The 72,089-nt window shown below is 43.7% G+C and overlaps 1 protein-coding gene across 2 annotated transcripts; it reads left to right on the forward strand.

Moving 5' to 3' along the window:
• Positions 1 to 941: 941 nt before the first annotated feature.
• Positions 942 to 49,799, forward strand: LOC122939807 (zinc finger protein 287-like). Of its 2 annotated transcripts, XM_044295971.1 has the most exons (11): positions 942 to 1,027; positions 11,301 to 11,464; positions 15,851 to 15,979; positions 31,031 to 31,078; positions 32,478 to 32,586; positions 33,918 to 34,013; positions 35,870 to 35,979; positions 40,468 to 40,561; positions 41,192 to 41,304; positions 46,126 to 46,222; positions 48,242 to 49,799. In XM_044295971.1, exons 2-11 carry the CDS (start codon positions 11,387 to 11,389, stop codon positions 48,793 to 48,795), a joined length of 1,428 nt encoding a protein of 475 aa, XP_044151906.1. In that variant the 5' UTR covers positions 942 to 1,027; positions 11,301 to 11,386; the 3' UTR covers positions 48,796 to 49,799. The 2 variants fall into 2 exon arrangements, with proteins under 2 accessions (XP_044151906.1, XP_044151907.1); XM_044295972.1 differs by lacking the exon at positions 31,031 to 31,078.
• Positions 49,800 to 72,089: the final 22,290 nt, after the last annotated feature.

Consider the following 72,089-nt stretch of genomic DNA (forward strand, 5'->3'; position numbering starts at 1 on the left):
GGCAGGGCGTGACTTGGGGAGGAAGAACGGAGCCTCTAGGAACAGGAGCAACACCCCCCACACCCACCCCTGCTCCTAGAGGCTAATTAGCATATTAAAGTGAAAATTGTGCAGTAACCGGGGCACCCATAAGCATAAGATTAGGAGAGTTAGGGTCTGCTGACATTGTACATCGCTAATGTCAGCCAGTTTAATAGGGTTCATTCTGCTGACAGAAACCCTTTAAAAATATTTAGCTCAAAATGAGTACAAATGTAATAATTAGGGATGAGCGAATCGACTTTGGATGAAACATCTGAAGTCGATTCGCATAAAGCTTTGTTTGAGTACTGTACGGAGCGAACACTCCGTACAGTATTAGAATGTACTGGCTCCGATCAGCCGAAGATATTACTTTGTGGTACCTTGGAACGATTGGAAACGTTTTTTTACGGTAGAAATAAATTTATGAAGCCATTAATAACTTCGGCTCATAGGAGCCAATACATTCTAATACTGTACAGAGCGCTCGCTCCGTACAGGGTTCAAACGAAGGTTTATGCGAACTGACCTCGGATGTTTTATCCAAAGTCGATTCGCTCATCCCTAGTAATATTCATTTTAAAAAAAGGCCCCCAAAGGTGTACAATAAGTCATGGCCTTTGTAGCATGAAGGTAGGGCACGTCAGGAGAGAGATTGCTCCAACACTTCAGAAATAAACGCTCCTCTACACAACTGCCCCATCGCCTTTACTGCGCACCAAAGATACATGGATTTAATAATATAACGTTTATACTACATTGTCCAGTACAAGGGTATTGTTACTCTGGACAGAAACACGGTGTGAGGGATGTTGCCTGAGGACGGCCAGACTCCCTCACCTCTACTACCTGGACGTGTAGCACGGGGCAGGGTGCTTTCCATGGGTTCTAATTGCGCATGTGCAGACGCTGTCGCGGCGCTTACGTGACGTCACAATGGGGTTGTGGTGATGCTGCTTTTCCAGGGTGTCATGGTGTTGACTGCAGGGGACGCGTTCCGCTCAGGGTAAGGGGCAGTGCGGCTGTTTGCTGTGACCTGCGGTATTGACGCTCCCAGACCATATTCCATTAGACGTATCTGTCCACACCTTATGTGAAGGCTTGCCCTTAAAGGGGACTTGCACTTTTCCTTACCTTCTTACATGTCATGTTTTGTAAAGAACTGTGGGCCCTTTAAGACACCCAGCAGCAAAGTGTCAGCTTGGAAATGTAACTGCCATTTGCTGGGCTTCTTCAGAAGTGCTATAGATTTCAGGCGGTGGACCCCCTATGACATTGCCACCTGGTCCCCCTGTTATATAAGGCACAGCAGATAAATATGGTATAACGTACCAAAGGAGATGCCCCCAAACCCACGAGCAGAATCCAGTCACTAGGTTGTGCCATTGCTTCCCACTGGATTAAAGGGGGTGACGTAAAAGGTGACGTGTATTTTTCTGTGAGTTACAGTAGTAATTGGAGCTAATGGATAAGTATGGAGTGAAAAAAGGGCCCTAGTGGGATTGTGGCACAGACAATATTTGAGGAGAGACCGATGGGTGGTGTGCCCACTTGATGGCTCTATGCTTATTGGGCACAACCCAAGATCAGATGTAATCCCTGTGGGCCTCGTTGTTCAGGGGGCGTCTAATCCATACAGCTCCTTATTACATGAATCTATCCTGGAATTCAGATGATAGCGGGGATTTCACCTCTTAAACTCCCGGAAAACGTATTACATGCCAGCCATGTGGGAGTTATTCTATTAGCAGCTGGCTACCCTGCTTCATAGCGAATGTGTCCAAAGCTGGGAACTACCCCCACGTCACCTAATAGGGGTTCTCTTGTTGAAACAACTTCTTTGAAGGGTCACTGACAGCTCAAACATTTATGCCTAATAAGTGCAAGTCTTAGGCTACTTTCACACTGGCGTTTTGGCTCTCCGTTTGTGATATCCGTTCAGGGCTCTCACAAGCGGTCCAAAACGGATCAGTTTTGCCCTAATGCATTCTGAATGGAAAAGGATCCGCTCAGAATGCATCAATATTCCGCTTGCAGCGTTTTGGTGTCCGTCTGATGAAACTGAGCCAAACTGATCCTTCCTGACACACAATGTAAGTCAATAGGGATGGATCAGTTTTCTATAACACAATCTGCCACAGTAGAAAACGGATCCGTCCTCCATTGACTTTCAATGGAGTTCATGACCGATCCGTCTTGTCAATTTTACAGATAATACAAATGGATCCGTTCTGAACGGATGCAGGTGGTTGTATTATCTGAATGGATCCATCCATGACTGATCCGCACAAAACGCGAGTGTCAAAGTTACCTGATAATGAAGAGGGGGGGTCCCAGACGGGCTCCCCCCGACCTGTATGCAGCCAAATGTGGTCACAAAATATGTACGTGTTGTACTGTTATGCAAATTGGCGACCATATTTTCTCAACTGCCAATTGCTAGTCCCACGCATGCGGTATATTGCATCGCTTGTACCCTGTGTCATCTCCAATATGTCGGCTGCACTATCAATAGTTAAAAAAATGGAATCTGCAGACTCATTTCTGATGTTCCGCAAGTTTTGACCAGAAATGTCTCTGCAGCTCGTTCACACTATGCGGCAGTCCATGGAGGTGACACCAGAGGTATGCAAGTTCAAGGTCTAGAAAGAGTTAACCCTCCAGCCAGGGGTGGAGATCATAGGAAGAAGCTCTTGAACCTGGTTCATACAGTCCTTTCCTTGTCATGAATAAGGATCAATACTACAGAATCCGAAACGCGTAGACGTGGATTGTCTTTGGTTTTTAATGCACTGAATCAATAAAGTTACCACGAGGATTTGGAAGCTGGACTCCTTCCCCTTTCAGTATGCAGCCATATAGGTCGGCTGTAGGGCCGAGAGAGAATAGATAACTGCTAAGAGACTGGAGCACTTCTTCAGAATCAGATTGTAGGACATATTAGGTCCTAGTAATTCTTCTTTGTATAGGAAAAAGAAGAGGAAAGTACAAGCCAAAATAAATCTATATTGAATTTACATATTGGAAATTATTTTTGTTGTTGTGATTTTTTTGTTATTCACATGAAAAGAGACCTTCCAGTTTTTGCTGTATATAATTATCGGGTGGGTGAGTTACTGACGGCCTTATTGCTAGAGGCCCAGGTAATGCAGACTAATACTACCATATGCATCTCCGCTCTCTGCGGGGAGGGGACACTATAATATCACTTCCCGGTGACTGTAATCATCTAAGATGTTAAAATGACACTTCTGATCCGTTTTGATTTTACACCTCGGGATGCGTCCGTTCCAGTTAGAATGCAGTTGTGTGAAATCAAAACAGATCCGTTTTTTTTAGGCTTTTGTTTTCAGTGCCGGATCCGTTTTTTTGACTGGACACAAAACGTAATGCTGACGGAACAGAAGACATCCTGATGCATCCTGAACAGATCTCTTTCCATTCAGAATGCATGAGAACTAGAAATTCGTTCACACTTCGTTTGTTGGTAAAAGGGGAATTGCGTTATGGATTCCGTTCCCACGGATCATAACGCAATTCTGTGACAGAATGCCTTTAGAGGCATTCCTTCATAATAGAAGTCTATGGGCTGCTTAACAAATCCGTCCCGTTTCCATTATGTAAGAGAGGACTCCCCTGCATAACGGGATCGTGGTCACAGGACATTTGCTGCTGTGTTGCTTTCCTGTCCCGATGACATCACGTCTACATCTAAGGCGTTGCAAGGGTTGTAAGGCTCTGCCCTGTAGACAATAACCTTGTCTGTGTGGGTACTGCCCATTCTTCTGGACCCTGCCCTGTAGATGTGATGTCAGCCATGATGCTGTGTCTATGGGTGGGGTTTTTCCTTCAGGGCTACAAGCAGGCTTGGATCTGTGATGTTCGAGCTGCGAGCAGGAGGAGAGGCAGACACATGAGTCTTGCGCTGGGATGTAAACATAGGGTGGGGGTCACAGATAGGAGTCAGAATGCAATCACAGAAATTATATAATGTAGTAAGGTTTGATGCTGGAGACAGAGGAGGCTGCAAAATATATGAAAATATCCAGGCTGCAGAGGACAAAGAGTGGGAAATTTTTTTTTTTTTTTTTTTTTTTCAAATCTTTATTTTTCCCAAAAAAAAAATTGCAATACAAAACAATAGAACAACATCTTAACTGCTCCATAAGTAAGACGTATAATCACTGGTCATTTGAGTCAATAATTGAGTATACATGCAAGGACACAATACAATTAGGTATAAAAAGCGAATGACAACCTAATTCCATCAAGTTCTTTCCACCCCAGTTCATGGAAAAAAGACCTCATTAGTAATAGTCTATTCTCTAACCCCCATTGCAGAGATCTAACTATCCCATATTGAGGATGTGAGCATGCTAGTCCCTCACTGCTTCTATAACTTCCATAAGGCCTATGTTGGAGTTCTACCGCTCTAGAGCTCTTTTGGGGTATATTCCTACCTATTCTCCATCAGATGAGGTTTTGTACCATTCTTTCCACTTTCCCCAAGTAGCGAGGAATTTGTCATGGGACAATGATTCCCAGCTCGTTAATTCCTCAAGTTGGCACAATTCTTGAACTTTATACTTCCATTCTTGTATATTAGGGGCTTCCTTGGCCAGCCAATATTTTGGGATCAACAATTTAGCTGCTGAGATCAGGTGTGCTGGAAGAGAATGTGCCTTTAACTTGTAATTGCAGTCTGGAACATTAAGGATGGCTACCAGTGGAGTGATAGGAGCCCCTATCTTGCAAATTTTTTGTACTCCACTGGACACCTTATCCCAAAAGACCTTTATTAGTGGGCAGGACCACCATATGTGAAACATAGTACCTCTAGCAGCCCCACATCTCCAGCATTCTGCGGATACGGAGGGAGAGAATTTATGTAGTTTATCAGGGGTCTTATACCACCTGGTAACAATCTTAAAGGAGTTTTCTTGTATTTTTATGCACCTGGAAAATCCATGAGTATGGGTGAGTATTTTCTCAGATGTTTTGTCATCAATAGGAACTCCTATCTCTGTGGCCCATTGCTCTACAAACAGCGGTTTGGAGTCAGGATTAAATTCTAGGATTTTGTTGTACAGACGAGAGATCATACCCTTACTACGTATTGACTGACTCCAAATTGCATCATACCATGTAGGGATATAGTTTCCCTGAGTGATATCTAGGTAACTCTTACAAATCTTGGTAAACTGTGAGACATGTGACAAGGACCAAGGAACCCTATGAAAGGATTCTTTTAAAAGTGCTACTTCTGGAATTTGACGATGTGTTAGTAAATCACCTATTGCTATATCTCCCAAGGCTTCCCACAATCCCATGTCGTCTTTATATCCATCCGTAATTAGATAAGGCAAAAGTCTAATAGGAGTCATGGGAGAGATCATTCTGGAGGGATACAGAAATGGGGATAACTTATTCCATGAGTCAAAGACACCCATTAATGTAGCAGGTACATTTTCTTTATGTGTCATTACCCTGCCTACTGTCCATAACATAGCTAGACCCTTGGCTCCTAATTGTTTCCTCGCTATCTGACATCCTAGCTTGTTAATTTTAGGGTTTATTAATTCAGAGTGGAGTCTCAATTGTATGGCCTTATAATATCCACTTACGTCTGGTAAACCAAAACCACCTTTATGTCTTGGTAGAACTAATCTCCTATAAGCAATTCTGGGTTTGGCTTGGTTCCATACAAAATAGGAGAAGGTTCTCCTAATCTGTCCCAAAAATTGACGGGGTAAAGCTACTGGCAAGGCCTGCATTAAATATAATAGTTTGGGTAGAATATATGTTTTAATAACGTTCTTTCTTCCCAGCCATGTTAGGAAAGGTATCTTGAGATCTTTTAGTTGCTTTTTAAGGTCATCTAATAAGCTGGGGTAATTCTGGGAAAAAAGTTGTTCTGGGTTTTTAGTTATTTGGACTCCCAAATAGGTGATATGGTCTGACCGCCATTGGAACGGGTAATTGGCTTTGAGATGAGATATGGTCAACTGTGGGGTATTAACTCCTAAGGCCACACACTTAGCTAAATTAATTTTAAAATTGGATAGCGCCCCAAAGTGCTCCAATTGCTCCAGAAGCGCAGGGAAAGCCACAGTCGGGTTAGAAAGCAAAAGAAGCATGTCATCAGCGAAGGCTGCAACCGTATGCATTTGAGAACCTACTCTAAGTCCCTGAATGTTTTCATCTTGTCGGATAGCTTGTAAGAAGGTCTCTAAACACAAAATGAATAGAGTGGGGGATAGCGGACATCCCTGCCTGGTCCCATTTCTGATAATAAAAGGAGAGGTGAGATTCCCATTAACCTGAATCCTCGCCGTAGGGGAGGAGTATAGGGACAGCACAGCCGCAACAAATTGAGGTGGGAAGCCAAACTTGTCAAGGGTGGCTGTCATAAATTGCCAGTCCACCCTATCAAACGCTTTTTCAGCGTCAGTACTTAATAAAGTAATTTTTTTACCATGAGATAAGGCATATTGTTGAGCTAGAATAACTCGGAGTGTGCTATCCCTACACTCCCTTCCCCCCACAAAACCAGACTGCTCCTGCGAGATCAAATTTACCAGAAAGGATGAAGTTCTGTGAGCTAGAATCTTCGCCCAAAGCTTGATATCAGCATTGAGCAAAGAGATTGGGCGATAACTGGAAGGTAAGTTGGGATCTTTACCCTGTTTCGGCAGAATCGTTATATGGGCCTCTAATGATTGCTTGGGAAGGGGGGAACCATTTAATAGAGAGTTGAAGAACGACTCCATCTGTGGTCCTAAAATTGGGAGGAATTTTTTATAATAAGCTATAGTCAATCCGTCAGGACCCGGGCTTTTCCCATTTGGGACCGACTTAAGAACTTTGCGAATATCCCCAAGGGATATTGGGGCGACTAAGCTCTCTTTCTCTACCTCTGTCAGTACCGGTAGTTGTAAGTCCTGTAAATAAGAGGAAATCTTATCTTGTCTAGCCCGTAATTCCTCACTATTTTCTTCCTTCCGCAAGTTATAAAGCCCCTGATAATATTCTGTGAAAATTTTTGATATCTCTGAAACATCCGTAGTAGTCTGTCCCTCTGGTGTCCTCATTTGTTTAATATATGTTTGTTCGGTTCGTTTTTTAATCATGGCGGACATTACTTTACTACCCCTGTTACCATGAATATAGTGTTTATGTTTAGCTCTTAAGAACGCCTTAGCAGCCTTAATATTAAGTAATGATTTGAGTTCTTGTCTAAGTTCCACTAACTGCTTGTGGTCCTTGAGCGCTAGGGATTGCTTGTGTGTTCTTTCAAGTAGGGAAATGCGGGTCAATAAATCCTGCATCTTTTTTGTTCTCTCCTTTTTCACATGGGATCCCAGGGCTATGAATTCCCCCCTAATGACTGCTTTATGAGCTTCCCATGTGATTGCAGGCGTAGTTGCAGTATTTACATTCACTTCAAAATACTCCTGCAATTTCTGCGAGATCCTATCCACTTTTGATTGAGTATCCAATAATGTGTGATTCAGCCTCCAAGACCATTCCCTGCTGCTCAGACTCGGGAACTGCATGGCGCAATGAACCATCGCGTGATCTGAGACAGTTATACAATCTATCGCAGCTGACCGTACCAAATCTAGATAGTTCTCTTGTATCATAAGGTAGTCCAACCTCTGATAAGACCTGTGAGGGTTCGAATAAAAAGTGAAATCTCTCCTATCCCCATGTACAGATCTCCAGACATCTACAATATGGATATCCCTCATACGTGTGTGAAGTGCCTTCAGTGCCCTGAATGATACAGCCGTTTTCCCCCTTGAGGAGTCTAGTAAGGGATTTAGGGTCAAATTAAAATCGCCTCCAATTAGCAGCCAACCAAAGGCAAAGGCAGCTATCTTATCTAGGGTTTCCAGCAACCAATGAACTGTTTTATTATTTGGTGCGTATATGTTACATAAGGTAACTTTAGTATGACCTATCTCACAGTTGACCAATAAGTACCTACCCTCTGGATCCACTAGTTGCGAATGGAAGGTAAATGGGACACTCTTCTTAAGTCCGATACTAACCCCTCTCACTGAAGATGTATTTGAACAGGAATGGTGCCAGTAGTGAAAAGATGAGTTACCCAGGTTCGGTATATGGTGAGCTGCGAAATGTGTCTCCTGTAACATAATGATATCTATGGATTCTTTTTTAATAGTCCTAAAAATATGACTTCTTTTAACGGGGTTATTGCAGCCATGCACGTTATAGGTGGCGACATTAAGTATTAACGGTGCCATTGTTATGTCAGTGGTAAGTAAAGCAGCCTTGCAATTACCAGCAATACCAGGAGATGGAGATAGATATGGAGCAAAAACAAAAAACTATATAACTTAATGCAAATTATGCATAAAGGGGGTGACACTAAAAACCCCCATGCATCTTTCTTTATGGGGGGGGGGGAGAACATTTTCCATAAATATTTCCTGATCGGCCTAGGTTTCGACTACAGCCCAATGAATATTAAGTAAAGCTAATAGACTACCCATTACTACATGTACACGAGTATTAATTAGTAGATGTTCGGCATTGGACCTATCAACCTGAACATATGTAACATGCTGAATAGCATAAACAGCATACAAATATGCGAAAACAGTAATGTGAATCTCACTGATCATATACAAAGTGAATATGCAAACCCTGAGGAGTTAAATTAAAGCAAAAGCAAAAAGATACCCTGACAGGTTGACGGGTACGCCTGGACGACACCGCCAATAATTAAATGACTGTCCAGTCTCAGGCGTCTGTCCCTCTGCTTGCTCCTCTTCTACCTCGGACACTACGCTGTTGTTTCTGCTTCAGCCATGTTGAGGCCTGTGGCAAAGGAGGTAAATCTTCTTCTGGAGGTACTGGTAACCAGGATGGAACATCTATCGGTGTAAGGTCCAGCATTTCCCAGACTGGTGGTAAATCAGTGGGAGTACGGACAGTGAACCTGCGATTCCCGGCAGTGATCAGGATGCCAAACGGGAATAGCCACCTGTAAGGGATCTTGGAGGAACGGAGGAGATCCGTGAGTGGTTTCAAGATTCTTCTCTTCTGAAGCGTAGAGGCAGCAAGATCTTGATAAATTTGCACGCTTCTCCCCAGTAGGTGAATCTCTTTCTTTTCTCTCGCTTTCTTCAACACTTCTTCTGTGTCTCTAAAGCTCAAAATACCACATATAATGTCCCTCGGGTTTTCGGAAGGACTAGGCTTTGGCCTAAGTGCTCTGTGCACTCTCTCCACAGTGACATCCTTAGCCCTCTCTGGACCCAGAAGTGAGGTAAATAGTAGGCCCATTACATTCATCAGATCTTCCTTCTCTTCAGCTTCTGGAAGCCCTCTTATTCGTATGTTTCTACGGCGATTCCTATTTTCTTGATCCTCCATTTGTGAGAGCAGGCTGTTCATGGCCCTGTTATGAGCCCCTAACGATTCTCTAACTGCCGCATTAAAGGTCAACATGGAATCTTGCACCGTCTCAAGGGACTCGACCCTGTCCCCAATATGGCGGACGTCTGCCTTTATAGTTGCCAAGTCAGCAGCGATCGGGGCCAGTGCTCTACAAAGTGCCTTCTCTAAGAAATCTCGGGTAAGCGCTGTCGATTCACTTCCCACTTGCGGTTCGCTCACCTCTGCTGTGTCAGCTTGCAGTGTATCCAGGCTCTGGCCTCCATGAGCTCCTTCCTCCTCATTCCGCTTCAGCGCCATTTTGCTTGTACGAGCCGGCGTCTGGGAAGCTTGCTTCTGGAGATATTTCTCCATGTCTGAATGCTGAGACGAGTCTCTCTTGTGATCAGACGAGACTCTGGGAGGATCTTTAGGCTGAATTTTCATCGCTGCTCGCGGGTAGTGCTTTTAAAACAGGCTGTAGTGAAAACTAGTAGCGGGAGCTCCGCACTCAAGCAGCCGCCATAGAGCTCGGTCAGGCCACGCCCCCAAGAGTGGGAAATTTCTAATAAAGACCAAATGGAAAAATGGTTTTAGCCAGAAATAAGTTCCACACAATAATAAATAAATGCCCCCAAAAAGCTCCCAAGAGTTCGGTCAATGTATAATAGTGGAGCCTTAGGCCCGATACACACGAGCCAGTTGAATGTGATAAATTTACAGCTTGTGAGTGAGATGTCCCATTTTGGCCTCCACTCCTCTGAGAGGATGGCGCAGCATTATACTGATTTACAATGCTGTGTAACCCTCAGGCTCCATTCACACATCCACAACATTCAACACATCCGCATCGTGCTGCCCCATAGAAATGAATGGGTCCGCAATTCCGTTCCGCAAAATGCGGAAAAAAATTGCAGACATGTGAATGGAGCCTTAGAGTTATGGAATCTACTGAATTACACTGATGTAATGCTGTCTATGGGAGAAATTATCAGACAATTCCCCTGGGAGGACTTAAAAAAAAAGTTTTCAAATATTATTTATAAAAGGATATAAAAATTCTAATCACTACCCTTTCCCCATATTAAAAATAAATAGTCAAAATAAAGACTGGTTTGAAACACCCATTATTGGTGTATTTGGAGCATAGCTCCGTTTCTACTGGCACAATTATCACAATTTTTTCACCATATCCACATCACTCTGCGGCACAGTGTCTGAGGAAGGCTTTGCATAGCCGAAAACGTTTACACGTATTGCCGTATGTTACTATGCTTCAATTTTGAAACAAAAGAAAAGAAAAACACATCTGCTGTGATTTTTGTAAAAAAAAAAAAAAAAAAAGCCCTAGTACAGCGCCACCTGCTGTTTGTTCTTTTCTTATTACGCCCCTGAGCTGTAGCAGAAAGGACACTCCCCATGAGCTGTCAGCCTGATATAAATCTTGCAGAACAATGAATGTGGAGATCTCTGGACCCATTTTTTTTTTTTACATTAGTCGTAGGATAACCCCTTTGAGTGGTAAATATAAATGCATTATGTGTGTAAACTAGTACAGGTATAATTAATGGGGTCAGAGGTGTACACCCCATAGAGCCAGATCATACTATAAGGCCCTTAGAGAAAGGACACCTGTCCTGCTTGGCCCAATTTCTGTTGCAAGTATTCGCCCCTCAGGGGGAACTGCATTGTTACCTCACAAGAGATGACAAAATTGGCCTATGGGTCACAGGATGTGAATGGGGGTACAAACACCAGAGCCGTGTGTCCGGAGTGTCAAGGCCCAGCACTGGGGTGGGCATGCTTTTAGTGCCTGAGCAGTAGTAGGGTCATTGGGTCAACGCTGTGTAACGTGTCGTGTCTGCTTGTTTCAGGTCCCAGTCTGGGTTCTGTAGGCTGAGATCATCTGATGGATCGGCTATAAGTGGACACTGAATAAGTACACGATTGGAGTGACATAATGGAAGTGGACAGAAGTCATATGACTGGGAAAATCTTAAGCCTTACCCTGAAGATCATCTACTTATTGACTGGAGAGGTGAGGGATTCTGGGAATGAGTTGTTCCCATGACATCACTGTTCTCTCTTTTATTAACATCTATTCTGTTAGGTTCCTTAACCAAGGTTCCAACCCTAGAATGATTCCCCCCCCCCCCCCCCCCAATGCCCGGGCCCTTCGTATACATTATACTTGCTCCCTGGCATCCGCGTTGCTTCGGATCCCTGCACGGCCACGGCTGTATCTCCCCGTCACTCGGATCGAAAACACCCAGCGACGAGAGGAGCAGCCAATAGCACTCCGTGACAGTAAACAGCCTCTCTAGCATCGCGGGTGATGCAGCAGTGGTCGTGCAGGGATCCAGAGAGACACAGGTGCTGGGGAGCAGGCAAGTATAATGTATACAAGGGTCCCAGGCATTGGGAGGGTCATTATAGGGGTTGGATAAACTCTTTGTAGGGGTTTTCCGAGTTTTGAATACGGATGACCTAGTTCAGGATAGGTCGTCAGTATCTGATCGGTGAGGGTCACTCTGTACTTCCGCTGATCAGCTGTTTGAGAAGGCAGCGGAGCTTGTGTGGGCAAGTGAATGGGGAATGGCGCTGTGCTTGGTTAGCTGCGAGAAAGCAGTGGCGCTCACAGGAGCTCCAGTGCCTTCTCAAAACAGCTGATCGTTAGGGGTCCAGGGTTTCAGACCCCCACCGATCAGATACTGATAACCTATCCAGAGGATAGATCATCGGTATAAAAATCCAGGCAAACCCTTTTGAGGTCAATCAAACGATTTGGGGTTATTTGGTACTGGCCTCCCTGAAGGTGGAGAAGCCTGTCATCTGATTTGATATTCACTGCTGAACAACAGTACACACGATTGGTCAAGTCTGTGGGCTCCACCCTCATAACATTTGATCAGACAAAAAATGTATTATTAATATTATAATCAAACATGGCAGAATGGCAAGTTTTCTTTAATCCCTTCCCGATGCAGCTATGTTCCATATTACAATTTTTTCATCGTTTCTTTCTGTCTTCCCAAAGTCCTACCTTTTCACTTCACATAGCCGTATGAGGGCTTGTTCTTAGCGGAACCATTTAGTATTCCATATGAGGTATTTGTAAGTAGTGTTGTAGCGAAGCGAGCTTAGGATGCTTCATCCAAAGTGGCTTAGTTCAGAACTTCGGAATAATACTGTATGTAGATTAATCTCCATACAGTATTAGAATGTATGGGCTCCGATGAGCCGAAGTAAGTTATTTGCGAAAACGCGCGTGACTTCGTTGAATAACTGGAAAACCACTTTAAAACTTGAAACCGAACTCTGCTTCAGTACCGAGTTACCGCAAATAACTTACCTCGACCCATCGGAGCCCATACATTCTAATACTGTACGGAGATGCATCTCCGTACAGTAGTATTCCAAAGTTTTGAACACTATTTGTAATGATGCCATAAAAAATGTTGCGTGACAAATGTAGCCCTAGCCTTAAAGGAATTTTCCCATCACAGACAATGGGGTCATATTGTTAGGATATGCCCCCATTGTCTGATAAGTGCGGGTCCCACTCCTGAGACCTACACCAAGAACGGAGCGGGGAAAGGTGGTGGAGGGCACACTGCGCATGCGCAGCCACCCTTCATTCATTTCTATAGGGCCGCCGAAAATAGCCGAGCGCTGGCTCAGCTAATTCTCTTGGCCCCATAGAAATGAATGGAAGCGGTGGGCGAGCAAGCGTGGTGCGCTCCCATTCACTTGTATAGGGAGATTGCTTGTCGGAAACCCGGGGTCCTCCAGCCACTGCTGTCTCCGCTACGTTCTCGGCGTAGGTGTGGGTCCCCGAGGTCACCTATCAGACAATGGGGGCATATCCTAGTGATATGCCCCCATTGTCTGTGATGGTAATACTCCTTTAAGGCTTAAAGAGGACCTTTCACCACTCCTGACATGCCTGGTTTAATAGCTTCATGCATTTCCCATGTAATAACAATTCTGGAGGCTCTACTCTTATGTCTGTATGTTGTACCATTCCTGTGTTATTTCTACTAGAAGTTATGGATGAATTGCTAGCAGTCTGCAGTAAGGGTACAGAGGGGAGGTACCCAGTTGGGGGAGGGGTACCTGCACAGACTCACTCCATCCAATCAGTGCTGCCATTGTCAGGCTATGCAGGTACACCCCCAACTGGTTACCTCCCCTCTGTACCCTTACTGCCGACTGCTAGCAATCATCCATAACTTCTGGTAGAAATAATAAAGGAATGGCACAACATACGGACATAAGAGTAGAGCCTCCAGAATTGTCATTACATGGGGAAAACATGAAGCTATTAAACCAGTCATGTCAGGAGCGGTGAAAGGTCCTCTTTATTTCCTGCAGGTGAGTACAATTACAACAATACCAAATTCATATCGTTTATCTCATGCGTTACTACTTAAAAAAAAAAAAAAAACTTTGAATTAAAAAAAAAAATCTTTGCATTGCCAACTCTGACACTCATAACTTTTTTTTATATTTCCGCTGTGAGGAGGCTCTGGCGAGCTGTAGATGTTATGTAGTAAAATCACAGCAAAAGTATTTGTGAAAGTTGATTATATTTTTATTTTCATTCAGTAGACGTGAAATGCGTCTCTTTGTGCAAACATTTTCTGTCGATAATTTAGCTTTCGTCAGGCACTGTGCCACTGGAGGGTAGAGGTACAGAAGGAATTACACCAGTTGTGGCCTAAAGACCGCCTAGAGTGGTTGGTGTGTAGGGAGCTGTAGATATTACTCATAGCATTTTGACATTTTGATCACATTTTATACTATATTTTGGGGAGGAGAAATTACCACAAAACAGTCATTGGAGTAGTTAAGATGTTCACTGTGTGGGATAAATACTTGTATGTAGTAATAATTCAGGCATTTTAAGACTTGGCAACACCAATGATGTTTTTTTATTTTTTTGTATTTATTTTCATAAGTAAAATGGGGAAACAGATTATATGAATTTTATTTTTATTTTTTTTTTAAACCTTTTTTATTTTGAATTTTGTAACTGTATTTTTAGTGCTTCTACAGGACCTAAAGGGATATTCCAATCTCTGACAATGGGGGCATATCGCTAAGATATGCCCCCATTGTCTGATAGGTGCAGGTCCCACCTCTAGGACCTGCACCTATCTCTAAAACGAAGCCTAACACGAGGCTGGCAAAGTGGTGGCCAGCGGGGCTGGGTCCAGCCACCACCATGCCTTCCTATTGGCCTGCAGAAAATAGCCAAGCGGCGCGCTCAGCTATTTTCCAAATCCCTATAGAAATGAATGGGAGTGTACCGTGCTTGTGTGGCCACCACTCCCATTTATTTCTGTGGGGCAGACAGAAATAGGCCTCATAGAAACGAATGGAGGGCAGCCGCGCATGCGAAGTGCGCCCTCCGGGATTTTGCCGGCTCCGTTTACAGGATAGGTCACCTCTGGGACCCGCACCTATCGATATAGCGATATGCCCCTTTTCTGCCAAATCTCAATACCTTGCAAAAAGTCTATACCGGAAGTGACGCAGCCGCACAGGAATCAATTGGAGGAGGGTGTGCGCGACACTGCGTAACTGCACATCCACCGGCTTAGCAAATAATTATTGCAGCGCCGTGATAGAAGTACTTCGTACACCACGCGTGCGCACTTAGGTGTATGGAGATTTTGCAGCACAAAATGTTTCATCAGATCTCCCTACCCCTGAGTGCGCACGCGCCCACAAATCATCAGTTGCAGTTCATCCTTACCTCAGAGCTGAGTGCTGAATACCGAGCTCGCCACATAGTAGAGCTGAACTGCAACTGATGATTTGTGGGCGCCGGTGCACTCAGGGGTAGGGAGATCTGATGAAACATTTAGCGCTGCAAAATCTCTATACCCCTAAGTGCGCACGCGCGGTGTACTTCTATCGTGGCGCTGCAATAATTCTTTGCTAAGCCGGTGGATGTGCGCGTGCGCAGCGCACACCCTCCTCCAGCTGATTTCTGTGCGGCCGCGTCACTTCCAGTATAGACATTTCGCAATGTATAGAGATTTGGCAGAACACCCCCATTGTCTGTCTGAGATGAGAATACCCCTTTAATGCATGTGATCATTAGATTGCTTATACCAAAGACTGCGACAGTTTACGGTCACTGTGTAATTCTAAAGTCCTTCTGGTCACAGCTCAATAAATAACATTTCTGATTTTGTGGTCACAATTGAACACTGAATCTGAGGGTTCAAATGTCCTTGATCGGTGTTAGTTGCCTCCAATCACAGACACTGCCAGAGGATGTCTAGTGTAAAACAATAGGCACCTTTCGGCAATGCGCCCGCTCAGCTCCTGAGCAGACATTTGTGTTAGCTTGGGTGTATTCACCATTACTCTGCAGTCTAGCAATACTAACAGTAGTTCACTTTTTACTTAGGACTATGTACCAATAAAGAGATCTGAAGAGGACAATATTACAGCTTCTTTACCTCCCTCACATGAAAGAAAGAATGAAGAGAAGATCCTAGATCTCACCACCAAGATCATTGAGCTGCTGACTGGAGAGGTGAGCACCGCTGGGAATACTGGAACATTAAGGGGGCTCGCACACAACTGTATTCGTTTTGCGGTCCACAAATCGTGGATCCCTGCTGTGTGCATTCTGCATTTTCCCCTTCCGCAGGCCCTACACAAATGCCTATTATTTTCCTTTGATTGACAGGGCCAGGCATGTTTTCACTGCCTGGCCCTGTCAATTAATTTTCTCACTAATGCGGGTACATATAAACATGGGACCAACGCAGATGCCTTCAGCTGCCAAGCGCACCTACAACAGGTTAGCCAGTTTCATAGGGACAAGTCTGCTGACAGATACCATACCATCCGTGCGGCTCCCGGGGCGCTCCAGAATGACATCAGAGCACATCATGCGCATGGATGACGTGTCCATGCGATCACGTCATCCATGCGCGTGGGGCGCCCTGACGTCACTCTGGAGCGCCCTGGGAGCCGCACGGACGGTAAGTATACTGCTCCCCCGCTCCCCACTACACTTTACCATGGCTGCCAGGACTTTAGCGTCCTGGCAGCCATGGTAACCATTCAGAAAAAGCTAAACGTCGGATCCGGCAATGCGCCGAAACGACATTTAGCTTAAGGCCGGATCCGGATGAATGCCTTTCAATGGGCATTAATTCCGGATCCGGCTTTTCGGCAAGTGTTCAGGATTTTTGGCCGGAGCAAAAAGCACAGCATGCTGCGGTATTTTCTCCGGTCCTGAACTGAAGACATCCTGATGCATCCTGAACGGATTTCTCTCCATTCAGAATGCATGGGGATAATCCTGATCAGGATTCTTCTGGCATAGAGCCCCGACAACGGAACTCTATGCCGGAACAAAAGAACACAAGTGTGAAAGAGCCCTTAATAGCATTTTGAGAGGGTTCAGCAGACAAAGTTGCAAAACATTATAAACATGATCCCAGTGGTAACTATGTATCATGTACAGAATGAAGCTGTAGATTGCAGTGGATTTCTGGCCTTGTAACCATATCCCTAAACTCTGTGGATTAACGTGTCCATATTTTGAATGATAGCATCACTCAATTTAATGACTCAATATTCTTATCACTTACAGTACAGTAGGTGTCATCTCATATAATTGGTCTCTTCAGTTATTATTCTAAGCCCTCCTGCACATGACCGTATCCATTTTCTGGTCCACATTTTTTGCGGACCATTTGTCTTCAATGGGTTGGCAGGCCACATTTTGCAGACAAGTATAGGACATGTTCTGTCTTTTTTGATCCGTGTGCTTTCCGCATCCATATGTCTGTTCTACTAAAAGATAATTTATCATGCTGAAATATGCCTAAATTAGGCTTATTTAAGGTGCAGATTGTAGGGCAACAGTTAGTTGCGCTGCAATCTGCGTCTTCTCCCCACTCACGCCAGGTCTAAAAAAGGTGGGCGTGGCGGGGAAGGGCTGGTAGGCCCATCTCATTTACCATTTTCTACGCCTGTTTTAGGCATAGAAAAAGGTCTAAATGTAAGACAGCAAGGAAGCTGTCTTACATTTAGAACTGGCGGAGGATCCGCCAAAATAATTCATAACTTCGGCGGCTCCACTGCCAGCTTAGAGGTTTATTAAAGGGGTTGTCCCACTTTGCTGTTTCAATCTTACCAGCAGTAGATGTCCTGATAACTTCCTGCTTCTCAGGCAGTTGAGTGAAGGCCACGCCTCCTCATGACTCACCCTCAGAGCTCAGTCCGTGCTCGTTCATGTGGATGAGTCATCCACATGGAGCCTGCAGAGTAATGTAAAGCCCATCCCCCTGCTGGGGAATCACTCAGTGACCACTGACCAATGCTAGTGAACTAATGGAGTAACTTGTGGCTGTCCTGCATTATAATACACTTACACATAAAACCTGTGTTACAAACCCATTCTGTGCAGCAAAAACAATAAATCACTACAGCCCAAATGCATGTTAGCTAGTAGCCATATGATCTGTGCTAGATATAGATAGATATATTCACTGACTTATTACCCAGCTTTCCCGATGTCTGATATTATAACTGACTTATTACCCAGCTTTCCCGGTGTACAATATTATCACTGACTTATTACCCAGCTTTCCCGGTGTACAATATTATCACTGACTTATTACCCAGCTTTCCCGGTATCAGATATTATCACTGACTTATTACCCAGCTTTCCCGGTGTACAATATTATCACTGACTTATTACCCAGCTTTCCCGGTATCAGATATTATCACTGACTTATTACCCAGCTTTCCCGGTGTACAATATTATCACTGACTTATTACCCAGCTTTCCCGGTGTACAATATTATTACAGACTTATTACCCAGCTTTCCCGGTGTACAATATTATCACTGACTTATTACCCAGCTTTCCCGGTATCAGATATTATCACTGACTTATTACCCAGCTTTCCCGGTGTACAATATTATCACTGACTTATTACCCAGCTTTCCCGGTGTACAATATTATTGTACACCGGGAAAGCTGGGTAATAAGTCAGTGATAATATCTGATACCGGGAAAGCTGGGTAATAAGTCAGTGATATTACCCAGCTTTCCCGGTATCAGATATTATCACTGACTTATTACCCAGCTTTCCCAGTGTACAATAATATTGTACACCGGGAAAGCTGGGTAATAAGTCAGTGATAATATTGTACACCGGGAAAGCTGGGTAATAAGTCTGTAATAATATTGTACACCGGGAAAGCTGGGTAATAAGTCAGAAGTCAGTGATAATATCTGATACCGGGAAAGCTGGGTAATAAGTCAGTGATAATATCTGATACCGGGAAAGCTGGGTAATAAGTCAGTGATAATATCTGATACCGGGAAAGCTGGGTAATAAGTCAGTGATAATATCTGATACCGGGAAAGCTGGGTAATAAGTCTTATAGACTTATTACCCAGCTTTCCCGGTGTCTGATATTATCACTGACCTATTACCCAGCTTATATGGAACTCGGCCACATATCAGTGTATTACCCTATCTCTTCACCATTCTTTATATGACATATATTGATAATCCCCACCTCACCAATCACTGAGAATGTACCAGCGCATACCTAGCTCTGCTACATATCCATTTTATGTCAGTCCTACACCTGTACTATCTCTCCACCATTCTTTATATGACATATATTGATAATCCCCACCTCACCAATCACTGAGAATGTACCAGCGCATACCTAGCTCTGCTACATATCCCTGTTATCTCAGTCCTACACCTGTAATATCTCTCCACCATTCTTTATATGCCATATATTGATAATCCCCACCTCACCGATCACTGAGAATGTACCAGCGCATACCTAGCTCTGCTACATATCCCCGTTATCTCAGTCCTACACCTGTAATATCTCTCCACCATTCTTTATATGCCATATATTGATAATCCCCACCTCACCAATCACTGAGAATGTACCAGCACATACCTAGCTCTGCTACATATCCCTGTTATCTCAGTCCTACACCTGTAATATCTCTCCACCATTCTTTATATGACATATATTGATAATCCCCACCTCACCAATCACTGAGAATGTACCAGCGCATACCTAGCTCTGCTACATATCCATTTTATGTCAGTCCTACACCTGTACTATCTCTCCACCATTCTTTATATGACATATATTGATAATCCCCACCTCACCGATCACTGAGAATGTACCTGCGCATACCTAGCTCTGCTACATATCCCTGTTATCTCAGTCCTACACCTGTAATATCTCTCCACCATTCTTTATATGCCATATATTGATAATACCCACCTCACCGATCACTGAGAATGTACCAGCGCAGACCTAGCTCTGCTACATATCCCTGTTATCCCTGCTGTCCATAGATATAATATAGTTGCCCCCAGTCTGCATAAAATTCATATAGTTGCCCCCAGTGTCCATTCATATAATATAGTTGCCCCCAGTGTCCATTCATATAATATAGTTGCCCCCAGTGTCCATAGATATAATATAGTTGCCCCCAGTCTGCATAAAATTCATATAGTTGCCCCCAGTGTCCATAGATATAATATAGTTGCCCCCAGTGTCCATACATATAATATAGTTGCCCCCAGTGTCCATTCATATAATATAGTTGCCCCCAGTGTCCATAGATATAATATAGTTGCCCCCAGTCTGCATAAAATTCATATAGTTGCCCCCAGTGTCCATAGATATAATATAGTTGCCCCCAGTCTGCATAAAATTCATATAGTTGCCCCCAATGTCCATTCATATAATATAGTTGCCCCCAGTGTCCATAGATATAATATAGTTGCCCCCAGTCTGCATAAAATTCATATAGTTGCCCCCAGTGTCCATACATATAATATAGTTGCCCCCAGTCTGCATAAAATTCATACAGTTGCCCCCAGTGTCCATAGATATAATATAGTGGCCCCCAGTCTGCATAAAATTCATATAGTTGCCCCCAGTGTCCATACATATAATATAGTTGCCCCCAATGTCCAAATATATAATATAGTTGCCCCCAGTTTGCATAAATATAATATAGTTGCCCCCAGTGTCCATAGATAGAATACATTTGCCCCCCCAGTGTACATAAAAATGCCCCCATGGAATTTCCTATGAAACCCCTTTATTGCAGAATATTCAATTATCGTTGGTCGATTAGTGGTTCAGCAGATATTATACTTACAGTATCCTGTTCCTCCGACGTCCGTCCGCTCACTCCGCTGACTCGCCCGAACTGTTGTGACGCCCGCGCATGCGCAGCTTTATCCAAGACGCGGCGGATATACTGCGCATGCGCGGTCGTGCACGTTCATGTAGTGGAGAGGGCGGACGATAAATTTACTCCACTGTAGTGCGCAGGCGCGGCAAAAGGATGCGGCCGGCGAAAAGCGGCCGTATCCAGGGGAGATCCTAGTAAACAAAGGATAGTAATATAAGCTGTTTTAGGGTGAAGGAAAGTTTTTTTTTAAACACATATATAGGAAGAAATGTTCACTGGGGGACAATAAATTAGGATAAACCGATTTAATGAAGTGGGACAACCCCTTTAACAGCTTGTCGAACTGGCCGGTACTTAGCGCCTTAGGACGAGCATTCATGTCCTAGGGTCAACCGGCTGCCCCATATGCGCTACCGCGATCAGCAGCATGCAGGGGCGTAGCTAAAAGCTCATGGGCCCTGGTGCAAGAGTTCAGCTTGGTCCCCCGTCCCTCAGTGCTTGTTGGCAAGGGGCAAGGGAGCACATATCCTTCCTGCTGCCTGAGGCAAACATTCAAAGGGCACCCCCCTCATGCTAAATTCCTAACCTAACCCCTTCCCTCCAGCCAAAGTTGTAAATTGACCAGTATGTACTTTCTATAATGCCAGTGTCTTATGTGGCACAAGGGTGTTCTGCTACCTCTGCACCCCCTATAGCTACACCCCTGGCAGTATGGGCCCGGCTGATACTGACAGCCAGGCCCCTGCTGTATCCGCCAGCATCGGTGAAAACACTGATGCCGGCGGATTAACCCACACTGACTGCAGCATACAGGGGGTTTGCGACAGCTTGTACATCCCCATCGGGTCCCCGTGGTTGCACAGGCATCGGGACTGCAAGCCCCAGGCTGGGTCTCCTAGGCAACTGTCAGTATCTTACAGTGTAAGGCACTGACAGTTCAATACAGCACAATACAGCTGTATTGAAACAGGGATCAGACCCTGAAATGTTGAAGTCCCATAGTGGCACAAAAATAAAAAATAATAAAAGTGAAATAAGTGTTTTTAACAATAATTTTTTTTTTTAAATTTCAATTTAAAAAAAGCCCCTTCCCCATAAAAAGAGACATAAAATTGTAAAAAAATAGAAACAAAATAAAAAAGCACACATATTAGGTATCTGAGCGTCCGTAACAACCTGCTCTATAAAAATATCATTTTCACAGATGATTGGTGAGAACGATTATAATGTCTAATAGCAAAATGTAATCGCGGATAGGGAAGAAGACGCTAAAACTGAAATTTTATTAGGTATGCACTAAAAAACCTTCTAAGGAAGGAAAGGAAAACCTTATCAAATCCCTATTAAAACTCCCTAATGGCGGCAAAACTAGCCTCCGCTGTATACAGAGGACTTGAATAGATAGGTCATGAACCAGCGGGGTGGATACAGTGTAATGTTATAGGGTAACTGCCACCATTGCTATTGCCGCATTGGAGTAATGGGAGTTTCACTTAACCTGATTGTTGTTGGTCAACCGCTAAACGCACGTATAGGGATTCCACCAAAATAGCAATCAGGTAAGAGAGAAACAAAGCAGGATATATATGCTATATGCTCGACGCGTTTCTTCTGAAAGGAGTCATCAGGAGCTATCACAACTGCCTAAATTAATACATTTGCTGAGGTTCCGCTGTCCCACTAACGTGGTGACAGCCTCCGGCACCAGTTCGGCCATGAAGCGGCGGCCGAACGTGCGGGCCTAAGAAGGGGAGGCGCCACACAAGATCAGTGTACATATATATATATATATATGACGTGCACCCTTCTGCTGGAAGTATGGAACTGGAATGGGCCAAAACCCTGTCCCGGGCGGTGACTGACCTGTCTAAGATCTCCCAATCCACCCTTTCCTTAATGGGTCACTTGGTGGAGACATCTTGGTGGAGACATCGTCACCTTCACAACCTGCTCTCTCCCAGGGCGCACCATCCAGGAGCAGGCAACCCAGCAAGCGTCCCCGGCAGGAACGCCCCTCCTCCTCGGATGCATCGCCTTCTCCTCCTCCTCCCCCCAGTTCGCTGTCCAAGGCGTGCTCGTTGGTTGGAGACCATTCGTCAGAAGGAGAACTCGCCAAGTCGGACACAGTTCTGGATCCGGACCGCTCATCCCAGATGGCCGCCTTAGTGGACAGTCTGGTTTCTGCAATCCGGGACACCTTTCAGCCTCAAGAGGCGGGCCCAGGACGTTTCTTTCCTGCGTAGCAAACAGGCTCCCAAGTCGTTCCCGATACATGACGATTTTTCCGTCCTAAAGCATGGTAACAGCCATGCGGCTGGATCTCCTTTATCCGTTCCCCCTGGATTGGGTGGGTAAGTGGTCTTCCCCTTCAAAGGTATGCCCGCCGGTGGCTCGCCAATACCACTATTCCGGTTGCGGACGGCTCCTCTCTGCAGGACCACGTGGACCGAAGGGTCGAATCGCTGGCAAAGTTTTTTTCTGCCACCGGTTCGGCACTCCGTCCCATTTTCGCTTCAGCGTGGGTGGCTAAGGCGGTTTTCGAATGGGCCCTGCGCTTACATCAAGATTTAGATTCGGACCTTTCCCACACAGACCTCCAGGCTCTGGCGGCCCAGATATCCCAGGCGGGGAAGTACCTTTGTGAGGCGGCCCTGGATACGGGTTCCATGGTCGCGCGGTCCTCCGCCTTTGCAGTCTCCATTCGACGGGAACTCTGATTAAAGGCCTGGCAGGCCGATTCTTCCTCCAAGTGTTCTCTTCTCTCCCTTCCCTTCGCTGGTTCTCGTCTTTTTGGGCCCAAACTTGACGAAATTATCTCTGAGGCCACAGGTGGCAAAAGCACCCATCTTCTACAGCCCAAACCCAAGCGTTCTTTCCGACCACGTCCAGCCCACCCAGGAGCAGCAGCGGAAGCCTTCATTCAAGCCACAGCCCGCCTGGCGTTCCCGAGCGCAGCCTCAGCGCTCTTTCTCTGGCAAGCAATCCCCTGCATGAAGGTGCGCCTCCACCTTCCTGGGTGGGGGGTCGGTTCCTTCATTTTCACGAGGTTTGGCAGGCCCACATCTCAGACGCCTGGGCACTCGAGGTAGTCACTTCGGGCTACAAGTTGGAGTTCAAAACCATGCCTCCAAACAGTTTTTTTCTGTCCCGTCCCCCCAGAGAGCCTTCTCCTGCGGGAGCCTTCTTTCAAGCGGTTCAAGATCTGCTGGTCGGGGGAGTAATCTCCCCCAATCCGGCGAGGGAGCGTTTTTCCGGTTTTTACTCTAACCTCTTCATTGTGCCCAAGAAGGAGGGAGCGGTCTGCCCGGTGTTAGACCTCAAGAGGTTAAACCGTTACCTTTGAGTGCGCCGTTTTCGCATGGAGTCTCTTCGCTCCGTGATAGCTTCCTTGGCACAAGGGGAATGGTTAACTTCCGTGGATATCCAGGACGCCTACCTGCACGTACCCATTGCGATCGCCCACCAGCGGTTTTTGCGCTTTGCTGTCCACTCGGACCACTACCAGTTCTTCGCCCTGCCATTTGGTCTGGCAACTGCGCAGAGGGTGTTTACCAAGGTGCTCGGCCCGCTTATGGGCCTTCTTCACTCCAGGTGCATCACCTTGATTCCGTACCTGGACGACATTCTCATGAAAACATTGTCGTTCCAGCAGTGCGAGGAGAGTCTGCATATCATCTTGGACACACTCTCCCGCTTTGGGTGGCTTGTGAACCTTCGGAAATCCTCCCTGGTCCTGTCCTCTCGGATTCGGTTCCTCTGTATGATTCTGGACTCCGGGGCAGCTCGGGTGCGTCTTCCAGCGGACAAGGTGAAGGACCTTCGCAGCACGGTGCTCCGCTTGCTTCAGCAGCGCACCGTCTGCATCCGGACTTGTATGCTGGTGTTGGGCCTAATGGTAGCCTCGTTCGAGGCGGTACCAGTCGCTCAATTTCACACCCAGTCTTTTAAGCAAGCGATCCTCTCGACCTGGGACAAGTCCCAGGAGTCCTTGGATTGTCGATTTCCCCTTCCTCAACAAGTTCGGTCAGACCTCCATTGGTGGCTCTCCCCAACTCACCTGGAGATGGGGAAGTCTTTCCTTCCGATGGACGGTCATTACGACCGACGCCAGTCTTCAGGGTTGGGGAGGAGTCTTCGAGACTCGGACTGCCCAGGGTGTATGGTCTCCGTCGGAGTCCAGACTGTCCATCAATGTCCTCGAGCTTCGTGCAATTTTCCTCTCTCTGCGCCATTGGCCTCCCCTCCTGCGGGACCTTCATGTACAAGTCCATTCGGACAATGCCACGGCGGTGGCATATGTCAACCATCAGGGGGACACTCGCAGCTCGAACATCATGTCGGAGGCGGCAGGGATTCTCAGGTGGGCGGAGACCCATGTTCCTGCCCTGTCGGCGGTCCACATTCCCGGTGTGGTCAATTGGACGGCAGATTTCCTGAGCCGGACGACGATAGACCCCAGGGAATGGTCTCTCCATCCGGAAGTATTCGACGCTCTCTGTCATCACTCGGAACGGCTGGACGTGAATCTGATGCCTCCGGCCTCAATCCCAAGCTTCCGTGCTACTTCGCCGGCGCAAGGGATCCTGCAGCTTGCAGAGTGGATGCTCGTGGCGCCGTGGGACGGGTTCACATTCCTCTATGTCTTTCCGCCGTTGTCCCTCCTGCCTCGGATCCTCCGCAGGATCAAGTAGGAGGGCGTTCAGACCCTGCTGATCGCCCTGGAATGGCCGCGCTGGGAAAGGTACTCGGATCTTGTCCTCCTACTAGGGGACTTTCCGTACCGTCTTCCTCTCAGACCCGATCTTCTGTCGCAAGGGCCCGTCTTCCACTTGAGTTTAGATACTCTTTGTTTGACGGCGTGGCTCTTAAGACCTTCCTTTTGAAGCAGCAGGGTTTTTCCGATGCGGTGGTTCGGACGCTCATTCGGGCTAGGAAACCTACTTCTTCCAGGATATATTATAGAACTTGGAAGTCATTCCTTCGTTTCTGTGAGGAGCGGGACATATCTCCCAGATCTCGCTCGCTGCTGGAATTGGGCATGGCGCTCAGCTCCTTGAAGGGCCAGGTAACATAGTAACATAGTACATAAGGCCGAAAAAAGACATTTGTCCATCCAGTTCGGCCTGTTATCCCGCAAGTTGATCCAGAGGAAGACCCCTCTCTAGTAGCTATAGCCTGTAATATTATTAAGCTCCAGAAATACGTCCAGGGCCCTCTTGAATTCCTTTATTGTACTCACCATCACAACCTCCTCAGGCAGAGAGTTCCATAGTCTCACTGCTCTTACCGTAAAGAATCCTTTTCTATGTTTGTGTACAAACCTTCTTTCCTCCAGACGCAGAGGATGTCCCCTCGTCACAGTCACAGTCCTGGGGATAAATAGCTGATGGGATAGATCTCTGTACTGACCCCTGATATATTTATACATATTAATTAGATCTCCCCTCAGTCGTCTTTTTTCTAAAGTGAATAACCCTAATTTTGATAATCTTTCAGGGTACTGTAGTTGCCCCATTCCAGTTATTACTTTAGATGCCCTCCTCTGGACCTTCTCCAGCTCTGCTATGTCTGCCTTGTTTACAGGAGCCCAGAACTGTACACAGTACTCCATGTGTGGTCTGACTAGCGATTTGTAAAGTGGTAGGACTATGTTCTTATCACGGGAATCTATGCCCCTTCTGATGCAACCCATTATCTTGTTGGCCTTGGCAGCAGCTGCCTGACACTGGTTTTTGCAGCTTAGTTTGCTGTTTATTAAAATTCCTAGATCCTTTTCCATGTCAGTGTTACCGAGTGTTTTACCATTTAGTATGTACGGGTGACTTGCATTTTTCCTTCCCATGTGCATAACTTTACATTTATCAGTGTTAAACCCCATCTGCCACTTATCTGCCCAAGCCTCCAGTCTATCCAGATCCCTCTGTAGTAGTATACTGTCCTCATCAGTGTAAATTACTTTACATAGTTTAGTGTCATCTGCGAAAATTGATACTTTACTATGCAAGCCTTCTACAAGATCATTAATAAATATATTGAAGAGAATAGGGCCCAATACTGACCCCTGAGGTACCCCACTAGTGACAGTGACCCAATCTGAGTGTGTACCGTTAATAACCACCCTCTGTTTTCTATCACTGAGCCAGTTACTTACCCACATACAGATGTTTTCTCCCAGTCCGAGCATTCTCATTTTATATACTAACCTTTTATTGGTACAGTGTCAAATGCTTCGGAGAAGTCCAGATATACGACATCCATTGATTCGCCGCTGTCAAGTCTAGAACTTACCTCCTCATAGAAACTGATTAAATTAGTCTGACATGACCGATCCCTCACGAAGCCATGCTGATATGGCGTTATTTGCTTATTTCTGTTGAGATGCTCTAATATAGCATCTCTCAGAAAACCTTCAAACAGTTTACCCACAACAGATGTTAAACTTACCGGCCTATAGTTTCCAGGCTCTGTTTTTGGCCCCTTTTTGAATATTGGCACCACATATGCCATGCGCCAATCCTGTGGGACATTCCCTGTCAGTATAGAGTCTTCAAATATCAGAAATAAGGGTCTGGCTATGACATTACTTAATTCCTTTAGGATACGGGGGTGTATGTCATCCGGTCCTGGCGATTTGTCTATTTTAATCTTTTTAAGTCGCTGATGTACTTCTTCCTGGGTCAGACAGGACACTTTTAATGGGGAATTTATTTTTGCATTCTGCATGTCATCTGACAATTTATTTTCCTCAGTGAATACATTGGAGAAAAAAATATTTAACAGCTTTGCTTTCTCCTCATCGCTCTCTGCGACTTCCCCCTCATTACTCTTTAGAGGGCCGACACCTTCAGATTTATACTTTTTAACATTTATATAATTGAAGAACATTTTAGGGTTAGTTTTACTCTCTTTGGCAATTAATCTCTCGGTCTCTAGTTTGGCCGCTTTTATTTGTTTTTTACATGTTCTATTTTTTTCCTTATAGTTTTTCAGTGCTTCCGTGCTCCCCTCCTGTTTCAGTGAATGATATGCTTTCTTTTTGTCATTTATTGCTTTCTTTACAGTTCTATTTATCCACATTGGTTTCTTTTTGTTCCTTAACCTTTTATTACCATACGGTATGTACCTCTTACAATGAGATTTTAGGATGTTTTTAAAGATATCCCATTTTGTGGCTGTATTTTTATTTTTGAGGACTTTGTCCCAGTTAGTTTGGCCTATGGCCTCTCTTAGTTGGCTAAATTTAGCTTTTTTGAAGTTTGGTATTTTTGTTCCTCCCTGTAGAAACGCTCTTTTGAATGATAATTGGAAGGTTATTACTTTGTGGTCACTATTTCCCAGGTGTCCCCCAACCTGCACGTCTGTTGTTCTGTCTGGCCTATTGGTTAATACTAAGTCCAGTATGGCCGTCCCTCTAGTCGGGTCCTGAACCAGTTGGGAGAGGTAATTGTCTTTGGTTATTGCCAAGAACCTGTTTCCTTTATGAGATATACAAGTTTCAGTTTCCCAGTCTATATCTGGGTAGTTGAAGTCCCCCATAATAACCACCTCATTATGATTTGCCGCCTCGTCTATCTCGTTTAGTAATAGATTTTCTGTGGACTCTGGTATATTAGGTGGTTTCCGGGCCTTTCCATTTTCTTTCAGTTATCCTTGGCGGGACTGGGTCCTGTTAGGACCTTCCTTCAGGGCGCTGCGCACTCCGCTCCGCCTTATCGTCCCCCGTGGGATCTCAACTTGGTATTGGGGGTTCTGCAAGCTTCTCCTTTCGAACCCTTGCGGGAGGCTTCCCTCCGCCTGCTGTCCTGGAAAGTGGCCTTCATGGTGGCCATCACATCCATATGCAGGGTTTCAGAGTTGGCAGCTCTGTCATGCCGTGAACCATTCCTGGTCTTTCATCAGAACAAGGTGGTCCTCCGTCCTGTCTCTTCCTTTTGCCCTGGGCCCTCCCATCCGAGAGAGGTGCCGTTACACCGTCTAGATGTGGTGCGGGATCTGTGGATTTACCTTTCGGCCGTGGCTCCCTTTCGGCGCACGGACGCCTTGTACGTCCTTCCGGAGGGTTCTAAGAAGGGTTTGGCAGCTTCAAAGGTGACGATCTCCCGGTGGATTCACTCCAATATTTTGGAATGTTACCGCGTTCGGGACAGGACGCCCCCTCCGGGGATCACGGCCCACTCTACCAGGGCACTTGGACCCTCCTGGGCTCAATTCCACTGGGTGTCGGCGGCTCAGTTGTGTAAAGCCGCGACCTGGTCTTCCCTCCACACTTTTACAAAGTTTTATAGGGTTCACACTCTCGCTTCTGCAGATGCCCCTCTGGGCTGCCTGATCTTGCAGGCTGCAGTGTGATGGATGTCAGGAGGGTCTCTACCTTCTTCACTCTGTTTTGTGTTCCCTCCCCAGGGACTGCTTTAGGACGCCCCATGGTCTGTGTCCCCAATGATATAAGCGAGAAAACGAGATTTTGTGAAAAGCTCACCTGTAAAATCTGTTTCTCGCTTGAATCATTGGGGGACACAGCACCCACCCTGTTTGGGTCCGTTGACCGTGGAGTTGGTTAATGTTGTTTTTTCCTTCTGCTTCTCCTACTGCTTTTGCACAAACTGAAGGCTCTCTCCTGGCCGGAGGGGGTATAGCTAGCAGAGGAGGAGCTAACAGTTTTCAGCCTAGTGTTGCCTCCTAGTGGCAGCAAGCAGCTATACCCATGGTCTGTGTCCCCCAATGAATCAAGCGAGAAACAGATTTTACAGGTGAGTTTCACAAAATCTCATTTTTTTTGTCACCATATATCACAAAAAGTGTAATACCAAATGATCAAAAAGTATTATGTACCCCAAAATAGTACCAATCAAAAGTGACTTCATGCCGCAAAAACTGAACCCCTACATAAGATAATTGCCTGAAAAATAAATATAATATGGCTTTCTGAAAAAGGAGACGCAAAAACATGATTTTTTTCCCAAAAATGCTTTATTATGTAAAACTGAAACAAAATAAAAGTAGACATATCTGATATTGTTGCCTCCATAACAACATGCTCTATAAAAATAGCACTTGATCTAACCTGTCAGATGAACACCATAATGAACAAAAAATAAAAACTGTGCCAGAACAGCCATTTTTTTGGTTACCTTGCATCATAAAAAGAGTAATATAGAGCAATCAAAAGTCATATATACCACAAAATAGTACCAATAAAAGTGTCACCTTATCGTAAAATTTCCAAAATGGGGTCACTTTTTTGGAGTTTCTACTCTAGGGGTACATCAGGGGTCTTTAAATGTCATATGGCAACTTAAAATTATCCCAGTGAAATCTGCCCTCCTTCTGCGCCCTGCTGGGTGCCCATACTGCAGTTTACGATCACAAATAAGGTGTTTATTACCCTGATTCTGCAGTTTACATAAAATTTATTTAATATGAGTTTTATTTGGCTGTTAACCCTAATTTAATCAGTTTCTATGAGAAGGTAAGTTTTAGACTTGACAGCGACGAATCAATAGATGTTTGTATAGAAAGTTGTATATCTGGACTTTTCCAAAGCATTTGACACTGTACCACATAAAAGGTTAGTATATAAAATGAGAATGCTTGGACTAGGTAGAAAATGTCTGATAGAAAACAGAGGGTGGTTATTAATGGTACACACTCAAATTGGGTCACTATTGTTAGTGGGGTACCTCAGGGTTCAGTATTGGGCCCTATTCTCTTCAATATATTAATCATCTTGTAGAAGACTTGCACAAAAAAAAATATTTTTGGGTGGATTACACTAAACTGTTTAAAGTAATTGACAAGGAAGAGGACAGTATACTGCTACAGATGGATCTGGATAGATTGGAGGCTTGGGCAGATAAGTGGCAGATGAGGTTGAACACTGACATATGTAAGGTTATGCACATGGGAAGGAATAATGCAAGTCACCCGTACATACTAAATGGTAAAACACTGGGTAACACTGACATGGAAAAGGACCTAGGAATTTTAGTGAACAGCAAACTAAGCTGTAAAAACCAGTGTCAGGCAGCTGCTGCCAAGGCCAATAAGATAATGGGTTGCATCAAAAGGGACATAGACGCCCATGATGAGAACATAGTCCTACCACTTTACAAATCGCTAGTCAGACCACACATGGAGTACTGTGTACAAGTTCTGGGCTCCTGTGAACAAGGCAGACATAGCAGAGCTGGAGAAGGGTTCAGAGGAGGGCAACTAAAGTAATAACTGGAATGGGGGGACAAGAGTACCCTGAAAGATCATCAAAATTAGGGTTATTCACTTTAGAAAAAAGATGACTGAGGGTAGATCTAATAACTATGTATAAATATATCAGGGGTCAGTACAAAGAGCTTTCCCATCATCTATTTATCCCCAGGACTGTGACTGTGACGAGGGGACATCCTCTGCGTCTGGAGGAAAGAAGGTTTGTACACAAACATAGAAGAGGATTCTTTACGGTAAGAGCAGTGAGACTATGGAACTCTCTGCCTGAGGAGGTGGTGATGGTGAATTCACTAAAAGAGTTCAAGAGGGGCCTGGATGTATTTCTGGAGTGTAATAATATTACAGGCTATAGCTACTAGAGATGGGTCGTTGATCCAGGGATTTATTCTGATTTGAAGTCAAGAAGGAATATTTTTCTCCTTAAGTGGGGAAAATTGGCTTCTACCTCACATTTTTTTTTTGCCTTCCTCTGGATCAACTTTCAGGATAACAGGCTGAACTGGATGGACAAATGTCTTTTTTCGTCCTTATATACTATCTTATTATGTGTTACAGGAGAAAAGTTTTTAAAATGGAAAATCTGCCAAAAATGTGAAATTTTACAATGTAATCTCCTTTTTCCTTTAATTCTTGTGGGACACCCAAATGGTTAACAAAGTTTGTAAAAATCAGTTTTGAATTACTTGAGGTGTGTAGTTTCTACAATGGGGGTAATTTAAGGGTGGTTTCCATTGTGTAAGCCCCACAAAGTGACTTCATAACGGAAAATGGGTTTTGGAAATTTTCTTAAAAATGTAAGACTTATAAGATCCATGTATGGGGAATGTAAGGTAATAATTCTCATATGATATATCACTTAAAAGCAGAGAAATTCTAATTTTGAAAATTGCAAAATTTTCTGTAAATTTAGTATTTTTTAATAAAGGCGAATTATATCGACAAAATTCTTTCACTATCATGAAGTACAATGTATCGCAAGAGAATAATCACAGAATGGTTTGGATAAGTAAAAGCACAGCGGTGATCGGAACTACACAGGACGTACCTGTACACCCTGTGTCCTTAAGTACCAGGACATCAGGGCGTACAGGTACGCCCTGTGTCCGTAACAGGTTAAAGGGGTTCTCCAGGAATTAAGAAAATGTAAATATTACTTTATCATAAATATATTCCCAAATACCTTTCAAACTAGCCTAAAAAAGTGACATTTTGGGGATTTTTTTTCTTCCAATTTTAACATGATTGTTAAAATGGCCTAGAATGTGAGCAGGTGAGTTGCCTCCACTTGCATAACTGCCTAGGGGTGAGTGATGATGTCCCAGTACACACTACTTTGTAAGTTTTCCTGTCAGGCTGCTCAACCATCATGGTATATCAGAGGCAGGATTGCATCATTACCGTCTACAGTATTGTAGAGCAGTGTAGTGAGGTCCCGCAGCCTCACCTTCCTCAGCATCTCTAGGACAGGTTGCTGGTGGCTATTTTAAATAATTTATTAAGAAGAAACCCTGAAGCCTGTAACCATCTATATGAACAGAATTGCTGACAACACAGACCAGTGCATGCCACCAGCACTTAAAATATTCTGTGTCCTCTAGGATGAATATGGAAAAGATGAACCGATGACCAGTACTGAAGAAGACAACATACATGTATGGGCTACACTGAAGTGCAAGGAGGAAGAAATCCCTATGGCTATATGTGCAGGTGAGATACCGCTGTAGGATAGCATCTGTATTGCTAGTACTTCTTGATTAAAGGGAGCAGTTTTGACCATACTACATTGCTCCCAGCAACAGGTATGGCCTGCAAGAGTAGAACAAACAGGAGTAGTGTGAAGTTTTATTCTGGCTTGTTTTGGTTTTGCCCCTGGACTGGGCACTGTGAAATGTTTTCTGCATAGAGCTGTTTTACAGCCCCTGCCCTCTGCGCTGACTGACATCTGTTACATTCAACCAGGAGACCAGGGAGGGACTGTGAAGCAGATCTATGCAGAGAGCACAGTCCCTACCTAGTGCTGGCAGCATTGTAGCATGGCCAAAACTGACGACTGACTCCCTATATGGGAATGTTGGACTGTCCCTGTAGAGAAAGACCTAAAAATTAAAGGGGTTTTCTGGGAGATCAATATTTGTGACCTGTCCTTAAGATAGGTGTTCAGTATCAGATTACCAGGGGTCTGACTCCTGGTACTCATCCCAATCAGCAGTTAGCAGAAGTTTAAGTCTGCCTGTTGTGTGTCCTATTCCCTGGCTGTGCAATCTCAGATTTTGTTGTATCTTCGCACATTCTGTCTGGATTCTGTGAGGTCTGTTCCTCTGATTCCTTTTGGATCTGTTCACTGTTTGTCTGTCGGCAGTCTTGTCTGTTATCCAGTTCTCTTGAGTCTGTTCCCTGTGTGGTCTGCATTCTGTCCTTGTTCTTTTTGCCATGTTCTTTGTGCATGGTCTTAGTTCTGTTTGCCACTATATTTTCTAGTTCTAGTTCTTGTCTGTTTGGCCTTGCCAAGTTTCTATATCTTGATGTGCCTGTTCCATCTTCCTAAGTATCTACACATGTTTCTGCTAGGTCTGAACTGTGTCCTGAAGTTTTTAGCATGTTCTCTTCCTGTTTATCCACAGCCTGTTTCTGTCCGTACTTTGCATTGGATTCGCTTGTATCCTGCCAGTTCTTTGTCTGGTTCTTGCTATGATCTTACTTTTGCTTTCAATGCCTTGCACTTGTGGTTCTGATCCAGTGTTTCAGCTGCCAACTACTACGACTATTCCAAGAGGTAGTGCCTGGTGGCTCCCCTGCAGCGAAGCTCAGATCCCTGTATAGAGGTTAAAGAAGGAAAACCAGTGGACCGCCAGGATAACACCCTCCGGTCTAACCCAACATCACAGTGGCATAGTTGGCCCAGTGGCTCCACAACCATTGTCCGAAACACATTGTTCTGGTGTATTTCACTCTTAGGACCACACAAACTTTATATAACCATATAACCTGCTCCTCCTCAGATAATTTATTAAGTTGCTATGTTTCTATGTGTATCACAGATCAATCCAATCAAACAGACTCACGAGACAAGAATATCTCTCAGGGAGATGAAGCTCAATGTAAAGAGGAGGAAATCCCTACAGATATAACTTCAGGTAAACAGTGGTTATGTCATCTGTGGGGGGTTTTCAGCTAAATTCCTAGAAAAACAAAGCTGCAGGAAAGTGTTGGGTGGACTAGTCTTAGGTACATTAATAAAGGAACCTTAAGCCCTTAATGACTATTCATCAGTATTGTATTTTAAACTGCCCCAGAACTGGTGATTGACTAATCACTGTTTACCTTCTGCTCTAACAGCCAAGATTGGAGGAGCCTCGGTTCTGGCCATTTAAAGAGAACCTGTCAGCAGGATGAAGAGTTGATCTAGCTGATTAAAATCATACTTGTCCTTTGAAAACGGTTGTGGCATTCCTGGCAAAACTTTTATTCTTTATGCAATTTAAGATTTCAGTGCACTGAGGAGCATGACCAGCGCTGAGAAGCTGAGGTGTACCAAGGGGCTAGGACCTGCCCTGCAGCGCCCTAAACCCCTCAACCCTGCAACCGATTTTCACAAGACAGGTAACTCCTTAATCTGCAGGATCAACCCTACCGGACAGAATGTCGGGTTTAATGGGGTTGATCCTGCTAGCACTCTTTAAATCCTTTTGATTGCTCCAGTCAAGAGTGACTGCAGCATAATCATAGGAGACTTGCCCCTTCAATTGTGTCACTGTGTTTCCTATTGACACAGTCAGGACTGAGGGACCCCTATGCACTACTTGTGCCCTAAAAACAGACTGTGTCATAGTGCCACACAGGATATGGTATTGTTATTCGGGAGTGTGATCAACTAAACACGGAAACAAGTAATTTATTAATAAAATTATTTTAAAAAATTGTAATAATTGTTATAATTTCATCAATGAAAAGTGACTTGCATATATGTTATATAAAAATAAAAAATGTACAATTACTTTGTATTCACACATTGAAAATCATCTGTGTAGAAGCAGCTACGTACGGACAATTTTTCACACGGCAGTGAGGTCCTTATGTACGTGTAGGACATTGACTTGGCCACACAGTAATGATAAGTGTTTCTAAGAACGAACCCTCAGCTGAAAAATGGTGCTGTGAATAGGATTATAGTGTTGGACCCCCAGGATAGGTCATCGATAGCTGATTAGTGGGGTTTCACTTCCTGGCACCAACTCAGTGCTTGTTCCAGTCATTTGAATATTTCCGAGATTATGCGCAGTATAATCATGAAGAGGAAGCAGTGCTTGTACGAGTGCTGTCTCCACTTCAAACAGCTGATCGATGGGGGTGCCGGGATTCAGCCCCCCACTGATCAGATACTGATTACTACCTATCCTAAAGATAGGTCATCAATATGTACTAGCTGCACAACCCCTTTAAAGGGGTTGTCTCATCATAGACAATGGGGGAATATCTCTAGGATATGCCCCCATTGTCTTACAAGTGCGGGTCTCACCATTGGGACCTGTACCTATATAGAGAATGGAGCCCTGCAAGGTGGTGGCTGGAGGACTCTGGTCCAGCCACCACCAAGCCGGCTCCTCATAGAAGTGAATGGGAGCATACCGCGCATGAGCGGCCCCTCACTCCCATTCATTTCTATGGGGCCAACGGAATTATCCGAACCAATGCTCGACTATTTTCGCCGGTCCTATAGAAAATGAATGCAGTGCGCCCTCCTTCACTTGCGGGCCTCTGTTCTCGTTATAGGTGCGGGTCCCAGCGGTGGGACCCGCACCTATAAGACAATGGGGGCATATCCTAGCGATATGCCCCCATTGTCCATGATGAGCCAACCCCTTTAATTTATGAATTTAGACAATTAATGGCATCCTCGTACCATGCCATTACTGTAGCAACTGCCCCATTTTTCATGACCGCCACCCTTTTCTAGGTACTCGTAAAAAATTTTTGCAATTTTTCTACCCAGGCAAATCAAATCTCGGTCATTTGCACCAAAGCAGTCAAGGACCAGTAGATGTGACACAAAATATGGTGGATCTCCTAGTAGGATGCAGGGAGGATTCCTCTGAGACAAAGGTAAATGAATAGTGTATTGGCTGTGTAAAGCAGCAGTGTCTGGAAATAACTGAGTCCAGCTCTCAGGTGGTATATCCTTCATTAACCTTCTCAAGCATGGGTCCTAATGGTGTGTTCACGAAAAAGTGGATCCAGTGAGTAAAATCAGTAGAATCTTTATTCCATATAAAAAAATATATACACAGTCATGGTGGAAAACTGACGCGTTTCGACTGATAAGGTCTTAGTCATAGACTAAAGTGCATGAAAAAGAGATTTTCTTTTATAGGTGGAGCTGTATTTGTCTCAGTGATGCACAAATGTGTATGCAAAGAGTGCTCCTCCTGACATGAATAAAAAAATAAATGGATGACTAATAGAGCTATGGCAAAAATATCAAATATGACCTAATATTTTGTATACAGAATAAATAATCTACTGATTTTACTCGCTGGATCTATCCACTTTTTCCAAAGCAGCAGTGTACATGTTCTGAATGTGGAAGGAGCTTTAACCTCTTTAGACACCCAAAATTTCCCTTGAGTGGTATCATGTATTTGAAATGTAAAAAGTTTTTGTTGGTCTAGATCAGGGTGTGTCCCTTTGGCCACAATGCGAGGATTGTTTTTGCTGGCGCACACACTGAGCAAATGCTGGACTCTTGTTCTAAATCTGGCAAGTCTTTTGCTAAGAGTTCTCGTTCAAAGGGGTTCTCCGGGAAAGATAAGAATGAAATTACTGAAAAAACATGTTATTACAAACTCTTAAATGTCTTTAATTATTTAGAATGGCTCGTTTACTCTAGGGGACAATCAGTGGAGGAGCTAAAATGGCGGCTCTTAGATTTATGACCATAAAATCTGTCCTTCACGTGACACAGCGGAGCAGTTATCTCAGCTGTCATCTGCACATAATATACAGCTTCACAGTTATGAGACCGGCGGACTTTACATGGGACTCTGTGCTCTGCTTTCTCACACTGGCCGTCCTGCAATGTCGTGTGAAGGATCATAAATTTAAAGAAACACTGACAGGCCATTAGAGCATATAAAGTGACATATATTCTTCTATTGGTCTTAATATGCTTAATTAAACTATACCATTATCACCCCTCGCTGCCTTTCCTTTACTTATAAAAAGTGTTTTTATCAATATGCAAATTATCTTACTTACTCATTAGTATTCAGTGCACTGGGCGGCTTTTTTTTCTCCCGACGCAGTGAAATCCCGCACATGCCCAGTACTATCTTCTACTGGAGCTGGAGGGTATCGGGGGCCTTATCCGGCGCAGGCACGGAGCGACAAGATGAGGCTGATGCCAGGAAGATAGTACTGGGCATGCGCGGGATTTCACAGAGTTCAGAGAAAAAAAAGCCGCCCAGTGCAGTGAATACCAATGAGCTAGGCGGCACTAGGAGACGACAGTTGGGGAGCGGCTGGGCGCAAAGTAAGGTAATTTGCATATTGATGAAAACACTTTTTATAAGTAAAGGAAAGGTAGCGAGGGGTGATAATGGTATAGTTTAAGTAAGCATATTAAGACCAGTAGAAGAATTTGTCACTTTATATGCTCTAACAGCCTGTCAGTGTCCCTTTAAGAGCTGCCATTTTAGCTCCATTTTAGCTCCTCCACTGGTTGTACCCTAGACTAAACGAGCCATTCTAAATAATTAAAGGCATTTGAGTTTTTTTGTAATAACATGGTTAGCCAAAATGAATTCTGGCTAAATGCTGAAACACCAGAAGACTTCTTACCAGGGAGTAGCCATTTTGCTGTGATGAATGTGGAAAATGTTCATCCAGAAAGCAGATCTCCTATCAGAGGATTCACATGGGAAACAGATTGTGTAAGCATGATGGTTGTGACAAGATCCAGCACAGAGCTTACCTCATTATCTGCCACCAATGTGCAAAGTGTTTTAGGGACAGGTCATGTCTTGTCTATCATCACAAACTGACAAAAACGTGTCCGGTTGAAACTGTGTCGTTCTGTGGAATAGGTCCCTAAACCTAAGATTCCAACCTACCTGTGTGCACACTGCCCTGTTGGGGATAACAGTCAGTAGAAACTATAGCAGTGACATAAATTAGTGACGCAGGCTTGACTGCAGGTGGTTAATATATACTCACACCCAACACAATCCACACACCCCAGATTCACATTGCTACCATCTTCTTTAATCAATTCTTTAATTCAGTTATTACAATACAAACAAAGGTACGTGAGCTCTCATAGAAAAGTATACAAAGAGTAGAATCAATACGATCATGAGAGACACATCGATACCTTATACATGTTAAGATGGGCTGCAGGTAAAAAGTATACATTACAACGCATGTGTAAAAGTAAGACCCGGAGACATAAGAAAAGTCTCTGAACCTCAGCTACAGTATCAAGGAGTTAGCAGGATAAAGATTGAGAATCCCTAGAGTTGAGGGGATGAAAGATTGAACTGAAATTGTATCCATGGGGACCAGATCTTAAGCCATCTATCTCTCGTCATACTAGGCAGACTAGTAAGCTCCTCAAAAAGAAGGGGTGGGCTAAGCCAATGATGGGGAATTCGGGCCTTGGTTGCCACCAATAGATGCGCGATTAGATTTCTTCGAGTGGTTTGTAACCAGGTCATCAATAGTAAGGGTAAAAAAGGGAGAACAGATCTTCTGGATAGATTGCTCAATACGTTGCCAGTATGATGTTATCAGTGGTCACGACCACCAGATAGAGAGAGAACCGATGTGAATCTCACACCTCCAACAGTCCTTACAACTGGAAAGGTTATGTGTGAAGAGGAATTCTGGGGTTTTGTACCACCTTGTAGGGAGCTTATAATTTTCCTAAAGTCTGACACAAGTGGAGAAACCATGAAATTGTCTGAGAATTGTGTGGACTTGCGCATGAGTTAGGGACACGTCTGGTTCTCTCTCCCAAGAAGAAATATAGGCAGGTCTAGAGGAAGAAGAAGAGGGAGCTAGCGGCAAAGAATATAACCCTCCTAGACAATTGTAAAGAGGTTGATAAGGCAGTTTCAAATGTAGTGAGTGAGCTGCCTTTTAAAGGAAAAAGCCTGGAGAAACTGTACTGTCAATTTCTGAAAATGTGTAAAGGGACGTTATATTGGGGGGGTTTCAATAGGTCACTGAGGGCATGGTGTGATGGGACTGTACCTGCATGAAATAAACCAAATATGCTGCTACCATATTCTGAATTGTGGGCCAACATGCATTTACTGCTGTCCAGCAATCAATTGACAGCAAGACAATGGATCCATAGAGCCTACAGGGACTAATGTTAAAGCAAACACTTTAAAGTGGTTGTCTCACTTCAGCAAGTGGCATTTATCATGTAGAAAAAGTTAATACTAGGCATTTACTAATGTATTGTGATTGTCCATATTGCTTCCTTTGCTGGCTTGATTTATTATTCCATCACATTATACACTGCTTGTTTCCATGGTTACGGCCACCCTGCAGTCCATCAGAGGTGGTCGTCCTTGCACACTATATTTAAAAGCACCAGCCCTTAGCTGTTCCCTTTAGTCAAGGAAGCAGCAAGCACGACCACCACTGATGGATTGCAGGGTGGTCCTAACCATGGAAATGAACAGCATATAATGTGATGGAAAAATAAATCCAGCCAGCAAAGGAGGCAATATGGACAATCGCATTACATTAGTAAGTGCCTTGTATTAACTTTCTCTATATGATAAATGCTATTTGCTGAAGTGAGACAACCCCTTTAAATAGCAAAAAAGGGTTCAGGGGTTACAAAAAATACAAAAGGAGACCAAATAAAATTACATAAAACAAGCAAAACAGTTATAAATAAATGGGGGAAAAAAACCTAACCTACAAGCTATAGTCCTTCTATAGAAGGAAAATATGGAAACACTCAGATCGTAGCTGATGCCTGCATTTGTATCCCTGTTCATATGGTCAGCCCCATATAATTTCAGCCCTTGGCTCAGGTCTCCGAGCCACCCTTCAGGGGTCCTTTTTTGACTGGCTGCATTATAAGGGGCAAATCCCATGAATATTAATTTGTATGTGGTTTATTAATTCACTTCCCTGAATAGGGTGGGGGTGCCTTGCTGGGATGTCCATTTCTTTGTGCTTGTACAAGTGTTAAAAGTCACACTCTTGTTTCTCCAAGGACTGCTATAAAATCTCTCATGAGCAGTTCAAAGGGTGTTTTTACAAAGTTACATTTACACATCTGGAGACAAAACTATAATAGAATTCCCCTGACAAATATATACATCCATGTCACCTTTTCATGACCATTTTGACCATCCCATCCGCTACTATCACATGTGAATGCGGTCTTACAGACAGACTTTGTCTTGTGAGAAGGCCCAGAACAAAACAAAACAAAAAATAGAAGAAATCTTTTATTTATTTTTAAGTTTTTTGCAGTATGAGACAAAATGTATTTATTATTTTCTACCTAATTTTTAAATGTTGTTACATCTTCTGTTGTATTGATTGTGTTTTCTATGTGTAATCTAGAATGCCCGCTTGAATATCGTGGTAATTGATGCTGGTGAAGGCAAACTACAGTTTAAGGAAGAGGAGGAGGAAATTCCTATAGGTCCTAGATCAGGTGATTATAAATACCGTATTTTTCGCCCTATAATACGCACTGGCCCATAAGACGCACCTAGGTTTTAGAAGAGGACAATAAGAAAAAAATATTTTTCATTAGACCTCAGATCAGGCCAGCAATCAGACCCCCAGTGTTAATCAGACCTCAACTCACAGCCCCAATCAGACCCCCACTGTTAATAAGACCTCATATCAGTCCCCCATGCCTCAGATCACTCCCCCCCCCCCCCCATGCCTTATATTTTAAAATCATTTTAGGCTTCTTTCACATCAGCGCTATAGGAAAATAACAGAAGTGGCGGATTCTGCACATAATTGTACAGGAACGATGCCTAACAGATCCCATTGACTATCATTTTTTTTGTGGAAAAGAAGTCTTGCATGCAGAGCTTTTCTCTCTGCTATTTTTGACGTAATCTGTAATGGAAACCCCGAATGGAGTCTCAAGTGCAGACGTGAATGTAGCCTTACTGGTACTGTAAAACGCAGTGGGTTTACCATGTGCAAATCCACTGCAGTAAAAAAATATTGGAAAATTGTTTAGATTCTGTACATTTATCAGAAGTTTTTTTTTAAACATAATTTTTGACACTTGTGTCCTTTTGTATGTATGTTTTCTGTTGTACAGATTGTTCTGAGAACAAATTACAAAAAGCTCCTAGGCCTCTTAATTCAAAGGAGTGCATAGAGACGGAAGATGAGGAGAGTGATGACACGGACACGGAGACGGAGGAAGATGAGGTAGGTATCATTTCTGTCTTTTTTTTAATCAGTTCTTTTTTTTAAATTAATATTATATGATCAGTGCAATTATACCATATAACACGCGAAAATGCAATATACAGTGTTACAATTGAAATAACATACTGGGGTAGACGGAGGTACAGAGTATATGTGCATCCATACATAAAGACAATGATCCAAACCCATCCCATCTGCCAATCTGCAAAATTCCACCCCTCCCACCTACCCCCTTCCTCCCTTTCCGGTGTTGTTTACATCTACTCCGACTATCTAAAACGATACTCATACGCCAGCCACGGTTCCCACAGCTTTTCATATTTAAGATGACACCCCCTTTTCTGAAAAACAGCCGTTTCATAACCAAGCATGATGTTTACTTTACGTTGAAATTCACCAAACGTAGGAGGGCTCGCCTGTCTCCAATGCTGAGCAATCCGTTTCCGGGCTACATAAAGCAAGCGGCCCACAGCCACTCTAAGAGATTGATCAAGCGCAAGCTCAGAAATATACCCCAAAATGCAGACTATGGGATCGCGTGGAATACATACTGAATAGGCTGATTGAGCAGTAACGATCTTCCCCCAATATCTAGTCAATGCCGAACAGCGCCATAACATATGGATCAGATCTGCCAATTCCCCAGCACATCTAGGACATTTAGCATCAAGTCTGACCCCAATGTTTGTAAACTCTGTGTATAATAAACAATTGCGAGAGCTTTCCACCCTCACTCAAGGATGATCTGGGCACTGCCTCCAATATATCTGTCCATTGTCATGGAGAGATATTACTTACATCCTGAACCCATTTCTGCAATCTAGACATCGGATGCGCCTCCAGATATTTATCCAGCAACCATTTACACGTGACAGATATCACTCCTCTCGCCTCCCGTCACAACATGGTGTAAAGCAGCATCCCTCATTTCTGTCTTTTAGTTACAGAAGTGGATATCACAGTAGTGGGATGACTTTTGGTAGTTTCATCTCCCTTGCTTATTAGTAAAACAAATTCCCAGAGATGTGTGTGTATATACACTCCATACACGGCGGGTTCCAGCTGTATCATACAGCCGGCATCCGTCCACACTGACGGGGCACTGTGATAGCGCAGTCCCCGTCATTTAACCCCTCGGGTACCGCAGTCAACGCTGATCGCAGCAGCTCTGAGTGAAGGCAGAGTGTTGCGGCTCCCTCTGCCTTCCGGTCGGAGTCCCCGCAGTGAAATTGCGGGGCTCCGATTGGTTGTCATTGCAGCCTGCAATGCCTACCATGGCATTCTCCTTACTGATGCATAGCTCAGAATGGAGAGTGTAGAAATCTATTACCCTAAGTTCACACTTGCGCGTTTTACAGCGCGTTCGAACGCGCTGTAAAACGCATAACCGATGCAAACCAATGCTTCCCTATGGGACGTGTTCACATTTTCGCGTTTTACAGCGTGTTCGAATGCGCTGAAGAACGCCCGACGCATAAACAAGTTCTTGAGCTTTTTTTTGACCGTTTGTCGCGCGTTTTGGCCCATAGACTTCAATGGGAACGCGCAGCGCTTGTATTTTGCGTGTTTTTGACACTGAAAACGCGCGTTCGAACGCGCGTTTTGGATTTAGCAACATGCTGGAAAAGGCCCAAATGCTGGAATTTCACACCTACAATGCCCTATGATTGGTCAAACTTCATATAGACAGGGATATTTGCTCATTGGACAACACTGCAGTCAATCACACAAACGCGCGTTTACTATTGCAAAAAACGTGCATTAAAACGCGTGTCTCAGAAACGCTCAGGTGTGAACCCAGGGTTAGGGTGAATAGGAGAGGGGATGAAAAGATCCCATGTACTAGGCCCCTAAGCGGTCTAATTGTAAAAATTAAATAAATAAAAATAAATAAAAAAAATCCAATTTTACATATAAAAATATATAAACAATAAAAAAAAATAAACATATTAGGTACCACCGCATCCGAAAAAAATGTCTGAACATTTTTTTTTTTATTCCTGTATGGTGAACGCCATAACAGAAAATAAAATATAAAACGTGCCATTTTATTGTCATCTTTTTTCACCCCCCCCCCCCAAAATATATAATTTAAAAACAGTGATCAAAAATATGTACCTACCATAAAAATGGTAAACCACAAAAAGCCACCCCTCATACAGCTCTGTAGACCGAAATATAAAAAAAAGTTATGGCTGTCAGAATATGGCAATGCAAAGAAAATTTCTTATTTTTGTTTTTTTCCCCAAAAGGTTTTTATTTTTTTTAAAGTAGTAAAACAAAAAAAAAAATCTATACAAGTTTGGTATTGCCTGCATTCGTATTGAGCCGCAGAATAAGGACGTCAGTTCATTTTTAGCACACAATGAACACTGTGATGTCAAAACCCCAAAAACCTTGGCGGAATTCTGTTTTTTTTATTTTGCCACGCAGAATTTTTTTCCTGTTTTCCAATACAAGTTATGGTAAATTAAATGGTAGCATAATACAGACAATTGCACTAATCATAAACAAGGTTAGTTACAAACTGGTACAGAAGGAGAGTAGGCCCTGCCCGTGAGGGCTTACAATCTACATGAATAGAACATTGTTATATTGTCTCTTTAACACCTTAAACACTGGGCCAAATTTCATTTAAAATTTTTGTTTTTTACTCCCTGCCTTCCCGAAGCAATAAAGTCTTTATTTTTCCATTCACGTAGCCATATGAGGGCTTGTTTTTTGTATTTCCATTTTATATTGCATATGATATAGTGGGAAGCTTGACAAAGTTTCTAAATGGGGTGGAATTGCGACCCCCTACCCCCCTTCCCCCCATTCTGCGGTTGTTTTACGGGTTTCAGGTGATAAAACTGACCTGTTACCTTCATTCTGCAAATCAGTACGATCACAGGAATACCACATTTTTATAGTTTTTATTGGTCTTTAATACCCTAAAAAAATGAATACTTTGAAAAAATATTTTTTCCTTGCATCACCATATTCTGACCACCGCAGATTTTTTTATATTTATGTCTACGGAGCTGTGTGAGGGGTCATTGTTTTTGCGGGGCAATCTGTAGTATTTATTGATACCATTTTGGAATATATATTTTTTTTTTAAATCACATTTTGTTTACATTTTTAGCCTTGAAGAGACAAAAATGCTGCAATTTGTCCATTTTTTACCCCCGCTACAGCGTTCACCATATGGGATAAATATTTTTCATTTGAACAGTCTGGGTTTTTTGGAGCATGGCAAAGTCTTTTTTTATTTTTTATAGTGGAAAAGGGGGTGGTTTGAATTTTTTAAATCTTATTTTTATTATATTTTTTATTTATTTATTTTTACTTTTTTTAACACTTATTTTAAGTCCCCCTAGGGGACTTTAACATGCAATCACCTGATTCACCATGTTTCTATGGAGCCCTGCCACAGACGGGGGTCAATAGGAGCTTTGTTGTGGCAGAACTTGGAGCCTTCAGAAGGCCCAAGGCTGCCATAGCAGCTGAATGGTTCCCTCAATCTCGCAGCAGAGAACTGTTCAGTTAACGGAAGCACAGCACTCCTGGGAATTCACCACTCAGATGTCATGGTCGAAATTGACCACGGCATCTCCGAGGTTAAAAGTCCATGATCTGTGTTACTGCGGATAATAACCCTTATTTATATAGCGCCACCATATTCCACAGTGCTTTACAATTCAGAGGGTTGATGTACAAATCAAAAGACATCACAAAGTTACAGGGTAATAAACCAAATAAAACACTAGGATTGATGGTCCTGCTCGCTAGAGCTTACAATTTATGAGGGACAGGGGTGTTGCAAAAGGTAAAGTTAGTTGTTTTACAAAGCGGTCCAGCCACCTGTATACTAAATAGAGTTGTGCAGGCCGAGCTGCATGAGCTAGTGCAGGGCGGCCCAATCTCCGGCAAGGGGAGGTAACGAACAGGTCAGTAGTCACAGACAATGCCTTTAGGTGTCCTCCGTCTGCTCAGTTTCTAAGCGGACGCCATGTTAAAGTGCGGACTTCTACCATACATGTATGACAGATCTCCTTAAGAGGTACAAATAAAATTACAGTGAGTCTCATAGTCCCTTCTCTTCTGCTGGGGAGTCCAATGCCAACATGGGAGAAATTGTCAAGTAATCAATTGATTAATATTGTAACAAATTCTCTCAAATTTGAAATCCGCATTCTGAAATTGTGCCTATAAAACCTTGAATCCACTATTCTTACACTTTAGTACAATGAAATGAATTTTATTCGATTATGAAACTGACTAAATCAATTTCTTTAAAGTTCTAGTTGCTTTACCGAGAAAGATTAGGGAAACTGTGGTTTAAATTTGAACCTTACAACAAAGACAGCGGGTGGAGGGGTCTAATTTCTCTGTATACAATAACAGATATATATTCCATAGTAGAAGGCGAGAAGATATTGGTGTCTGGCTTGGAGCAGCATGCAGGCTCGGACTGGTCCACAGGGTAGCAGTTGAATCCCATGGTGGGCCCCTAGTACCCCATCCCCATTCTAAAGTGGCAAAGTACAGTGGAAGCACTACATACAGATGGACTGCATACATATTTAGTTCCCCGAAAACCCTTTTAAATAATCTATGCTAGTTTTCATATGGACACATAGGCTGGTTGAGATAACTAGGCTATATGTCAATATGAAAAACAGGATAGATTATTTAAAAGGGTTTTCGGGGAACTTAATATTGATGGTCTATCCAAAGGATAGGTTATGAGTATTAAGTTCCATAATTAAATGTTGTCATAAAATGAATTGTTGTGAAAAGGTTATATGTTGCTCTTACTTATTTTGTGTCTGATAGGACAACAGTGTTAGTGGTCTGAAGATTATTGTTAAGTCAGAAGAAATGGTGACCCACGTCAAAATTAAAGAAGAGGTTGCTTCAGCCATCATCCCAGGTGTGTAAGAAATCTTGCTTAATTTTCCTCATTCTTAGGGCTCATGCACACAAACACATTTTCTTTCCATATCCGTTCCGGGTTTTTTTGCGGACCGTATGCAAAACCATTCATTTCTATGAGTGTGCATTCCGTTTCCATATGTCCATATTTTCGTTCAGCAAAAAAATAGAACATTTCCTATTATTATCCGCATTACAGACAAAGATAGTACTGTTCTATTAAGGGCCAGCTGTTCCGTTCCGCAAAATACAGAATGCATGCGGACGTCATCCTTATACGGATAGTCTCATGCTTTTTCCAAAACACAGGCTAGCTGAGTCCAGCAGAGTCCAAGCTGTTGTGGTTATCCTAAGGGTTAATATTCTTCTCACATTCCTTTTTAACAGGGCTGTGAAGTCTAGAAATCTACTAACTGATAAAATATATATTATTAATATAGTATAGTTGATTTATTGAACGCAGAACTTGTTTCATATTTACCTTCATAGGAATTTTGGAAACTCCATCTAAGGCCCCTATTTATCAAAAAAACTGCGATAACTGGGAGTTGAAGCAGCAATTGAACATCTGTAATCACCCCTCCTTTATTCTCTCCCCTTTTTTTTTAGCTGGTAGATAAAAAGGTTGCAGCCAGCTCACCTATAACATCCTATGCGGCGGTGCACGGGGCGGACCCAAGCCAGTCTTGATGTAGATCCACACAAACAGAAAAGAAGCTCCAGCACCAAGCGTAGACGTTTCAATAATCCCGGTCTTTATTCACCAACTGGTTCCCACTTACTCCTGGTAGATTTACACGTTTCGAACAGAAGTGTTATTAGTTATAATCCTAAGAACACTTCTGTTCGAAACGCGTAAATCTACCGGGAGTAAGTGGGAACCAGTGCCACTGTTTGCTGTATTTACTTGGAATATTTTGTTGAATAAAGACCGGGATTATTGAAACATCTACGCTTGGTGCTGGAGCTTCTTTTCTGTTTATGTGGATCATGCTTAGGGTACTTTCACACTAGCGTTTTTGTTTTCCGGTATTGAGATCCGTCACAGGAGCTCAATACCGGAAAAAAACGCTTCAGTTTTATCCTAATACATTCTGAATGGAGAGCATTCAGTTCAGAATGCATCAGTTCAGTCCCTATTACGTTTTTTGGACGGAGAAAATACCGCATCATGCTGCAGTTTTATCTCCGTCCAATAATACTGATCACTTGCCGGATCTGGCATTAATTTACATTGCAGTGTATTAGTGCCGTATCCGGCATTAAGTGTTCTGGCAAAACGGATCCGGCTTTCTCATCTGCGCATGTGCAGACCTTTAAAAATGCAAAAAAAAGATTTATACCGGATACGTTTTTCCGTCTGACAAATGGCATCAGTTTGCGTCCGTATTGCCAGATCCGGAATCCTCTTCCGCAAGTGTGAAAGTACCCTAATGTAAAGAATGGGGAGAGGGGAGAAAGCTGCTGACAGACATCTCTGAGTACACCAAGTACAAAACTATTGGGCGTTCGAATCCAAAGTGTCTTATGCTTATCTTCCACGAAATTAGCCACAGGTAGAAAGTCGGCAGGCCCCATATGCATTAGGTGATCTGATCTTTTTTCAACCAGAAAACTGGAGTGGGGGGATGTAAAATTCCCCCTCAATGTATCTTCATGCTGCTACTCCAAGAACCTTAGCTAAAATGCATCTGCCCTGCACATGCTCAGTAGTGACCTTCCTTCTCTGAAGACCACAAGAGGTGGTTCACCACCTCTGTAGTCATCTCAGAACTGCTAGAGAGAACAGGAAGAAGAGTAATTAATGTAGCTGATGATGGCAAGTTTGTTATTACTATTATATATGAGCCATTTATGTCAGAGTTGTGACTCCAAGGTCCGTAAAGGTGGTTACATACATATTCATGGATGCCCACTTCTTACCATCATCAGAGAGCAGTATAATTCAGATGATGGGATATCATTTTGTTACAGTGTCGGACTGAATTTTCACTGTAAATGCCGTTCCATTTTACAGATGGTACGAAAGCCTGCCTCGAACATCAGACAAGCAAACAAGTTACGGCAGCGTCCACAGCAGACAAGAAAATCTTCCCCTTCAACCGCAAATTGGTGACTGCAGAAAAGCCGTTTTTTTGCGCCGACTGTGGGGGTTTCTTCAAGCACAAGTCCAGTCTGGTCCTGCACCGTAGAATCCACTCTGGTGAAAAACCATTTACATGTTCACATTGTGGGAAAGAATTTATACAGAAGGCGAATTATATTCGACACCAGAGACTTCACACAGGCGAGAAGCCATATAAATGTACTGAGTGCGGGAAGCTGTATGCACAGAAACAAAGCCTCATTTTGCATCAAAAGTTTCATGCTGAAAATGAACCTTTCTCATGCCCTGAATGTGGGGAAAACTTTATTCGTCAATCTCATCTGGTCAATCATAGGAAAACACACAAAGGTTTGAAGCGTTATTCGTGCCCAGACTGCGGAGATTTCTTCATGTTGAGGTCCAGCCTGGTCATTCATCAGAGGGTTCACAGTGCTGAAAAGCCGCTTACTAGCTCAATTGATTAAAAGATTAGAATATCTCCAGACATGTGAAAAACATACTGTTTGCTGCACTATATACTGTATATTAAAGGAGCTTGCCTTGTAAGATGCGCCATTCCCATTAAACAGAGCACAAAAGAAGTGATTGGGGGCCTTCTAGACTTAACACCCTTCGTGGCAAGACTCAAGTATTTTCTTTTTGATACGTTGAGTCGTGATATGGGGACATATGAGATCTTATAGAGCTGAAGTGTGGATGTGGGGTCCTCTGATGGCTTGGCCCCATCTGACACTTCAGTTGTGCTCCTCAGTTTGTAACTTTTGCCTGGCTTTTGTGCGCCAACTGGTTCATCATCTTGGGAAATCTTGGTTGCTGGGGTTTTCCAACCAATAACCCACATGCCTAGGAAAGTTTGCCATCCAGACAATGCTAAAACAAAAGAGGTCTGGTACTCTCCCAAATTGCGTCTCAGGAGAAATACCAGCCAAGGACTCCTGGGACCCCCGCCGATCAGCTGTTTGAAAGGGCTGCAGCCTGTTCACAGTACATCAAGCACATCACCATATATTGTATAGCAGCTGTACTTGGTATTGCAGTCCTGGCTCATCCACTTGAATGGGACTGAGCTGCACATAGGCCATGTAACCAATGAACATGATGTTTCTGGCCTAGGGAGAATTTGTGGCGCTCACTGGAGTGCCACATCCTCTTCAAACAGCAGGTCAGTGGGGGTGCCAGAAGTTAGACTTCCACTAATCAGAAATGATTGACCTATCCTGAGGATAGGTGAATATTTTACTCTCGAAAACCCCTTTAATAAAAATTACATCAGTGTTCATGTGAATCATTAGCTACGATTGACATAATTATTTATTGTATTCCAGTTGAAGAGCAGGACAATGGGGCTTGTTAAAGGCCATCTGTCAGCAGTTTTGTACCTATGAAACTGGCTGACCTGTTACATGTGCACTTGGCAGCTGAAGGCATCTGTGTTGGTCCCGCGTTCATATGTGCCCGCATTACTGAGAAAAGGAGCAATGGGGTGTTGCCGTTACACCTAGAAGCTCTGCAACTGTAGCACCTTCTCAACTTTGATTGACAGGACCAGGCAGTGAAAATATCATAATGTCTGACCCTGTCAATCAAATTGCAAAGGGGGCGCAGAGCCTCAAGGTGTAACAGCAACACCCCATTGCTCCTAAAAGCTCATTTGCATATATGAAATTGTTTCTTCTTGGCAATGTGAACACATGAACATGGGACCAACACAGATGTCTTCAGCTGCCCAGCACATATGTAACAGGTCAGCCAGTTTCATATCTGCTGACAGATGGTCTTTATTTTTATTTATTTATTTTTATTTTTATAAATTTTTATTTGTAAAAGCATAGATACAAATAAACACGGTGCAGAGGAGAGTTATGACAGATGGCCTTTAAATGTTTTCCACATGTCATAGTCTTCTTCCTTTCTAATATTCCTGCTGTGGTGCTAGTCTGAAGCAATGGCGTCAGTGGTCACAGGGCTGTCCAACCAGTCACATTAAACTGAAGCAGATCATGTTTCATCAATGGGTAGAAAATGTAAACCCTCGTTTATCAAAACTGTCTAACCGGCAGCAACCAATCACAGTGCAGTTTTCGTTTTTCTAGAGCAGTGTAAGGAATGGAAGCAGAGTTCTGATTGGTTGCTTTGGGTAATAAGGGCAGTTTTGATAACTATAACCCATAGTTCCAGGTTTTATTTTATACCATTATTCCAGTGTTTGTGCTTAGCAGGTTACTATGCTTAGGCTTTTTAGAACTGCTGTTGTTTCATGGTTAATGGCTTTGTTATATAATACACTTGTAAATTATGGAAGCAAAGGGAGTCATATCATTTTCATTAAATGACTGTATGCTTATCTCGTGTTTCGCATGATTTCTTTGGAGAAGTAGATTCCCAGACATAAAATATTCAAATGTCAGACAAAAAAAGTATTCAATCCCCTAAAAATCTAGATTTGTCTTGATTTCTTCCAGTAGTTTTTATTGTCTAGTTACCTCTTTCCAATTCTTGATTCATTAAGTTTTTAACATTATTTGGCTGGTTGACGCATGTGAGCTTTGTGCCTGGGATCACTTTTCTGCTGAAGGGTGAACTTTTCAGCCATGAAACCTTCCAATACAGGCCACTCATAAGTGAGTATTGGGCTCTCTGTGGCTTTCCTCACAAGTCTCCTGCTTACTCTCTTAAAACCCCAATGGACGGCATTAAAAGTCGATGAGCTCCATTGCGTCAATGGATCCAGCCATCACCGCCATGTGGGACGCAGGCTACACAGGTCGCAGGGAGATAAATTCTGACGCACAGAGAAGCACCAGGCTGGCTACAAGAGGATCCAGGACCATAACTTTCAAGGCTTCTTTCACACTTGCATTGCTGAATCCAGCAGGCTGTTCCAGCAAGCTAACACCGTATACAACTGGATCCATTTGATGGATCCGGTAAAAAAAATAAAAAATAATATTATCCGTATCATCCAGAATAACAGATTTTTTAAGTTTTTAAAAATTCAAAAGCTTCAATTAGATATGCAAATTGGACAGTGGCTATAAAAGAGGACAGGAAGTCACATATCCTTGAGATGCTGTTTGTGAAGATGCTGAACATGCTGCCAGACCACATCCAATTTGGATTTCAAATATTATATCACGCTGGAGGAGATGTCTTCGAGCGAGACAACAATGTTGTCAATATTGGGTTCACCCTATTATTTCAGCCAGAATGAGAAGGGGTGCTTTTAAAGTCCTTTTTCCAGAACTGAGAAGGCATTGCGTCAAGTTTTTCAATCATCTCCGGATGACCATAGCCATAATGACCATAGTTATGATGATCTTCTGCAAAGAGGTCTATCATCGGATTAAAAGATCTGATACCACTTTCCGAAGAAGTATATCACTTGCTGAACGGTTAATACTTCCAATAAGGTAATTTATAATAATTTAAATTTACATGTTTTTCCAGAGTATATTTAATAAAATATCAATGTTTAAAATTAAAGGGATTCTGTCACCAGAATTAACCGTAGCTGACATTAGTGATGTGCAAATGTCATCTAAACCTAACTAGCCTATTCCTACTTTTATCTATGCCCCAGTTACGCCAGAAATCTAACTGTTATAATATGCTAATTAGCCAGTAGGAGCAGAGGGGGCGTTGTTCCTGCATCTAGAGGCTCCCACCTTTGTCGCCTCCCTCCAAGTCCTGATTGACAGAGCCAGGCAGCGTTTGCATCTGTCTGCCAGCCCTGTGCTCTGGGGAAATCTTGCGCCATTCAGTATTTGGCGCAGGCGCGGTGAGGAAGCTGGCAGCCTGAGTGTCTTTCCCTCACCGTGCCTGCGCCAAATGCTTGCACCGATAGCCTCGGACCTGGCCGACATCAAAGCGGACATATGCTCCTGCTCAAAGATCAAGAGAATAGGAGCCGCAGGAAAAATTTCAGGATCTGCACGGCATGCCCGAGGTCGCAGACGAATAAGACACTACAGCTAAGGTACGCCGCCTGTTTGCTTCACTGTTGGGGGCGGAGAGGACTGAAACTGTCACTATTGAGAGGTCTCATAGGGCCCTGCGCCCTAACCCAACGCCTTCTGAGAAGCCTAGAGACAATATATATGATCTCTTATATTAGCCAAAACAAGGGAGCTGGGTGAGATTCCCATTGATGGGATACATGTCCAACTGTTCCTAGACCTAGCGCCATCTACGCTGCAGAAGAGGAGACTTATGAAACCCCTCACAGACAAGCTGAGAGCCGCGAAGATTCCTTACAGATGTTTTTTTCCCTATGGCCTCATCATTGTCCATGGCAACAAAAGGCTATCAAGACTCCATAGGCCATTTCCTCTCTTTGGGACTCGCTACAAATACCACCAGTAGAAGTTTCATCTTGGATGCCACTACCTGAGGATGTTGACCTCCCACCGCTTCCATCTTCTCCGACCTGGTCGGTGGCCAAGAAGCTGAAGTCCCCGAAACCTAGAAGGAACCCAACCAGGGACCTCATCTCATGATATAGTAACCTCTTCTCTGTTATAATAAGGGTAGAGTTTGAGCCCACGTTTTGTTGGTCTATTTACCCGAGTGGGGTCGGGGGTCCCCCCCCCCCTCACTCTTTTTTCCCTCCTCATGGGGAGATGAATGTATAGCAGTTCATTGCTGGGTTTATAGGCTACACAAGGTATTCCATCCCCCCCCCCACACCCTGCTCCATTAGGAGCCTTTATTGTTTGAAGCAGTCATGCTATTTCATCTACTGTATTATTTTTCATCTTTTCAGTTTTTTGTTATTTGATCTGTTGCTTTGTTGGGTCATGGGAATGAGGCTTGAAATTTCTAATGGAATGTATGTAAGCACTAATGACTAATCTACAGGTTAACATTGTCATATTGCAGGAAATGCATTTTAGGGTAGGACATACCCCCAACCTTCCCCATTCATATCTCCAAACTTGGTATCATGGGTGCCATGACAGTTCAGCATCCAGAGGTGTCTGCATCGGTCTTCATAACAATGTACCCTTCTCATTATCTGCCAAACTTGTTGATCCTGAGTGGAGATACCTGCTTATTAAGGGACAAATTGGTAACAGAGGTTACGCTATGTAACCTTTACGCCCCTAATACTAGAAACATAGAATGTGTCGGCAGATAAGAACCATTTGGCCCATCTGGTCTGCCCAATATACTGAATACTATGGATAGCCCTTCGCCCTATCTTATATGAAGGATAGCCTTATGCCTATCCCATGTATGCTTAAACTCCTTCACTGTATTTGCAGCTACCACTTCTGCAGGAAGGCTATTACATGCATCCACTACTCTCTCAGTAAAGTAATACTTCCTGATATTACTTTTAAACATTTGCCCCTCTAATTTAAAACTATGTCCTCTTGTAGCAGTTTTTCTTCTTTTAAATATTCTCTCCTCTTTTACCTTGTTGATTCCCTTTATGTATTTAAAAGTTTCTATCATATCCCCTCTGTCTCGTCTTTCTTCCAAGCTATACATGTTAAGTTCCTTTAATCTTTCCTGGTAAGTTTTATCCTGAAATCCATGTACTAGTTTAGTAGCTCTTCTCTGAACTCTCTCCAAAGCATCAATATCCTTGTGGAGATATGGTCTCCAGTGCTGCGCACAATACTCCGAATGAGGGCTCACCAGTGCTATGTAGAACGGCATGAGCACCTCCCTCTTTCTACTGTTAAAGGGATTATCCGAGTTAATAAAAAAATAATAAAACCTCTTAAAACCCATCTGGATATACATATAATTTGGTTAAGCTAGATTTCATCAAGTTAAAACCCATACTTACACCTTTTCATGGTTCTGTTATTGCTGTGTTTACATGCTGAAGTACAATGCTGAGGGGGCGTGTAACAACAAAGCCTAAGCTCTGCCTCATGAATATTTCTGGGCGTGAACAATCTGACCTTCCCCTCACCCTGCTCTGGACATCCTAACTTTGCATAAACCAGTCACATGATCATCTCCTAGCTCACACAGACAGATCATTCTGTCACATTGCAGAAACACTCTATGTATCTAAGCTCTATGGCAGCTCTGTGTATCTAAGCTCTATGGCAGCTCTGTGTATCTAAGCTCTGAGGCAGCTCTGTGTATCTAAGCTGTATGTATCTAATATAGCTTAGATAGATATAGGTGTCATATATGACACCTATATCTATCTAAGCTATATTACAGCCATATCTATGTTGACTATATACTATGTATTTACTGTCGCCCCTCCCCCCCATAGACAATGCCGTGTCAGTCACCCCCACCCCTCCATATACACAAAGCAGTCACCCCCACCCCTCCATATACACAATGCAGTCACCCCCACCCCTCCATACACAATGCAGTCACCCCACCCCTCCATACACAATGCAGTCACCCCACCCCTCCATACACACAATGCAGTCACCCCCACCCCTCCATACACACAATGCAGTCACTCCCACCCCTCCATACACACAATGCAGTCACCCCCACCCCTCCATATACACAATGCAGTCACCCCCACGCCTCCATACACACAATGCAGTCACCTCCACCCCTCCATACACACAATGCAGTCACCTCCACCTCTCCATACACACAATGCAGTCACTCCCACCCCTCCATACACACAAAGCAGTCACCCCCACCCCTCCATATACACAAAGCAGTCACCCCCACCCCTCCATATACACAATGTAGTCACTCCCACCCCTCCATACACACAAAGCAGTCACCCCCACCCCTCCATACACACAAAGCAGTCACCCCCACCCCTCCATACACACAAAGCAGTCACCCCCACCCCTCCATACACACAAAGCAGTCACCCCCACCCCTCCATATACACAATGCAGTCACCCCCACCCATCCATACACACAATGCAGTCACCCCACCCCTCCATATACACAATGCAGTCACCCCCACCCCTCCATACACACAAAGCAGTCACCCCCACCCCTCCATACACACAAAGCAGTCACCCCCACCCCTCCATACACACAATGCAGTCACCCCCACCCCTCCATACACACAAAGCAGTTACCCCCACCCCTCCATACACACAAAGCAGTCACCCCCCACCTTCCTCTCCCCGGGAAACCTAAGAGCCCAGGCAGAAGCACATGTCTTTTACTTTCCAGTGTAAACAGCAGGGAGGGCAGGTCTTTCATCTGATTGGCTGTCCTGACTTGCCTTCTCCCTTTTATTGGCTGAGCTGCTTGTCCTTTATTCCTGCTCCTGGATCACAGCAATACAGCGACTGGCAGCACCTGGGTAACCCTTTCCTAATCAGAGCTCTCCTGTACACTCTTTCAGTGCAACACAGGAGCTTCTGTTTTGCACAGTCAGCGGCAGCCAGAGAGAGGGGGCGGGCACCAAAGGCTCTGACGTCTCGTTTACAGAGCTGGGCCACTCCCTCAAGCAGGGAGAAGTTTGTAAACGAGACGTCAGTTCCAGAGAGGGGTTGATGACGTCGGGGATCACATGACCCAAATCAGCAGTGTGGAAACAGCGCAAAATCAATAAAGTGAATACATTAGAAATGTATCTTTAATGATGTATAAAGCAGCCATATAACACATATTTTTTTTAAGTCGGATAACTCCCTATACTCTCAAGCATTCTGCTAGCATTTCCTGCTGCTCTATGACATTGTCTGCCTACCTTTAAGTCTTCTGAAATAATGATCCCTAAATCCCTTTCCTCAGATACTGAGGTTAGGACTGTATCACTGATTTTATATTCTGCTCTTGGGTTTTTACGCCCCAGGTGCATTATCTTGCACTTATCAAAATTAAATTTTAGTTGCCAGATTTTTGACCATTCCTTTAGTTTTCCTAAATCCTTTTGCATTTGGTGTATCTCTCCAGGAACATCAACCCTGTTACAAATCTTTGTGTCATCAGCAAAAAGACACACCTTACCATAGAGGCCTTCTGCAATTTTGCTGATAAAGATATTAAACAATATGGGTCCCAAAACAAATCCCTGCGGTACCCCACTGGTAACAAGACCATAGTCTGCATATACTCCATTGACTACAACCCTCTGTTGTCTGTCCCTCAGCCTAATCCATTCAACAATATGGGAGTCCAAGCTCAAAGACTGCAATTTATTGATAAGCCTTCTATGTGGGACAGTATGAAAAGCCTTACTAAAATCTAGATAAGCGATGTCTACTGCACCTCCGCCATCTATTATTTTAAGTCACCCAATCCCAAAAAAAATCAATAAGATTAGTTTGACATGATCTCCCTGAAGTAAACCCATGCTGGTTTTCATCTTTCAATCCATGGGATTTTAGATGTTCCACAATCCTCTCCTTAAGTATGGTTTCCATTAATTTCCCACTATTGATGTCAGGCTTACTGGACTATAATTGCCTGATTCCTCCCTACTACCTTTCTTGTGAATGGGCACAACATTTGCTAATTTCCAATCCTCTGGGACGACTCCTGTTACCAGTGATTGGTTAAATAAATCTGTTAATGGTTTTGCTAGTTCGCCGCTGAGCTCTTTTAATAATGGGTGTATCCCATCAGGCCCCTGTGACTTATTTGTATTAATTTTAGACTGCTGACTTAGAACCTCTTCCTCTGTAAAGACACGTGCATCAACAGATTCATTAGTCTTCCTTCCTAACTGAGGTCCTTTTCCTTCATTTTCCTTTGTAAAAACTGAACAGAAGTATTCATTGAGGCAGTCAGCTAGTTCTTTTTTTCTTCTTCCATATACCTTCCTTCTTTTGTATTTAATTTGGTAATTCCTTGTTTTAGTTTCCTATATTTCATTTATGTATCTGAAGAATGTCTTATTGCCTTTTTTCACTGACTGAGCTAATTTCTCTTCTGCCTGTGCTTTAGAAGCTCGTATAACTTGTTTGGCCTCTCTCTGCCTAATCTTATAAATTTGCCTGTCATCCTCGTTTTCTTTTTTTCTTTTATAATTACTAAATACTATCTTTTTGTTTTAAATGATTTTGCCACTTCTGCTGAGTACCACAGTGGTCTCTTCCTTTTTTTTTGCTTTACTGACAAGCCTAATGCAATTTTCTGTTGCCTTCAATAGTGCCACTTTTAAGTAGTCCCATTTCTCCTGGACTCCATTGAAACAGTTCCAATCTGATAGGGACTCGTATACCACTAATCTAATTTTAGAAAAGTCAGTTTTTCTAAAATCTAAAACTTTTGTGTTTGTGTGGTGTGAATCAGTCACTGTACTTATAGTAAACTACACTGACTGGTAATCACTAGATCCCAAGCTTTCTCCTACAGTAATATCAGATACCAAATTCCCATTTGTGAATACTAAATTTAAAATGGCCTCCTTCCGGGTTGGCTCCTCAACTACTTGCTGTAGAGATAATCCCAGTAGGGAATTTAGAATATCTGTACTCCTGGCAGAACTAGCTATTTTGGTTTTACAGTTTACATCAGGAAGATTAAAGTCTCCCATAATGATAACTTCCCCCTTCAATGTCATTTTAGCTATTTCCTCAACTAGTAGATCATCTAATTTTTGACTTGGCTAGGTGGTCTATATATCACACCTACACGAGTTACCTTATGATTATCAAGCTGCAAGGTAACCCAAACTGACTCTAAATTGGTCTCGCTAACTTGTATTAAATTAGATTTTATGCTATCTTTCACATACAGGGCCACCCCTCCCCCTTCTTGCCTTCTGTCTTTCCTATATAGAGAGAACCCTGATATTGTTATATCCCAGTCATTACTTCCATTGAACCACGTCTCATTAACAGCCACTAAATCTATATTCTCAGATGCCATTATAGCCTCAAGTTCATTGATCTTATTCCCTAAACTGCGAGCATTTGTAGACAAGACTCTGAGCTTGTCACCTTTGTGCTACTGGCATCTTCTGGCATTGTTCCGGGGGGGGGGGGGGGCAGTCGGACTGCTGGATTGTCACTCTTTTGCCCCCCTTTCTTTGTTTTAATGCTCCTTAGCAAATACTTTGAACTGTTCACTGAGGACATTCATTCCCTTGAGAGAAAGATGCAAACCATCTTTCTTGTACAGTTCTTTTCCATTCCAACGAGAGCTAACATGAGACACAAAGCCAAACCCTTGGTTCAAACACCATTCACCAAGCCATACATTGAATTCCTTAATGCGCATCGTCCTGTCATACTGAAGTTTATGCACAGGCAAAACTGCAGAGAATGAAACAGTTGATGCAACCTCTCGTATATCATTTCCAAGTGTGTGAAAAGATTCCTTCACCTTTGAAACCTCATTGCAAGCCAGATCATTTGTCCCAAGATGGACAATGACATCCACCTCCCTTTCCTGCTTTGCTTGCCTAACAATATTAAGGATACGTCATCTATCCCTGCTAGCTGTAGCACCAGGGAGACATCTCACAACACCATTTTCCTCAAACTTGACACCTCTTATGATGGAATCGCCCACCAACAGCTGCTTACTATCAGTCCTCATCTTCTCCTTTTTGTCTTTGGCTGCAGTCTTGCATACTTTAGGCATGGGAGATGATTGTTTCTCACCCACTGTGCTTGAGCCATCCTCCATGTTGCTCTTGCACTCTGAAAGTGCTGCAAATGAATTATGGAGAGCCACAGACTGTGAGACAACTCTCAGTCTACCAGAACCTGCTGTAACCCAGCTTCCATTTCTTGGGGGCCTCTGTGGCAGTGGCATTGCAACGTTCTCAGCCTGAGTTTAACGGTTAATATACAAATCTCAGCGCTGTCTACAGATCAGACAGCATCCAAACCTCTGAAGAGTGGAACCTGAAATAAAAGCACAACAATTCCTGCACAGAACCAGGTCTACCATTTTAAAGAGGGGAAAGATTATAAACAAATCTTACTTGTTTAGATTGTATCCACCTCCAGATTACCGCCTGAGTATCTCCTGAATATCTCCAATGCACTTATAAAATCAGCACTGTTTTGAAACACAGTGTCTGAGTATCCACCGGAAACACCGCTGAAGTTCTGCTACAGTGGAAGATCTCTAAGTTAGTCTCCTGAATATTTCCAATGCACTTATAAATGCAGCACTTAAAAAATCAGCAACACTGTGAAATGGCTAAGAGAGATCATACACACCATTTCTCTCTTTAGAGCTGGTCTCATTATTTTGGGCAGGGACCTTAAAGGGGTTATTCAAGTTATAGGAGGGAAAAAAAACATATAAAACTTATCAGGACATACATCTAACCTTGATTTCTTAAGAGAAAAACCCATACTTACACCTTTGCATGGTTCTGTTATTATTACTTTGTTTACAAGCTGCACCAAAGCTGTGGGGGCGTGTAACAACAATGACTAAGTTCTTCCTCATGAATATTTGTGGGCGTGAATAATCTGACCCTCCCCTCACCCTGCTCTGCACATCCTAACTTTGCATAATTAAAAAACAGTCACATGATCATCTCCTAGCTCACACAGGCAGAAGTCTCTCTCTCTCTCTCTCTCTCTCTCTCTCTCTATATATATATATATATATATATATATATATATATATATATAGATATATATGTATAAAGAGTTAAATATAGATCACCATATATATAGATTGTGTGTGTGTACATATATATATATATATTATATATAAAGCTTAGTGTATGTATGTATGTCTGCTAAAGGAATCCTCACCATCTCATTTAAAATCACGAAATTTGGCACACCGGTACATTAGGTGTCCGGGAAGGTTTTAGACCAGGTCTCAGCTCTCTAGGACTTACCATTCCTGAGATATTCCCCAAAAAATGCATTAGCCAATAGAAGCCTGGTCACATGACCCTTATCAGCCAATAGAAGCTCGCAGGTCCTCCAGCCTCCACATACGCAGTCTTACTCCAGGTTTCCATAACAACACAGCCATTTATCTTCACTGCTGTAGGAGAGCTTTAAAGGAAATCTGTCGCCAGGATAATTGCTATTGAAGTAAAGCCATGGCCTTATAACACTTAGTACCTTATTACAAGATGTGCCTTTTTCCAGCAATAAATGTTTTTATCCTCTGAAAATCCAGTTTATTTGGAATGCAAATGAGCCAGTAAGGTGCCCAGAGGGGCGTCACTCTTGCAGGAAGGAGCCTAAACACCCCCCTGCCACAATGTGTCCACCCTCAAAAGACTTAAAACCCAGCCCTCAGGTCTCGCTAAGCCACGTCCTGATCTGGTTAGGCCACACCTCCCACTCCTGAGCTGACTGGTATTGAAAAAATTAAGGTAAAAATCAACTTCTGTCAGCTGTAGAGGTGGGAGGGAGGGTGACTTTCTCCCTGCAGCTTACACTCAGACAGCACAATTCTGCTGCCTTAGAGTGAGCTGTTCAAAAGGACACGCCCCCTCCTCAGCCAACTGAGATTGAAAAAATTAAGTTAAAAATCAACTTCTAGGTCGCACTAAGCCACGCTACGTCACAATATAGTTAGGCCACACCCCCTCCACTCAGCTGACAGGGATTTAAAAAAATGAAGGTACAAATCAACTTCTGTCAGCTGCAGAGGTGGGAGGGAGGGTGACTTTCTCCCTGCAGCTCACACTCAAACAGTACAGTGCTGCTGTCTTAGAGTGAGCTGTTCAAAAGAACACGCCCCTGATGCAATAAAGCCAAATGTTAAGGGGGAGGGCCCCTGTAGAGGTCACTGTCAAGGGGGTGGTATGCTGGGAAAGACAATGTTAAAGGGGAAGGCTGCAGTAAAGGTCAAAGTTGAGGGGGGTGGGCTGCTGTGGAGGTCCAATTTTAAGGGACGGGGGGTCAATGTTAAGGGGTAGGGGCTGTGGAGGTCGCTGTTTTGGGGTGCTGTAGATGTCACTGTTATAGTGGATAGTGTTGATATCTTTAACGATACACACAAACATTAAGTGAAATAGATTAAATATACCCGAGCGAAGCCGGGTCCTTCAGCTAGTATACAGTGTATATATATATATATATATATATATACAAAGCTATATCTCTATATACATATATTGGTAAAGTATATAGATATATATGTATATAGAGATATAGATCACTATATATATTCCCATATATATATATATATATATATATATTGTGACAAAACCAACCTCGACACTGGGTGGTGGAGAAGCCTGGCTACCAGCCTCTTGCCCCAGGATTATGGGCCCTCTCATCAGCCAGGCTTCCATGGTTCACAAAGGACGTTTACAAACTTTTGAACCCCTGGTCTAATTTGTGCCATTTTGGGATATTTTAAATGTCTATGTGTACTGTGAAGGGTGGGACATTGTATATTTGAGTAGTGATTTCTGTCCTATTGTCCCCACGTGTATATTGGCGATTTCCCTTTGTTCTGAGAGATAATCGACTTACTCCTCGGTTGTTTCCAGGACAGAAGACACTATGTATTATTCTGCCTGTGATACAATTGCATCAACCCATTGTGTGGGGTAATTGTATCACAGGCAGAGGGGAGGATTTTGTGTGGGAGTGTCTGAGTGTATTGTACGTTATTGATTGTTTTTACAAAACCCTGAGGGTGGTAACCTTGTTGGAAAATGTGTATAAGTCAATGCTTGTGTGTTCAATAAAGAGTTCCTGTTTTACCCTTCATCATGTTGAAGCTGGTGTTTGGGTAACTAATCGACACTGGGGATTGCTATACCCTGAAGATTGGCTATACTCCCCTGGCTATACTATTAGCTCTTGTAAGAGCTGTTCCTGCTCTCTGGATTTAGGAGAGGTTCACCGCCTGGAGCCTTGTCGTAGGTCCAGGGTGGGTAGGAGATGTTGAGACCTCAATCAAGCTTTGGCGGTTTGTGTGGTCTGCAGCGCTTGCGGTGTCAAGTGGAGTGCTTGGAGGCCTCGGGAAGCACTAGGAGCATCTATCAACGAAGGTACCCGGTCAGGGTGCCAGGAGATCCGTTACATTGGTGGCAAGCAGTGGGATGGTTACCTAGTGAGAGGAGAAGCAGCTCGGAGAACACCGTTCGTGGATTGACAAAATTGAGGGCAACGCTAGTATCGGTACAGCGCCCCTGGCTACAGCAGCAGGATGGAATCAGCAGTGGCATATGATGAGGAAGACCTGGATGGCCGGGATGCATTAAGGAAAGGCATCTGGTACCAGGCCCTGGGTAATGTACAATACCAGCGAGGTGAGAGTCTCCCTAGTGGAGAGCAGCAATTGCAGAAGCAAGTGGCCCTGCGGATGCCCTTCCCGGGAGAGCAGCCCCTGGAGGAATGGGTGAAGGAACTAGAGCTCTGGTGGTATATGGAACAGTATATACCCTGGACAGCTGAGTATGACAAGCCAGAGGGAGAGGAGTTTGATGGTCCTGGCTTGCTATGGGAGTCCTTTGCAGAGCCTGACTTCGGGAGCCCTGCACAGTCCAGACTTCAGAACATTTTCTACGAGAAGGAGGCTAGGCAGGATTGGGATGACCCCCACGAGGTAGAGAAAGACCTGGCTCACCTAGCAACCCTGGAGTGGGAACTGGAGCAGGACTACCTAGATCTCTTCCACGCCATTGAGAGGGCTCAGCGAGAGTGCAGAGTGTCAGACCCAGGTCCAGAGCCCTTCAGCTGGGAGGATATTGTGGAGGTTTACTGGGAAGACCCGACTGAAGTATCCCCTGCTTCAGTACCAGCTACACAGGTAGGGGACCTCATAGACTGATCCTGGGGGGAACTCCATATGGCAGGTGGAGATGGGACCGAGCGCTCTCCACCGGCCCTACAGGGATGCTGGGCAGTCGGCCCAGATCCCCAATGGCAGTGGGAGTTTCAGGGAGTAGGGACAGTCGGTCCTGGTCCCCAGCGGCAGTATGTTTTGCAGGGAGAGGAGAGCATCGTCTCCATCCCCCAGCGACCATGTGATGTACAGGGAATTGGGAGCCCAGTCTCCATTCCCCAGCGGCAGTGTATTCTACAGGGAATTGGGAGGCCAGTCTCCATTCCCCAGCAGCCGTGTGATGTACAGGGAATCGGGAGCCCAGTCGCCATTCCCCAGCGGCTGTGTGATCTACAGGGAATTGGGAGCCCAGTCTCCATACCCCAGCAGCCATGTGATCTACAAGGAATTGGGAGCCCAGTCTCCATTCCCCAGCGGCTGTGTGATCTACAAGGAATTGGGAGCATAGTCTCCATCCCCCAGCAGCAGTTTAACGAACCAGGGGGAGACAGTAAGCCCCCCACAGGGGGTAGGGACAGTCGGTCCTGTCCCCCAGCAACAGGGCTGTTTAGCCAAAGGGGAGACAGTCGGTCTCCCCCCACAGCAGCATGGTCATATATCTAAAGGGGAGACAGTCGGTCTCTCCCTACAACAGCAGAGCGGTGTATCTAAAGGGGAGACAATCGGTCTCCCCCTACAACAACCAGGTTACAACCAGGCTTCTTCCGTGGTAGCGCTGGCACCAGGGCAAAGTACCGCTGGTCTCTGCCCACTCAGCAACCCACCAAGGCAGTCTACCAGTCCCCCACACAGCCGTGGTGAAGCACATGGACGTGGACAGGTTTATCCCTTGCTCAGGTGTAGTAACTATTTATTGTGGGTGGGCTGTACTGCTGTTTCTGTTTTGTGGGTGGGCTGCTGTACTAACAAGGGCACTGACCGGCAGAAGGTAAGAGACCCTGTTAGTCTGTTTGGAAAAGGGGAGAAATGTGACGAAACCAACCTCGCCACTGGGTGGTGGAGAAGCCTGGCTACCAGCCTCTTGCCCCAGGATTATGGGCCCTCTCATCAGCCAGGCTTCCTTTGTTCACAAAGGACTTTTACAAACTTTTGAACCCCTGGTCTAATTTGTGCCATTTTGGGATATGTTAAATGTCTATGTGTACTGTAAAGGGTGGGACATTGTATATTTGAGTAGTGATGTCTGTCCTATTGTCCCCACGTGTGTATTGGCAATTTCCCTTTGTCATGAGAGATAATTGACTTACTCCTCGGTTGTCTCCAGGACAGAAGACACTGTGTATTCTCCTGCCTGTGATACAATTCCATCAACCCATTGTGTGGGGCAATTGTATCACAGGCAGAGGGGAGGATTTTGTGTGCGAGTGTCTGAGTGTATTGTACGTGTTATTGGTTGTTTTTACAAAACCCTGAGGGTGGTAACCTTGTTGGAAAATGTGTATAAGTCAATGCTTGTGTGTTCAATAAAGAGTTCCTGTTTTACCCTTCATCATGTTGAGGCTGGTGTTTGGGAAACTAATCGACACTGGGAATTGCTATATGCTGAAGATTGGCTACACTCCCCTGGCTATACTATTAGCTCTTGTAAGAGCTGTTTCTGCTCTCTGGATTTAGAAGAGGTTCACCCACTGGAGCCTAGAGCCTTGTCATAGGTCCAGGGTGGGTAGGAGATGGTGAGACCTCAACCAAGCTTCGGCGGTTCGTGGGGTCTGCAGCGCTTACGGTGTTAAGTGGAGTGCTTGGAGGCCTCGGGAAGCACTAGGAGCATCTATCACGGAGGTACCCGGTCGGGGTGCCAGGAGATCCGTTACATATATATATATATATATACTGTATATATATATATAGATTATATATAGATCTCTATATACAAATCTATATATGTATATCTACGCTATATGTATCTAAGCTATATCTAAGCTATATGACAGCTATATGTATCTAATGTATATGACAAAAGATAAAAGCTCTGGGGCAGCACTACCAAACCAAGGTAAAGTTGGAGTGCCAGCGGTTAAGGTGGCGGTCCTACCACCCCTACATACAATAAAAATAAACAATACAGTGGCACCTCCAATAAAGTGACATGTGCTTTATTCACCAATAAGGCGCGACGTTTTGGTTCACTCCATGGAACCTTTTTCAAGCAGTCATAGCAAACAGTGGTGCCAGCACAGATATATAAAGGAGTGCAATAATCGATTAATTAATTCATCCAATTAGTGCAAAACAATACATAAAATGCCGAAATAGATATAAAAAACATGATTTCGCCATATCATATTACAAATACATGATACAATATTATAAAAGTGCATACACAATAAAATATAAATATCATCCCCATGTGTAAATATATTCCATATACGATAATTCCATAATTGTCATGATTACATAATTGGTATCCACCGTGAAAGTGACAGGTGCAAAGTTAAAAACATAATTATATAAATGAATAAGATAGGATCAAACAACCAGCGTGGAGGAACAATCTGGGTTCACGGCGTCTCAGTATGAGAAATGTGCATGTCCATGACACACACCGGAACTACTGCGAATCACTATCAGCTGATCACAGCATATCTGGTATGCACCTGGAACGCAGGGGCATGACGCACACGCCAGAGTCAAGGAAGGGAGGCGGGCAGCCAAAGATGACGTGGCCACATCATGGTCACCTGACCACAGCATGCCCATCCCCCACCCCAAACCCGAGAGTCCATGTCACATACTCCGCACTCCAGGAAAAACTAACGTCAGATATCTATTAACCCCAATGTTGCCAACTAAGGCTACTTTCACACTGGCGTTTCTGGGTCCGCTTGCGATATCCCTTTCAGGGAGCTCATAAACGGTTCAAAACGGATCAGTTCAGCCCCAATGCATTCTTAATGGATAAGGATCCGTTCAGAATGCATCAATTTGGCTGCGTTTGGTCTCTGTTGCTTTTTTAGACGGTCACTAAAATGCAGCTTGCAGCGTTTTGGCGTCCGCCTGACTAGGCGGAGCCAAACGGATCCGTCCTGACTTACAATGTAAGTCAATGGGGACAGATCCGTTTTTCACTGACACAATATGGTGCAATTGAAAACGGATCCGTCCCCCATTGACTTTCAATGTAAGTCAAAACTGCTCAGTTTTGACTTAGACTTTTTTTTTTAATGAATAATGCAAACGTATCCGTTATTAATGGATACAAGCCTTTGCATTATCGGGGCAGATCCGTCTGTGCAGATACAAGACGGATCCGCACCAAACGCGAGTGTGAAAGTTGCCTAAATTTAGTATACATAAAAAATGCATCCCACCATCAAATCTATCAAGAAAAAAAGAATTTCTATAAAGTATACATAAAGGAAAGAAAGGCAGAGCCAACATTATAATGAAGATCTTTGAAGTACATTATGATTGTCATCACAAAGAAACTTCATGATCGGAGGGATACACATGCAAAGCAACCTGGTAGGCGGACGCTGTGCATATTGGTCATCCCCTTAATAAAGTAATACAAACTGAAAAATAATAATCAGTGAATTAAACCCAACCAGACTGATACACATCCTATGTAAAATATACCAGTCCGATCAGTATTATTACAAGTGCATTCTTCCCCGTTCCCACAGACATACAAATACACTCGTATAACTCACCATTTGAAATAATAAAATCAAATAAAAATTAGTCTCAAAATAGCATTAAAAGAAAGACATCATCCTCATGTTAAAGTGATGTGGACTAGGTTAAACTAAAATCCAAGGTTTATAATCCACATTTAAACCTCCTGGTTTCAATGTATTGAGTTTGGAAATCCAATAGATCTCACGTTTTTTAAGGGTCAAGACTCTATTACCTCCTCTACGGGAAACTGGAACATGATCAATTATCATATACCTGAGGTCACGCTCTTTATGCCCAAAATGAATGAAATGTTTAGAAATGCACCGACAGATCCATGTGTTTTTTCCGAATGGTGTACCGGTGTTTATTACATCTCGTCTTAAAATCTAAAGACGTCTCCCCCACGTACAAGATATCACATGGGCACCACAGAATATAAACAACAAAAGTTGAGTCGCAGGTTAAGAAGTATCTAATAGGGAACCTCATGTTAGTAACAGGGTGGATGAAAAAACTCCCTTTTTGTATAAATTGGCAGTTAACACAATTAAGACATGGGAAACATCCAATTTTTTTGTGTATGTAGGACCGTTTGTCCTGATTTTTTGGGGGGCCCAATATATCTGTATGAACAAGTCTATTTTTTAAGTTCTTCTGTCTCCTATATGAAAACAAGGGACATGTTTTAAACTCATTAACATCTTCATGTCCACTACTAAGTATAGACCAATGTTTATTAATTGTCTTGTTGATTTTCTGGCTATCCTCAGTGTATGTTGTAACCAATAGAATTTTATTTAAAGCTTTCCTAGATGTTGATCTCTTCAGTAGGTTCTCTCTGCTGCGTGCATGCGTTACCGTTAATTGAGAGTTTAATATAGATTTGGGAAAACCCCAATTTACAAAGGCCTTAGTCATTTTATCCAAAGTTGCATTAAGTTGCGATTCATCACTAACAATGCGTTTTGCGTGCAAAAACTGGCTTAACGGGAGTGATTTGATCATCATGCGAGGATGTGCACTATTAAAGCTCAACAAGGTATTTTTATCAGTGGGTTTAACGTATACATCAGTGATAGGAGACCGCCATGTTAGCCTAGGTTGGTGCCACATTTGACCCCATCGCGGTCCCCCTCAACTGTAAATAAAAATCACCAAACAAAAAATAATTGCAAGTAAGTACAGTATGTAAAAGTGTCAAAATAAATTCCCTACAGCCAAGAGAAAAATCTGAATTTGTCAATGCCGCCTTCACGACCTGAATACCAAACTCATGCCTAATAGATGTGTAGAGGCTAACCATGTCAAAGGACACCAAAATAGCTTACTTGCAATTATTTTTTGTTTGGTGATTTTTTTTTTACAGTTGAGGGGGACCGCCATGGGGTCAAATGTGGCACCGACCTATGCTAACATGGTGGTCTCCTTCCTCGAGGAGACGTTTGTCTATGTGTTGCGCCACTTTGAACATGTTTTGAAGTGGTGCCGATACAAAGATGACGTCTTCTTGATTTAGACAGGAACTGAACCACAACTATTGTCTTTGTTTATTTTTTTAATAAATAGATGAGGATATAAAATTCACAATATGTTATTCGAGGGTGGAGCTTACATTGAGGAATGGCCAAGTATACTCTGATGTATACGTTAAACCCACTGATAAAAATACCTTGTTGAGCTTTAATAGTGCACATCCTCGCATGATGATCAAATCACTCCCGTTAAGCCAGTTTTTGCACGCAAAACGCATTGTTAGTGATGAATCGCAACTTAATGCAACTTTGGATAAAATGACTAAGGCCTTTGTAAATCGGGGTTTTCCTAAATCTATATTAACCACCTCAGCCCCCCTAGCTTAAACACCCTTAATGACCAGACCACTTTTTACAATTCTGCACTACACTATTTTCAGTTTATTGCTCGGTAATGCAACTTACCACCCAAATGAATTTTACCTCCTTTCCTTCTCACTAATAGAGCTTTCATTTGGTGGTATTTTATTGCTGCTGACATTTTTACTTTTTTTGTTATTAATCAAAATTTACCGAAATTTTTGAAAAAAAATGAGAATTTTCACTTTTAGTTGTAAAATGTTTTAAAAAAAACGACATTTCTATATAAATTTTTCTCTGAATTTATTGTTCTACATGTGTTTGATAAAAAAAGATGTTTGGGTAAAAAAAAATGGTTTGGGTAAAAGTTATAGCGTTTATAAACTATTGTACAAAAATGTGAATTTCCGCTTTTTGAAGCAGCTCTGACTTTCTGAGCACCTGTCATGTTTCCTGAGGTTCTACAATGCCTAGACAGTAGAAAACCCCCACAAATGACCCCATTTCGGAAAGTAGACACCCTAAGGTATTCGCTGATGGGCATAGTGAGTTCATAGAACTTTTTATTTTTTGTCACAAGTTAGTGGAAAATGATGATTTTATATTTTTTTTCCTTACAAAGTCTCATATTCCACTAACTTGTGACAAAAAAATAAAAACTTCCATGAACTCACTATGCCCATCACGAAATACCTTGGGGTGTCTTCTTTCCAAAATGGGGTCACTTGTGGGGTATTTATACTGCCCTGGCATTTTAGGGGCCCTAAAGCGTGAGAATTTGTTTGAAATCAAAATGTGTAAAAAATGCCCAGTGAAATCCTAAAGGTGCTCTTTGGAATTTGGGCCCCTTTGCCCACCTAGGCTGCAAAAAAGTGTCACACATGTGGTATCGCCATACTCAGGAGAAGTCGGGCAATGTGTTTTGGGGTGTCTTTTTACACATGCCCATGCTGGGTGAGATAAATATCTCTGTCAAATGACAACTTTGTATAAAAAAAATGGGAAAAGTTGTCTTTTAGAGAGATATTTCTCTCACCCAGCATGGGTATATGTAAAAAGACACCCCAAAACACATTGCCCAACTTCTCCTGAGTACGGCGATACCACATGTGTGACACTTTTTTGCAGCCTAGATGCGCAAAGGGGCCCAAATTCCTTTTAGGAGGGCATTTTTAGACATTTGGATCCCAGACTTCTTCTCACACTTTAAGGCTTCTAAAATGCCAGGGCAGTATAAATACCCCACATGTGACCCCATTTTTGAAAGAAGACTCCCCAAGGTATTCAATGAGGGGCATGGCGAGTTCATAGAAGTTTTTTTTTTTTTGGAAATAGATTATTTTCTTTTTTCTCACAAAGTATCCCTTTCCGCTAACTTGGGACAAAAACTTCAATCTTTCATGGACTCAATATGCCCCTCAGCGAATACCTTGGGGTGTCTTCTTTCCGAAATGGGGTCACATGTGGGGTACTTATACTGCCCTGGCATTTTAGGGGCCCTAAAGCGTGAGAAGAAGTCTGGAATATAAATGTCTAAAAAAAATTACGCATTTGGATTCTGTGAGGGGTGTGGTGAGTTCATGTGAGATTTAATTTTTTGTCACAAGTTAGTGGAATATGAAACTTTGTAAGAAAAAAAAAAATCAATTTCCGCTAACTTGGGCCAAAAAATGTCTGAATGGCGCCTTACAGGGGGGTGATCAATGACAGGGGGGTGATCAGGGAGTCTATATGGGGTGATCACCACCCTGTCATTGATCACCCCCCTGTAAGGCTCCATTCAGACGTCCGTATGTGTTTTGCGGATCCGCGATGTCCGTGTTTTGCAGATCTGCGGAGCCGCAAAACACATACGGACGTCTGAATGGAGCCTGACAGGGGGGTGATCACTCCATATAGACTCCCTGATCACCCCCCTGTCATTGATCACCCCCCTGTAAGGCTCCATTCAGAGGTCCGTATGTTTTGCGGATCCGATCCATGGATCCGTGGATCCGTAAAACACATACGGACGTCTGAATGGAGCCTTACAGGGGGGTGATCAATGACAGGGGGGTGATCACCCCATATAGACTCTCTGATCACCCCCCTGTCATTGATCACCCCCCTATAAGGCTCCATTCAGAGGTCCGTATGTGTTTTGCGGATCCGATCCGTGGATCCATAAAACACATACGGATGTCTGAATGGAGCCTTACAGGGGGGTGATCAATGACAGGGGGGTGATCAGGGAGTCTATATGGGGTGATCACCACCCTGTCATTGATCACCCCCTGTAAGGCTCCATTCAGACGTCCGTAGGTGTTTTGCGGATTGATCCATGGATCCGTGGATCCGTAAAACACAGGGCCGTTTCTAGGACCGGGCGGGCCGGGCGACCGCCCGGGGCGCTGTCAGAAGGGGGGCGCCGGCAGGGGCGCCCTCTTGTTGTCGTTCTTCTGTTATTACATTTACTCTCGTGCGCCCTGGTCCCCCCTCTGAGATCTCTCCTGCCGAGTGCCGAGTCTCTTACAGTGTCTCCTCCAGTTCGTGCGGACGGCGCTCACATCTGACATCATGCGCCTGCTCCTCCCACTAGGCGGCGCAGGCGCGTGACGTACAGTAAGTGAGTGAGCGCCGGCGCCGCACTGCCTGCCAGCCTATGTTACCGCCCTGAACAGTGCTGAAAAGAAGCACTGCTGTGAGAGACTGGAGTGACAGTCCAGAGGCATTCAATGTCATTGGTCAGGTTACAACACAAATTCTATAATGGGGACAGTATGGGGACACTGTGGTCTGTGGTCTGTGGGTGGGTGGGCATTAATTACAATGGGGGGCGCTGGCCACTGTGGGAGATATCTGATTTCTGAAAATGGGGGCCACTGTGGGGGACATTAAGTTTAATAAAGTAGGATCACTATTGACATTAGAATGCTGCTGTGGGTGTCATTACTGTATAATGTCTGATAGGCCTAGTCCTGAGCTGAGTTATATTACCCTGCCCATGCCCTGTATAATAATGTACCCATCCCTGATACCCCGTCCCTTTAGTTATATTACCCCTCTGGGGTAATATAACTAAGGGGTATCAGGGTGCATTATTATACAGGGCAGGGTAATATAACTCAGGACAAATTATAGATAATATTCAATAACGGGATTCGTTGTCAACGAATCCCGTTATCGAATAATCGGCCGATTCGTTGCTATGCGGGCGGGAGCGGGCGGTCAGGCGCTATGCCTGCGGGTCCTTGAACTTTAGATCACTGCATCTTTATTACCTTACAATGAAGCTTTAGTAAAAGGCACTTACTCACGTGACGCGCATGCTCGCCTGCTTCATTTATAAAGTAGGTGGAGCAGGCACGTCACGTGAGTAAGTGACGTTACGCCGCCGCCTGCTCTGCCGGTACCGGAGCTTCATTGTAAGGTAAAAGCAGAAGTAAAGTAAAAGTAAAGTAAAGTAAAAGTTACTGCCGGTTAAGGAATACTGCTGTGAGCGGCGGGGCCAGGGCTGTTATGGGAAGGGGGATCTGTGCATGCCACTGTTATGGGGAGATCTGTGGATGACAATGTTATGGGGAGGGGGATCTGTGGATGACACATATAGCATAAGATGCTATATAGTGTCATCCATAGATCCCCCCATAGCATAGTCATCCACAGGTCCCTCTCCCCATAACATTGTCATC

The sequence above is a fragment of the Bufo gargarizans genome, chromosome 6, assembly GCF_014858855.1.
Source record: "Bufo gargarizans isolate SCDJY-AF-19 chromosome 6, ASM1485885v1, whole genome shotgun sequence".
In the NCBI taxonomy this organism is placed as follows: Eukaryota; Metazoa; Chordata; class Amphibia; order Anura; family Bufonidae; genus Bufo; species Bufo gargarizans.

Excerpts from the sequence above, each read along its gene's own strand:
- LOC122939807 (XM_044295971.1), top strand. The coding sequence starts at position 11,387 with ATGGAAGTGGACAGAAGTCATATGACTGGGAAAATCTTAAGCCTTACC. Across the intron at positions 32,587-33,917 it reads CCCTATGGCTATATGTGCAG|ATCAATCCAATCAAACAGAC; the intron begins GTGAGATACCGC and ends TGTGTATCACAG. Across the intron at positions 46,223-48,241 it reads TGCTTCAGCCATCATCCCAG|ATGGTACGAAAGCCTGCCTC; the intron begins GTGTGTAAGAAA and ends TCCATTTTACAG.